Raw genomic sequence first — 72,089 nt, 5'->3', positions numbered from 1 at the left:
AATGAAGCTGCGTCCGCCTCCGTGCTGGTGCAGTATAGTCATCTCACCGGACCTCTAGTTGGGGCCAAACGAGAGAACTTTGATGTTTACTGGTTTATTGGTCCCCTTTGCATTTTGCGCCAAGTTTTGACCTTTGATTTAACTAATAAAATGTTAATGCATGTAACCAAAAATGTTGTGTAATCCCAAAACACTTAGGCACGGTACATTAACTCCCTCCTCATTTCTTATTTTGTGACATATCAACCAATGAGAGATGTGGGCCGTGCATGCTTTCAATGACTTGAGACTACCAAACATGACATGCAGTGGTTAGTTCATTGCATGTAATCCTATTAATTAGCAAAAAGACATTAAGTTCTCTCGCCGATAGGAATAAAAAAATACACCATGTATTTATTTACAGAGGGAGTAGTACATTTTTTGTGACATGCATTACTAGATATTGCTAGTCAAATACTAAATCCAGATTGACGTGGTAGTACTACTAAATCCAGACGGTGGTGCTAGTACTAGTAGTAGTACTACCAATGTACTAGTAGCACTGTACTACCCGTTGGTCAAATTATTACGTGCTGCTCCTCACTGTGAAGTGACAATTTACTGTGAAGCGCCGGAGATGACACCTGAGTATAGGCGCCGTGTTCGGCATACCATAGTCAGCCTCACCGTCTGCAGTCACTATCATCATGGCTGTAGAGCTAGCCTACTTACAACTAGCCGTGTTCACCATAATTTCCCGTGCGTAGATGTCTGTGCATTGCACGGAACACCAAGATTGGTGGTGGACGGCACCGGCAGTGACCATCGCGCCAGATTTTTCCATGGCCTTCTAGATGTGGTTGGGAGGAGATAAGGCTGATTGTGAGAGACAAGGAGTTGTTTGTAAATAGGGAACAAGTGCGGGCATCTTTTTGCAAAACTAGAGAAGTTTGGTTTGTATGCGTCAGATCTAGATCCGACGGCTATTGGTGAAAGATGGCAGGCACAACATCATCACCAACTCAGGACCTCTTTGATTCGCAGGATTTTGAAAACGCGGGAATAGGACACAGCAATATTACAAGTTTCAAACTGATATTACAAATGTTAGGAGCAATGCTGCACCTATGAAGAGGGAATTACTAGGAAGTTTACGTAAGAACTTTCGTTACTTTAGGTGGATGCAGCATTATCGTACAAACTAAAATCCACCGCCCTGACAAGTCACTAATGGGCAAATAAATTTTGTAGTCTCTGGCCACTTGATGTTTCAAAAACAAATTCAGCTTATGCGGAGACTTTGTCAATTAGGCTTAGACGCTTGCGGTGATCAGCACGCCATTCATTATTGCGCCAGAGAACGCCAAACCTCATTACCTTGAGCACACTTTCCTCCAGAACAAAGAACCTGGCCAATTTAATCTCAGATGTGCTACCTCGGTAGTCAATCAAATCAATTTCTGTAAGATGGGGATCAAGGCATTCGATGAGATTGTTATAGTGCAGCACATTTTTCACTTTTGGTTCTTTTTTATCTGCAAAAGAAGAGAACATATTAGAGCAGCTGGCTGTATAAGATTGCCGTGTCATCAAGAGGTACCAATATCATTCGCTCATACGATAGGGTTGGCTGGCTAGTGATATTTTTTCACTCTCTCTCTTTCTCTTTCCTCTCATTTACCTAGGAGCACGTGAAGAGCTTGGGCATTTGTTGCCTTCCACTATGTGGCCGATGCCATATTTCTTAAAAGTATGCCACATAATATGCATCAATGTCAAATCAAAAGATTTTGGCACCGCTCTCGCGATGTAACAGAGTTTGCACCATTGTGCACACAGAGCCACATGTATAAACAAATCAATCAAACCAACTACACCAGCCTCTCACTCTCCCAAACAAGTGTTTTTCTATTGCCTCAGTCCTCTCTCTCTCCCACGCAAGTGTTTTTTCATTGTGTGAGTTAATTTGGCACCGGAGCAAAGTAGGTGATCCAGATTGGGGCACCAGGTGAGCAATGGAGGATCATCGATGCCAAATGCATCACAAGTGAATTTGGCACGTGTTTTCGCCTACATAGTGGAGGGCCGTTATAGCCCACTTTTGTACTACCTCGTATTTAGTGTAAAATTCTGACCATAGATTTACCTAAGAAAATGCCAATGTATGTCACCAAAAATTATACCATTTGATATTATGTTCAAATACGAATCCAACGATATAATTTTTAGTGACATGCATTAACATTTTGTCAGTTAAATCTATGGTCAAATTTTGATACTACAAAATAGGAAGAGTAAACCAGGACGGAGGGAGTACTTGCTCTTAGGGTAACCATAGAGTTACTAGTCTAAGTTACTTTCCACTGTGACTAGCCTAGGCTACTATAGTAGTACAACAAAAAACGATGCAGGTGATCACATGAGAAAAAAATACTAAAAACATTTCTTTCGGTGCAGTGCGTAGATGCAATTTTGAACACTACACTTGTCATCGTAATTTGGGAAAATTACGAAAAAATTGAGCTACGTTGTGATTACCGTTTACTAATAGGAAATAAGTTTCACCTCGATGAGTAGCTTCTCCGTGCACGGAAAGCATGTAAGGAATCCAACAACTTGATCCAGATTGGGGCCGATAGATTTTATTGCCAAGATCTTCACTGTGCGCATAGACTGGGTCAAGCTTGTGGGAATCATTTTCTGGAAGACGGTCGTAAATACATCAAGAAGAAATTTAAAAATTTGAATTTCAAGAAGATGAGTGTTGTACCTGAACGATTACGGATCCAATAAAGAGTTCGTAGAATTTGGCAGACGAGTACACCAATGCTGTCAATTTCAGCGCGTCAATGACCCAGATTTTTGTTGGACCTTCTAGATCAGATACACGCAACCTCTCAAGGAAAGGCGCATTCTCAATGACCATAACGTGGAACAGCTGGAGTGATCTCTTCCCAATTGATGTCTTGTTGCGGGGCCAGCAAGACACAAAAATCCATCGGAGATTCGTTGAGGCGATGTGTAGGCTAATGAACCCGTGGATCTGCTCAAGACGAAGGTACTCGAGCGCAGTACAGCTGCGGAGCAGGTGCTCCATAGCCTGCTTCGAGATGCCAACGTCTAAGAGGTTGAGCTGCTTGAGTTGAGGGAGAAGAAGGGCGGGCGCGGCATTAATCTGGGGAAGATAGCAGGAGCTGAAGCTGGCACGGCGCAGCGTTGGCACGAGGCGGAGCGCGGACGGCGGCAGAGAGCGACATCGTCCAGCTCCAAAGCTGAGCTCCTCGAGCTGATCTAGGGCGGGGGATAAGAACCACTCGTCGAACTTGGCTTGGACCTTGCAGTTGGTACTGAACATGCGGATGTCAAGGCGTCTGGCTGGCCCAGGGTGTGATGAAAGGATCTTTGAGACTGCGCCATGCGTTTGCAATCCCCGTCGCAGAGGGAGCTATCGACGGTGAGGTTGAGGGGGACGCGGAGTCAGAGGGGGCGCCACCGCCGGGAGAGCAAGGCGGTCCGCATGACAGATTTGGTGGGGAGGAGGCCGATGATGACGAGAAGCATGTCGTCGGGGAGGCTGCTGATGAAGTCCAAGCTTGCCGAATGCGGTTTTGGCTCGAGCCACCTCCGCTTGTTGGCTACCTCGCCGTCCATCTCAACCGGCGGCGACGCCAGTGTACACATGTGCTGGTCTGTGTTGTGTGCTGGCCTGCTGGGTGTGCGCGAGTGCGTCCTTCTGTGCATGCCGCCGCGCAGTGGTGAATTGTGGGCGAGTGCGTCCTTTGCGCGGAAGAAGTGTGTCCTCAATGCACCCTCAATTTACTAGCATGCGGAGTGCTACCCCGAGTGGTTTCAACTTTGTTTACTTCACCGCGTGTCAGATGGGCCTCTAGTTTACTTATTTTCACCCACTGCCACATGGGCCAGCACACGAAGATAGAGAACACGAGCTGACAAGGCAGCATGTGGACTGGTTGATCGGTCAACTAAACAATATACAGAGCTATACGCTGACACGGTGAGCGTATAATCCATCGGTATAGAGAGTTCGAGTGAGAGGGGAGGCCCGTGAGAGATATAGCAGAGAGAGAGAGAAAGAGCTACTCCCTCCGTTTGATAATGTAGTGCCAACATTTTTTTAAAGTCAAACTTTAGAAACTTTGACCAAGTTTATAAAGAAATTACTTATATCTACAATACCAAAGATAAATAATAGTATGAAGTAAGTACATGGTGTGATGAATCTAATGATCGTTCCAAATGTAAATGTTTTTCTCCACATATACCTGGTCAAACTTTTCTGAGGTTTGACTTTTCAAAACATCCATATGCTTATGGACGCGATAGAGTCCCTAACTAGAGAGAGAGAGAGTGAGAGAGAGTGTGTGTGTGAAATAGAAAGAGTGAGTGAAAAAAGTGTGTGTGCGTGTGTGAAAGAGACATGGACAACACATGATAAAAGTAGAGAAAAGGCGTGTGTGTCTTATGCAAACATATCACACATGCATCTTCGACAACGGAAGCAAGGTGAGGAGATAGTGTGTGGTTGTTTGCAACGGAGAGAGAAAGACCCCTAGCACGTGGCCAACAGGGGTCTGACAAGCAAGGGAGAGAGGTCGAGAGAGACATACGGAGAAAATGCAGACATGGGGGGGAGAGAGTGTATGTTTGTGATAGAGAGATCCCCTGGAGATCGTGATGGGACTACATGGGTGGGAGATCGAGTGACAAGGTGTGTGCGCGATAGAAGATACCCCGAGAGATATCGAGATAGACGTATGGATGGAAGGAGACAATACGTGTGTTCCTGATGGCTAGTGAGAGATAATCATACTTAGGGGGGAGTGTGTGCGCCTATGATGGAGCGAGGGATTATGGTACTTAGGGGGGTGCGTGTCACATAGAGAGAGAACAAGGGCGGAGCGTGTTGGATGGGTCTATATGTAGCGTGAGCGAGACATGTGTATGTGTGAACTAGGGAGATATAAAGTTTGAGAGAGATAGAGGAGCCGCAATAAGGCTGAGTGGTGCGTCAGATAGCTGAGAGGGGGAAAGAGATATTCCATCCGCTCGATAATGCAGTGCATGTAAATATTTTTAGAAGTCGAACTTTGGAAACATTGATCAGGTTTACGTAAATGTTATTTATATCTACAATACCAAAGATACATCATATGAAACTACATATCATGATGAATCTAACGGTATATGTTTGCCGTTCCAGATGTAAATGTTTTTCTCCACATACATGGTCAAACTTTGTGATGTTTGACTTTTCAATAAATCTATATGCTATGGACCGAAGTGAGTGCCTAAGTCGAGAGAGATCAAGTGCATGTGAAGGAGAATGAGTGAGTGTGCAAAAAGAGTATGTGTGTGAAAGAGAAAGGGACAACAAACGATAAATTAGAGAGAGACTGTGTTTTTTCGTTTCTTATGCAAACATATCACGCATGCATCTCCGAGATAGAAAAGCGAGGTGAGGAGATACATGAAGATAGCTAGTGCGTGATTGTTTGCAACGGAGAGAGACACCCCTATAGCACATGTCCAATAGAGGTCTGGCTAACAAGGAACAAAGGTCGAGAGGGACACATGGAGAACATGGACGCATGGGGAGGGAGAGAGGGTGTGTTTGTGATAGAGAGATGTGATAGAGAGATCCCCTCGAGATCGTGAGGGGACTCATATGGGTGGGAGATCGAGGGAGGTGCGTGCGAGATAGAAAGATGCCCTGAGAGAAATCGAGATAGACCATGCACATGTTTGTGATGGAGACTAAGATTAGCTAGTCATATACATATAGGGGGGCGGGGGACTGCGTGTGCCTACATTTGAGTGAGAGACCATCATACTTGGCTAGGCATGAGATTGTGTGTGTGTGCGTGTGAGATGGAGAGAGAACGAGGGAGAGAGATAAAGTTTTAGATGGGTCTATCGAGTGCGAGTGAGATATGCATGTGTATGTGTGACCCAAGTAGATGGAGAGTTTGAGAGAGAGGGGGAAGAGCTCCGAGACGAGAGTGGTGCGTGAGAGAGTTACCGGCAACGAGCCAAGGAATTTGTGTGCGTACAATGAGTGCACCCAAGATATTTAGCTTGGAATAGAGAATCATACATAGTGTGCGAGAGAGACCTATAGATGGAGTATATATGCATGCGAACTAGAAAGACCCCCCCCACACACGCACACACAAAGAGAGAGAGAGAGAGAGAGAGAGAGAGAGAGACGGAGAGAGACGGAGAGGGACCAACAAGGTTTGTGTGTTGGATGCGTGCGACATAATTGAAGATTGTTGGAGAGAGAGAGAGAGAGCAGGAGTCCGGGAGAGGGGGAGGTCGCGTTTTATGCATCAAAGACTGATATAAACCATGTTTTGATATAAACTTGCATTCAAATATTTAAACTGGAGAACATGTTGTCTGCAATCCACACATGAAGGGAGATATGCGTATATCAAACAAGTTCATTAATTTGACTCTCAACATGTTCATGGAGTACTATAATACTGTACAACATGCTACTCGATTGAGGTGTTTAATTTTGGATTTGGTTCACTATTTTGACCTGGTGAACGAGCTATTTCATTGAATCGAGATATTTCATTTTGGGTTTGATTCCCGTTTTTGAGTGGGTCAACTATTTGTCATATAGTAAATCGCTAGCAACGAGCATGTAAAAACACATTACTCCCGAGCATCATCTCTCCATCTAAAAAAGAAGTGGCAAGCTAATATTTCAAAATTTGATTCGAATCGACTTGGTAAGGTAGACGTGGATGCTCGTTCTCCCAAAATTTGAACGAACCATTAAACACCCTCTGCTCGGTGGAATTCGCCCAAGCAAATAAATGGGAGACGCGAAATTACCGGCCTATGTGGGACACGCATCAATTGGCCCGTTGTACATCGAGGGTAGGTTTGTAACTTCATCCAAGTGCGCCTTCTCCTCGGCCGAAATGACATGTGCCGAATAATTCATAAACCATGGTCGGCAAAACACCCTCTCCTCGCCCGAAATAGCTCGCGCCCATTATTTCAAAACACGCTCTCCTCGCCCGAAATCGCTCGCACCCACTATATTTCAAAACACGCCCTCCTCACCCGAAATCGCTCGCGCCCACTATATTTCAAAACACGCCCTCCTCGCCCGAAATCGCTCCCGCCCAGTATATTTCAAAACACGCCCTCCTCGCTCGAAATCGCTCGCGCCCACAATTTGGGAGAAGCAAAGTTACTCTACTATCCCCGACCCTCAGTACACAGACCCAAGCCGAGAAGCCTAAAGGCAGGGGTAGAACTATAACTCCCCCCCACATTTCAGACAAATGCGTCTGTAAGACATGGTTCCCCCTCCCAATTCCCCATTCATACCTCGTGGGCGCCAAATCACCTTCTCCCCGGAAGCTCCCTTCTCCCGAGCCGCGAAACCTCAGCCCCTCCTCCATGGCGCCCCCCACCGCACCAAATTCACAGCCGCCCTCCTCTCCAATCCCGGAGACGCTGTCCGTTTGCCATCATGCACTGGGCCGTGTGCCTCTTACTCCGTGCTGCCAGAGCTGCCTCGACGACGGCCGCGTGAACCATACCGGAGTCAGACTCACCCCCACCGTTGTTCACGGCGCCGGAGCGGCTCCAACTTTGGACCCATCCAGAGCCCCGGCACTGCTTCCCCGTAGCCGTCGACCATCGCGACAACTCTACTTCCCTGCCGCCGGTAGCCACCGCAACCGCGCCGGCCTCACCGACTAGGCAGCTGGAGCTGCCTACTTCACCGGGCCGCCAGATAGGTCGCACCCTCATCTCAAATCACTTTATTTAGGCGTCAGTTGTCTGAATTTTCATTCTGGGCCAATCGATTCCCAATGGGAAGCAGCACCCCTCGAGCCGGCGGAGCTCCTAGGCTGCCGGTTGGCTGGTGTCTAACGTAAGGGTGCGGGGGTGCAAGTTCACCTTGGAAGCGGCGCTTAGATGGCTATCTTAGAGTTGTGTGGGTTGAAGGTACTGCCGCTGCCGGATCTGGATGATAGCGAGTCTTTGTGGATTGGCCCAGGTGTTGAGGATATAGCTACTGGTGTAACCCGCCGTAGATGGGCCAGGTTACGTTGCGACAGCTCTTCGTTCAGAAGCCCAAGGACAGGTTAAGGATGGCGGTTTAGTGATAGGTCTAAGGCCCAGAGGCGGCTTAAGGCCCGTAGTGGTAAACCGCCGTTGTGGCATGACTTGTAGTGTAAGGCAAGAATAGTTAAGAGTCCGAGCCGGACACAGTTTATGAGCCGGCCGGGGCTCTGAGAGCCGCTGGGCGTTAACCTTTCTATATAAAGGGACGACCCGGCGGCGGTTTAGGACAAGTAAGATCAGATCGATAGCCAAGCAGAGCGGTTTAGCTCCTGCTCATCGAAACCCTAAGCAATACCACCTCAACTGGAGTAGGCTTTTACCTTCAACGTAAGGGGCCGAACCAGTATAATCCTCGTGTCCTTTGTCCCGTTTAACCCCTTTAAGCTTCCTAGCGGCGATGGCTCCACGACTAAGTCCTTGCACGAGGACATCTGCCGTGACAATTCCACGACAGTTGGCGCCCACCGTGGGGCCAGCGCACGGTGGATTTGAGTTCTTGAAGGGGAGCTTCGAAGGGCTCAAGGGATACGCTGTGGGCCGGATGACCAAGAGTCGTCGCGGCAAGCTCTACATCGACGATGCAAGCTGGGGCCCCGACGTCGGCTCAATCGAGTACGGGTACCGGGTCCCCTTCGGCGGAATCCACGTTTTCATTGGCAAGATTGACGAGCCAGGCCCTGAGCCGGACCTCTGCGCCGACCTCATCGAGACGGCTCAGCGTGCGAGACCCGCCCGGACTCTGCCTGCCTTGAGGCGTGCTTTCGTGGGATGCGTCCATGGAGGACTCTCTGAAGGATCCGGATTTGGCGATGAGACGGCCGCTCGCTCTGACGGCGAGTCGGCCACAGATGAGACTAACTCGTTATATCAACTTCAAGATGGCAGGCTCAGGGGTTGTTCCGATGGCGACAGTATTCCGGACCCCTTTGAGCCGCCCAGCCGGGTTGGAATCTTCATGGTCGGCGCACAACCTGTTCAAAACCCCACCGCTGGGGCAGGGGGCCCTGCGCACTCGCCGGCTCAGGTGTTAATGGATCTCATAGATAAAATGACGGCCCTGTTAACCGCTACGGTCGTCCCAGCGGATCAAGCTCAACATGATGCGGAGGTGGCACAGTTAAAGCTGGATATAGCAAGAGCCAAGGAAGATCTGGCAGCGGAAGGGGTCAGGATGGCTGCTGAGCGGGCGGCTCTCGACGCCCAGACTCAGCTGATTCAGGCGCAGTCTTTCCGGCTCACGATGGATCAGAACGCATCCAATGAGATCATGAGAAGGAGGCATCAGAAGGCTCAATCTCGACTCCCTCCGGTTTACGATCCTCGAAACCTCTTCAACGCCTGGTGCAGGGCCCAGTAACCCGCCAGAGATCATGGCACCCGGGGCTGGAACGTCGATTCAGCCGCAAGTGATGGGGCCTCCCCGTGTGAACACTACCCCGCCTCAGTACATGCCAATACCACCGGGTCATTATGCCAACCCGTTGGAAAACATGGTCGCCGCGGCGGCGCGACTGGCGGCTCTCCCAATCGAGGGCGACTCTCCAACGGCGGTCGAAACCCGCTGGGTCAGAGAACTTCTTCAGACGGCTCTGGCGCAACAGGAGGCATATTCATATAGCCGGGACAGGATTCATTCAACCCCTCGTCCAGGCCGGAGCCCAAGTTATAGCAGACACATGGTTTCAGCGACCGGCTCAAGCAACGTCCGGCGCCATGACTTGCCGGCTGGCCACGGCCCGGCACATAATGGAGCCTTTAACGCGGTAGACCAAGACAGAGCACGGCAAGAGGCGGAGTAGGCGCCTCAGTTGACGGCTTACCAGCCCCTCCCGGTTTATCCGACGGCTTCTATTGAGGCGGGTCTACCTACGAGGACCGGAGGTGTCCCTTGTCTGGTGTCGGCTCTCCGTAATGAACGTCTGCCCAAGGATTTCAAAGGACCTAGGAAGGTACCTAATTATACGGCTGATTTACAACCCGGAGCATGGATCGAGAGCTACGAGATGGCTATGGAGTTGCTAGAGGTCAGCGAAGCGGCAATGGCCAAATACTTCACCATGATGTTGGATGGGACTGCCCGCACTTGGTTGAAAGGACTGCCGCCTAATTCTATTGGGTCATGGGCAGAGCTAAAAGCCCGGTTCATGCAAAACTTCAAAGATACATGTAGGCAATCTATGTCAATTGTGGATTTGATTAACTGCAAGCATCAAGAGGGCGAGTCTACAACCCATTGGGTTCGCCGGGTCAAAGAGATAATACATTCGTCTGATAAGATGGATGCCGGCTCTGCAGTCTTAATGTTGGAGCAAAATTGTCGTTTTGCGCCCCTGAAGATGAAGCTCGGGCGGCTCAAGCGCGATTGCAATGATATGGGTACGCTGATGGCGGCTCTGGTCAAGTACGCCGACTCTGATAGTACCAAGGATCCCGCGTCTGATGATGAAAGGACAGGGAAGGGAAAGAAGAATGGCAATGGCAAGGGCCCTCAGCTTAACCCGACGAACCAGGGAGGTAACAAACGTAAGGCAGATGGCAGTATGGAGTTTGTGGCCAACGCCAATGCACAGGGTAACAACCACCGACGTAAGGGGAGACCACCTCCCCGAGCCGGCGGGTCAGGCCCGACGCTTGAGCAGTTGTTGAATGAGCCCTGTCCAAGGCATGGCTCTAGGGAGAAGCCGGCCACTCATCTATGGAAAGACTGCGCAATCATGAAAGCCTTCAAGAATTCCAACGCTTTTAATGGCAACAATGGGCAGGGCGGCGGCTCAGGCGGCGGCGGCTTTCATGGCCTGGGCGGTGGCTCAAATTCCAATTCTCGGAACTTTCAAAGTAATCAAGGAGGTTTTAATCAGCAATCTGGCCAGGGTAATCAGCAGCAGCAGTAGGGGGATACCAGACCAATCCAAAGCAGCTCAATGGTGGACAGTATCATGTGTTTACTACCAGTCTGTGCAAGCGAGATCAGAAGCTTCATAAAAGGGTTGTGAATGCTGTTGAGCCGACGGTTCCACGCTATTTAAGATGGTCTGAGCAGCCTATTGTATGGAGTAGGGAAGATCATCCACCCCGGGTTGATAATCCGGGTCACCTGGCCTTGGTGGTGGCTCCTCAGGTCGGGGGGTATAAATTCACTAAGGTGCTCATGGACGGAGGCAATAGCATCAACATCCTCTATTATGAGACCTTCCGTCGTATGGGGTTAACTGATAAAAACCTCAGCCAGTCCAACACTGTTTTCCATGGAGTGGTGCCCGGTAAGTCGGCGTATCCAGTCGGTAAGATCGAGCTGGAAGTAGCCTTTGGAGATGAGTACAACTACAGGGCGGAAAAACTGACTTTTGAGGTGGTTAAAATAAGAAGCCCGTACCATGCTTTATTTGGGCGGCCGGCTTACGCCAAATTCATGGCACGGCACCTGGCGTATGTGCGTGGATTATACGGATTTAAACAAGGCTTGTCCGGCTGATCCTTTCGCTCTCCCTCGTATTGATCAAATTATTGATGCTACGGCGGGTTGTGAGCGTTTGAGTTTTTTGGATGCGTACTCTAGTTACCATCAGATCAAAATGGCTGTTAAGGACCAAGAGAAGTCGGTGTTCATTACTCCTTTTGGAGCCTTCTGTTATGTGTCTATGCCTTTTGGGCTCAAGAGTGCACAGGCGACTTACCAGCGTTGCGTGCAGAATTGCCTTCATAATCAGATTGGGCGCAACGTTCATGCTTACGTGGATGATATTGTGGTAAAATCCAGAGAGAAGGAAACCTTGGTAGATGATCTGAAAGAGACCTTTGATAATCTTCGGGTCTACAAGATGATGCTTAACCCGGCCAAGTGTGTTTTTGGTGTTCCTACAGGCAAGCTCTTGGGTTTTCTGGTTTCTCACAGAGGCATTGAAGCTAACCCGGAGAAGATCAAGGCAATCACCTCTCTGGCTAAGCCGGCGTGCATAAATGACGTCCAGCGTCTGGCGGGTCGCATCGCTGCTTTGAGTCGGTTTATAAGCCGGTTGGGTGAAAAGGCCATGCCACTATATCAGATGATGAAGAAAACAGATGACTTTGTCTGGAATGATGCTGCTAATGCTGCTTTTGAGGATTTGAAAAGACAGCTAGCTGAGCCGCCAGTCCTTGCTGCTCCTATCGATAAGGAGCCCTTGTTGTTGTACGTAGCCGCTAACACACGAGCCGTCAGTGTGGCTGTGGTGGTGGAGCGTAAGGAAGCGGGTAAGGAACATCCGGTTCAGCGGCCGGTTTACTATGTCAGCGAAGTACTCATTGAGTCCAAACAACGGTATCCACATTGGCAGAAGCTTGTTTATGGGGTGTTCATGGCAAGCCGGAAGCTTAAGCATTATTTCCAGGGCCACCCTATCACTGTGGTCAGTTCTGCTCCCCTAGGAGATATCATCCAAAACAGAGAGGCCACAGGAAGAGTTGCTAAGTGGGCTATAGAACTTGGGCCTCATGGTCTGAAATACATGCCACGCACTGCTATCAAATCTCAAGCATTGGTGGATTTCATCAACGATTGGACAGAGCTGCAGGTGCCTGAAGAGAAACCGGATAATACATACTGGACTATTCACTTTGATGGGTCTAGGCAATTGGAGGGCTCGGGGGCTGGAGTTGTGTTAGCTTCCCCTCGAGGTGACAAGTTTTGTTATGTACTACGGTTGATGTTTCCCTGTACCAACAATGCAGCTGAGTACGGGGCCTTGCTCCATGGTCTTCGGATGGCTAAGGAGATGAGCTTAAGCCGAGTAAGGTGCTTTGGCGATTCAGATTTAGTGGCCCAACAAGTATCAGGCAAGTGGGATTCCAAGGACCCCCTCATGGCGGCTTATCGCCGTGAAGTTGATGCCATTGCTGGACATTTTCAGGGTTACCAAGTAGAACACATTGACCGCAGAAAGAATGAGGCGGCTGATGCATTAAGCCGGCTGGGCTCTCAGCGAAAGCCGGTGCCGCCTAATACTTTCTTGGATATTCTGCATAACCCTTCTGTCAAGTTGCCTACAGAGGAAGACTTGGCTGTTCCTGACCCAGAAGCACAGTTGGTGGCGGCTCTCCATGTTATCCCAAATTGGACAGTGCCTTACTTGGCTTACATGACCCGGGGAGAATTGCCTGAGGATGAAACTTTGGCCAGACAAATAACCCAACGGTCTAAGTCAATGATAATTATCAATGGCGAGCTGCATCATCGCAGCGTCACGGGAGCTTTTCAGCGTTGTGTTTCCTCTGAGGAAGGTCAAGAAATTTTACGTGAGATTCACGAGGGGGATTGTGGCTATCATGCCGGCTCAAAATCCCTTGTGGCCAAGGCTTTTCGTCATGGTTTTTATTGGCTGACGGCTCATGCTGATGCAGAGGACTTGGTCAGTAAATGTGACGGTTGTCAGAAGTTCTCAAGACGGGCTCACGTGCCGGCTCAAGAGTTGAGGATGATTCCAATCACTTGGCCGTTTGCAGTCTGGGGGCTTGATATGGTTGGGCCTTTCAAAAGGTCCAAGGATAAGAAGACCCACCTCTTGGTGGCGGTTGACAAGTTCACAAAGTGGGTAGAGGCAGAGCCAGTTAGTAAGTGTGACGCAGCCACGACAATCCAGTTCATGAAAAAGGTGATATTTCGCTTTGGTTTTCCACACAGCATTATAACTGACAATGGTACCAATCTGTCTAAAGGCGCCATGGAGGAATTTTGTCAACAAGAGCATATTCGGCTTGATGTTTCATCAGTGGGTCACCCTCAATCCAATGGTCAAGCTGAGAGAGCCAATCAGGAAATCTTGAAGGGCATCAAGCCCCGGCTTTTGGTCCCTTTGCAACGGACGCCGGGTTGTTGGGTGGAGGAGTTACCCTCCGTATTATGGAGCATCAATACTACTCCTAACAGGTCTACGGGTTACACACCTTTCTTCATGGTTTATGGAGCTGAGGCGGTCCTCCCTAGCGACATCCGTCATGATTCGCCTCGAGTGGCGGCTTACGTCGAGGCGGATAATGAGCAAGCGCGTCCAGATGCTCTTGACTTGTTGGACGAACAGCGTGACATAGCAGCAGCTCGCTCGGCGATTTACCAACAAGACCTGCGCCGCTATCACAGCCGCCGGGTTAAGTCCAGGGTCTTTCAGGAAGGTGATTTGGTGCTCCGGCTCATCCAGGATCAAACAGACGCACACAAGTTATCCCCGCCTTGGGAAGGGCCCTTTGTGGTCAGCAAGAACTTGCACAACGGGTCATATTACCTTATCGATGTTCGGGAGCACAAAGATTCACGTAAGTCGGAGGAGGAGACCCGCCGGCCGTGGAACATAGCTCAGCTTCGGCCTTATTACACTTGAGCCACCGGCTCTCATAATGTACATATTTCTATAGCCATGTATATATTGTGATAAATAATAAAGCAGGATCTCTGTCCTTTTTTCCTCCAAAGGTAAATATCTCATTGTTATTTCCATTGTAATATTACATGTAACATTACATGGTCACTTGGAGGTTGATCCGGCTTATGATCGTATTCGAATCTAGCCATTAAGAATATGATCACTTGGGGGCTTCCTGTTCAAACATAGGTCGTATTCGAACCAAAGAGAACATAGCTGTCGATACCCACTTGATTGGCATATTGCCGAGCTCATTGGGGAGTTTCTTGATCATATTTGAATCATAGCTCAACCCCCTTTGGGAACCGACGTGGATCGTATTCGAATCAGCGTCGTTAAACAACTCTTAAGGTCATTTGGGGGCTTCCTGTTCAAACATAGGTCGTATTCGAACCAAAGAGAACATAGCTGTCGGTACCCTCTTGATTGGCAACGCCAAAGCCACTGGGGGCTATATGATCGTATTCGAATCTTAGCTTAACCCCTTTGGGACGGTTCTCTGGTCGTATTCGAATCAGAAGCCTCCAAATTTTTGAAATCTTTTTGTTGCAAACACGTTCTTTTGATTATATCAAAAGTATTCAAGGGTGGTTCTTATTCCACCGGCTTAGCCTTGATTAATAATGTTGATAGCACATAATAAGCATTATATGTGCTGGTGAACCGGAGTTGAGTTCTCAACCTCATTATTCGGGTTACATAAACCGGAAGTGTACTTGAATGCTCGCATGTATGCTTTTATGATTATCTCGAAGATATAATTGAGAGCCGGTTTATTTTGACTGTGATTCATATTCCGGGTTATATGTAAAACATATGACTCTCCATGCGGTAAGCCACCTAGAGACTTGTGATTTGTTTTCTATGCAGGACAATTAAAGACAGCTCTTTAAACATAAGGAAAACAGAGGATCAAGCATAACCCGGAAGAATATAAAAGGGCAGCTTAAACAATGTTGAGCGCTACACATGTGCGCGATGGCATGACAAAATTAAGTGTTTGTTCTACTTTATTACATGACTCCCCGAGTCCAAAAGGTGAGGCATCGTCTTTTAAGACATGACCATGAGCCGCTTGCGAGTTCAAGGGCGTTGTTGGCCTGAGGTTTCCGGGTCATCCCTCTCCGCTCCTCCGGCTGTTTCCATGACCTGGAAGGTTGATGATTTCCAATCAATGCCACTCAAGGCTTCAAATTTAGCCTCATCATCAATTAACCCGGCCGGGTCAACTTCAGGGGCGAAGGTATGCTTACGAGTTGGAGGAATCAGGCTGACTGCTTCATAACGTGGTGTTGGGATTCTCTGATTCTCTGCGTCATAGCCCGGTTGATATTTGGTAAGATCTGTGTCATTGCCAATCAAAGTGGCCACAGGGCGTACGCTCTTCACACAAGCGGCGAAGTCCTTCTGGTCAAAGGGGGTGCCGTCTTCCTTCAAGCTGGGGTACCCAAGGGCGATGTCGGCCGTGTCTAGCTCCGGTAGAAATGCCTTGGCCCGGCTCAGAGCGGCTATAGCTCCGGCTCTTGCAGAAGCCCGTCTCAACTCTTGGAAGCATTGAGGAAGTACGGCAAGCCACCTGAGTACATCCGCCAGGTGAGTAGGAACTTCATTTGACAGAGCCACAACGGCTAAGGCACGTTGTGACCCGGTGTAAAGTTGCTCTACCAAGGTGTAAACCGCCTTCAGCTTGGTCAGCACGTTCTGGTTGAGATTGGAACTCCTGGGACCTGCATTACAAAGTCAGGTGAGCTTATGGCAATTGAGATACTTGTGGGAAATGAACGATGTAAACTAGTTAGAAACTTGCAGTGTAACTTACCAAAGATTGCGGAGACCATCTGAGATACATGGCGTTTTAAGCCGGTTAGTTCGGTGGTTCTTTCAGTAAGAGTGGCCTCCGCTTGTTCGGCCCGGCTGAGCAAGGCAGTCTTTTCATCCGCCCAGGCTTTTCTTTCTGCTTCAAATTTTTTCTTCAGTTTCTCTTGTGCAGATACACTGAATTCAAATTTGGAGTTGGCCTTTTGAGTTTTACTTTCCTGAGTCTTCAGGCGGTTCTTCAGATCAAAGATTTCCGATTCAAATTTCTTACAGACGGCCTGTACAAATTCCGGGTTACAGTTAGGGTGATTATAATGCAACATTAAGTCCCAAGCACTTTGCAAGCAAAGACACTTAGCACTTGGGGGCTAATGTATGCTGAAGAGCTCTATTTACAGTGCCGGATCATGAAAATAAGTCCCAAGCACTTTGCAGGCAAAGGTACTCGGCACTTGGGGGCTAATGTGTAAAGTTGCTCAACTACTTGTTTAAAATAAGGTAAGGACCGGTTCAATTATGCTGTTTAACCCGGCCATTGAGTGTTACCAGGTAAGCCGGTTTTCTTGCAGTGATTATTAAGCCGGTATTAAGTCTACAACATATTTCATCATAAGTAATAGACTTGGGGGCTGGCATGGTAAGGATGACTATGGAGTAAGCAAGAGAGTCATACCTCAGACTTTTGCTGGACTTGCTTCACCATATCAATTTCCAGGTCCCGGCTGTTGTGCACTTGATTAATATAGCCAGTGACAATATCTCCAATGCTCAGATTAGCATAATCAGTGATGTCCAGCCTGGCCCTGCGGCGTTCTAGAAGTTCTTCCTTGGCAGAGCACCTAGCCAACACGGTGGGTCTTCCCGGTTCAACAAACTCGGTCCGGGTAATTACAACATCCAGGTCATCCGGATGTGCCGGACTGGGGATCTCCGGGTTATCAGAACCCTCCATAATTTGTTCATCAGATGGAGCAGTGGTGGTTTCAGGAGCTGGAGCAGACGGCGGCTCATGAGCAGAAGCATCAGGTTCAGTCAGGACCGGCTCTTCGGCCGGCTTATTTTTCTTCGCCCTCTTGCTGGGCTTTACTTGTACACTGAAAGTCAAAGGGTTAGTGCAAAAACATGAGTAAGATAAGCACAAAATAAGCTGATCATCATTACCCGGGTGCGGTCTTGAAGGCCGGCAAGCTAGACTGCATTGAGTCGCCGGAGGAAGGTGAAGTTCCCTAGTAGTTTGAATCAGAAGAATTGAGTGGTTGACGAGTGACGCCCGCCAAAGGATGAAAAGGATATAAGTCGGAGATAACCTCAGTCCGGCGCTTCCTTGATGCTTCGGGTAAGCCGGAGGAGAGGTCTGCATCTTTGCTGGTCCGGGTCTGCCTCCGGCTCTCATAAATCTGTCGCTTCAAAAGAAATTGAGGATCTTGATAAGCTAAAGGATGTGAAAATCTTACTTTCCGGGTTACTCTTCGAACTTTCCGTCTCGGCAAAGGCTCGGAGTCGGATGAAATTATAGTTACCTCTTCATTCACTTCATCACTTGTTCCAGTGTCCTCCTGCTGATAATCCGTGTCAATAAGATGGTTAAAAAGGAGCCTAAAGAGTCAAGAGCTACCTCTGACTCGGAGGTGTCTTCCAGACGAAGCAGGTCCGAGGCGCTAGGTTTACTCCCCTTCTTACGGGAAGCGGCTTTCCTGGCGGCTTTCTTAACTTTTCTGGCTTTCTTGGCGGCTTCGTGGTCATACTTGACCTTCCAGAATTTATCATTAGCCTGTAAAGTACAACAAAGGTTAGTGAGTTAAGACAAAATCGTTAAAATGGAAGGAGAAGTATTCAGGTCAATGGTTTACCGCTGGAGCCGGGTTAGTCTTGCAGAAAGGGCTTAAGCCCACTCTCCCGCAATCTGCCAGGCTCTCGTTCATAAGCGACTTGGTTGTATCATCAATGACGTCCTCAGGTAAGTCGTCTGGACTGTGTCGAAGAGGATCATCCTTCTGGCCCGTGTAATCACACATCAAGCCGGGGCGGCGGCTTAAAGGAATCACCCGCCAGGCAACCCAGACCCGGACCAGATCAATACCATTTAAGTCGTTCCCCATAAGAGCTTTGATTTTGTTGATGGTGGGTGTAAGTGGTTGACGTTCAGCTTGAGATAATTTGTCTGGCAAGGGGTGATTTGACTCCAGACGCAGGGCGCGAAAGCCGGGCAGCGGGTTCTCGTCAGCCGGACAAGTGTCCTGGCAGTAGAACCATGTCTGGTTCCAATCTTTCGGGTGGCTTGGCGGCTCAGCATAAGGAAAGAGACAATCTCTCCGTCGTTGGATTGAAATTCCACCAAGTTCCAAGCTAGGCCCGTTGGCACATTCATTCTGGCGGTTCAGGTAAAATAACTCCCTAAAGAGCAGCAAGCTGGGTTCTTCTCCGAGGTACACCTCACAGAACACTTGGAAGTTGCAGATGTTTGACACGGAATTGGGTCCGATGTCTTGAGGTCGCAGATCAAAGAAGTGCAGGACATCTCTGAAGAATTTTGAGCTGGGAGGAGCAAAGCCCCGGTTCATGTGATCGGTAAATATGAAAACTTCCCCATCCTTGGGTTGAGGCCTCTCTTCGGACGGGTCAGGAGCACGATAGGACATGACCTCTTTCTTGGGCAGGTAACCCGTTTTCGCGAAGTCAGCTAAGGTGCTGTCAGTAACGTTGGATCTAACCCAGTTGCACGTAATGGGCGCTTTGGGAGCCTTGGGCGGCATTGTGAAGGATGGAAGCCTATGACAAAATAAAAATTCCGGTTCAAATTTAAGCCGGAGAAAAATTTTGGTTCAGTATTTAAGGTGGCGGCTTATGAAGGGGCCTAATGATATATGGCCAATTGTGTCGGGTTATTTAAGCCGCTATGGATACCATGAGCAACTAAGTTATTTGACTCTGTTATGGATGACCCGGAATATTCATGAAGCATAGCCTTTTTTAAGCCGGTGATATGAGCCGCCATAGCTAACAGATGCAATTTTTGCCTAAGTGTTGCACAAACAAGTTTCACAGATTGCAGTAATTATTTTGGATCAAACGGTCGTCCAGAAAGGAAAATTTTCTAGACCTAAAAACTGGCACAGAGAAGTTCATAAGTCCTAATGAGGTCTTTTTGCAAGCAAAAGGGATCTGCTAGTATTGGAAATGGGTGCGAAACCACTACCGCAGGAGTTCTATACTGTTCTTCGAATCAAAAGAAGTCGTGGTGGAAGAACTATGAAAGAACAGAGATGAACTATGAAAGAACAGAGAGGGACGCGGAACCCTAATGCGGATCTGATGTTTGAGAAGAAGAGGACTTACAGTTGCAGGTTCACTGCGGAGAGTCGCCGCCGTTCTCTGGACTAGCTCAGGTTGATGCAGCGGCCGAGGCTGAGGAAGACGGGAGGCGCGGCGGCGGAGCTCGGGCACTGAGATGTTGAGAGGAGGAAGACGATGGAAAGGGAGGAGTGAGAGAGGACCCGGTCGGGCCTATTTATAAGGGACGGCTGTTAAGTGGGCGCGAGAAACGAGGAGGCTGAAGACATGATTATCCAGCTGCAGAGGCGCCTCGATTTTCGGGATAGTTATTAAGATAAGGATCCGATGAGATACGTTGGACGGAATGTGCATTCATGGCGGATGACGTCACGGCGGGTTACCACGAATCCAGAAGATGACGACATGGCGGGTTATAACCTTCGCGCAAACAGAAGCCGGAAGATTTTCTCTTAAGGTATTGAAGATTGACATGAACCGGTTCAAATCAATCTGGGGCCTAATGTTGAGGATATAGCTACTGGTGTAACCCGTCGTAGATGGGCTGGGTTACGTTGCGACAGCTCTTCGTTCAGAAGCCCAAGGACAGGTTAAGGATGGCGGTTTAGTGATAGGTCTAAGGCCCAGAGGCGGCTTAAGGCCCGTAGTGGTAAACCGCCGTTGTGGCATGACTTGTAGTGTAAGGCAAGAATAGTTAAGAGTCCGAGCCGGACACAGTTTATGAGCCGGCCGGGACTCTGAGAGCCGCTGGGCGTTAACCTTTCTATATAAAGGGACGACCCGGCGGCGGTTCAGGACAAGTAAGATCAGATCGATAGCCAAGCAGAGCGGTTTAGCTCCTGGTCATCGAAACCCTAAGCAATACCACCTCAACTGGAGTAGGCTTTTACCTTCAACGTAAGGGGCCGAACCAGTATAATCCTCGTGTCCTTTGTCCCGTTTAACCCCTTTAAGCTTCCTAGCGGCGATGGCTCCACGACTAAGTCCTTGCACAAGGACATCTGCCGTGACAATTCCACGACACCGGGGGTGGCGCAACCACGGCAGTGCGGTGGGGCGGGGAGCGGGGTTTTCGTTGGGGCCACGGACGGCGGAGGCAGGCTGCTCAGCCGGTGGTCGCTCGCTCTTCGGGGAAGATTCCGAACAGTGTCAGCCGGGAGGCACAAGACGGCCATCAAGCCATCCGGCGTAGATCGGACAGTACCAAAATAAAATAAAATCGTGTGACCCCAATTTAGTCTTCAGTCAACAGACGTGTGACCACTATCATACCTTGTTGTTGATCTCTTAGGGTATTTCTTCAGATTAGAGAGATGTGTCGTTCTTAACCTTATGTGTTTTCTGCATCTTCAGCCACACCGTCTTCCGACTCACCGCAGCTGCTCCAACAAGGGAAGCATGCACCAGAAGGGAGCTATAGTCCCACTCAACAGTTCCCTGCATCGAATGCGCGTGCCCGACATGGACAGCCACAACAACTGCAGGGCCATCGACAAGTCAGCACATGATGCTCACTCCTATAGATGGCAGCCAGATAGGTTGTACCCTCATCTTACTTGTGTGCAACATTTATGGCTTTGTTATTCATCTAAGCATTGAAAATAGATTATCACATTTCACTGTATATTCATGCTGATCTCTTACGGGTCTTGTTCAGGAGTTAACGTTGTTCCATAGTTCAGCTAAGAGACTTGTTCTTTAGGTAACGCTGTTCCATAGTTATCATCCATCAGCCAATGCTATCCCACAGGCTGGTGATTATAGTATTATACCACTTCTAGTATAACCTATGTTGTTCCTTAATACTTTTGTGTGCCATCTAGTTAATCTCGAGTACAAACGATACATATTCTGTAGCTTTCATTTGTGTTCTCCCTTTAGTTTTTGAGACCTATTGCTGCTAGTTAACCCCAGTCCTACTATTTATGTCGTCTCCTACAGGCACTCATTACATAAATCTAACTACTAGTTGTCTTCCATGCATGTCAGATATAATTGCACACATTGATTTATCCACAAGAACCTCACGGAGCAATGTAACGGCCAACAAACTTGACGTTAATGATACCCAATATGATGGAACATGTAAAGGCAGATCTTCACAAGACTTGCAGAAAGATGATGAATCCTATTCACCCCATAAGGTCCTTGCTCTAACTTGGTCCTTGATATGGGTACAACATGCCTATAATGTCCTGGAGTGCATCTACTCTGTTGCAATGCCTTGTGCTTCGCCTGCTAATCATGCATGTAAATATGGCATGCTTTCCTGTTTTTCAGTACCTATTCCATTAATGATAACATGTTTTCAAATTCAAGTATTGTCACTCTACTCTATCGCAATGCCATCTCCTTAGTTTAGACATCATGCTTCTCAATATCTTATGCATTGTTATTCATCAGTATGTACTTCATCTGTCTACCATACCATGTTCTTTTTTTACATTGAAGTGTTGTTCTAGTGGTCTCTTGCAATGCCATCTTAGTTTCCAATCATACACGCATATGTTGTATTAGTGTTTTTCTGTAATGTATTCCGCTAGCATACAGTTTTACATTCAAGTAGTGTTTTTTTACACTATTGTCCTGTCGTATCCCTAGCTCTTACATCATACTCCCTCCGTCCGGATTACATGTCGCAGAAATGGATAAAACTGGATGTATCTAGAATGAAATACGCCTAGACCCATCCATTTATTTCCAGATGGAGGGAATACATGTCAATATGTCATGCCTTTCTATTCTTCAGTACCTATTCCATCTCTGTTGTAGCATGTTTTATAATTGAAGCACCATTCTTCTATATAAGGCATGCAAGGGAAGACGGCTATGTTAGAATATGAAGGGTTACAAACAAGGTCTTTGCAAAAGATCCAAACGCCAGGAGATAATAAACCAACTCCAGTTTTCATAGATACTACTCCAGCACAGAGAAACCCAACTCCCACTGATAATAAGCAGATTCCAGTGGCCAAAGTACTAGTCCGCTCCAGTCCAGCAAAAATATGTCAACTCCATTCTAAGAAGCGTGTGCGTATCCTCGCATCATGAAATTTTATAGCATTCTGATCATATTTTCTACATGTTTCTTACCCATCTCTCTTTTAGAAAATAAGGTTAAACGATAGAAGATTCCCTCCATTGGGATCGTATTCGAGGAAAGTATCTTGCGGGAATTCTCTGTGCTCCAATGCTGATGTAAGTACCTGCTATATATCACTATATTTTTACATCAGCATGTATTTTGTTAATCGGTGTGAATCCAAGCTTTACCTGATCTAAATTCAGTTGTAGCAAAATGTTAAAGGCGACAATGTTGATTTCTGTAAGGAAAATTGCCTGGTAGTTTTGCATACTGAGCTGCATGAGTGTACTATCTCATATCATGCACATTACTGAATTGTAGTGCTGCTCTGGTTGCCCATTCATTCATTGTGTCAATGTTGCTTTCGTATTACCTTACCTGGCTGATGATAGATGTGCCATATTGTGTTAATTTGGTGTAGGCTGGTGTGGTTTGGTTGCCCAAACGTTCGTTGTGTCAATGTTGCTTTCCTATTATCTGACCTGGCCAATGATAGCAATGCTATTGTGTTAATTTGGTGCAGCCTGCTGAAGATAAGAAGACAAACTCTGAAAACAGCAAGGCAACCCCATTGTTTCTTTCCAATAAATCTAGGCCAGGTAATATGGCAATAACTCATGATTAATCTATTCGGTTCCCCTCCTAATTTATGTTATGATGCGGTGGTCGATACACTCTCCACTATCAATAGTACAAGCCTGCCAAGATCACCATCTGAATCTATTCAGTTTCCTCTGTCTCGAATGCAACGGAAAAAATGTATGTTTGTGAACCAATTAATGGCTGAAGCAATGATGGAAATGGTGGAGGAATCAGAGCTGCACATTCGTGCGCAACAACAACTGATCAATGTTTTCAGAGACAGTGTAGCAAAGCAGCAAGAACTTGCCCACATGCTTATGGGCGTCATCCGCGCTGAGGTTGCTGATTGTGACGTTGTAGATCGTTAGGTTCTGTTCATTTATTTGCACTGGCATCAATCTTTGATTGCCTAGTGGATGTAATTTCCTGTAATATATGCTGGATGTGCAACGTTTTTCCCTATATGATGTACCTTTGCTTGATCGGATTTGGTCCTGTGCATAATTGCTCGTCGTAATGGGCTCAAATTATCTAATTGGGCCTAAAGACATGTACGAACTTTAGTGGGCCCATTAAGTTAATGGGTCGTTACCAGGCCGAAAGTTAATGGTCGGCCCTCTTACCTCCCGGGTCGTTAACAGGCCGACATCAAAGCGGGCAACAGGTGGGCCCATTTGATTTCACGGGCCGTTAACAGGCCGTTACTAAGGTCAGGCTACATATGGCCCAACTATACTGTGGGCCTTTAGCAGGCCGAAAGAGACAGCGGGCTCGTACTGGACCATGAAGAGCATGGGCCGCTAAGAGGCCGAAAGTCAGGTCGTACTGTAAATGGCCCAACTGTGTTGTGGGCCTTTAGCAGGCCGAAAGAGAAACTGGGCTGGTATTGGACCATGAAGAGCATGGGCCGTTAAAAGGCCAAAACTCAGGTCCGACTACAAATGGCCCAAATCATTTATGGGCCGTCAACAGGCTGAAAGACACACCGGGCCGGGAATTGGCCGAACACTTAAATGGGTCGCTAAAAGGCCAAAACTAAGCTCCGACTACAAATGGCCCAACTCATTTATGGGCCGTCAACAGGCTGAAAGACACACCGGGTCGGAAATTCGCCCAACACTTAAATGGGCCGCTAAAAGGCCAAAAGATGTACATCCTGAAAATTAGCCCATCCCTTGAATGGGCCGTTAACAGGCCGAAATCACATCGGACCGATATCGAGCCCAAATATATAGCGGGTTGTTAACGGGCTCGAACTGGCGATGGACTGCAATGGTGTCAAATCTTTAACGGGCCGTTGACGGGCCGAATTGGCACATCTCGTATGGGCCGTGGGCTTAAATGGACCTGACACAAGTAGGCCTTATATGGTCCGGCCTGCTAATTTTTACTGGGCCGGCCTTTTTCACCGGAATGGGCCACTGTTGGGCCGTGCCACGTGTCGACCTATCATAGGCGCCTCCTGTCCAATGAATGGATGACATTTGTCCCAACGGTGAGCCAACACGTGTTTCCTCCGGCCAATGATAATTTTACACGTGGAAAATCCTCATTGGTCGGGGCTGTTAGCGGGTTATCGGATCCAAAACCGGACCCGATAGCTTAACGGTGTTCCGTTACGGTGGATGCCACGTGTCGGTCACCCTTGACGAAAGCACTTCCATGACGCGCGATTTATCGTCATGGAAGTGGACACTTCCGTGATGATAATTTTGGTAATGTCATGGAACACTTCTACGACAGCACAGGTATGACTATCTTGATTCTGTCATAAAATTGTCATGGATGTACATGCATGACAGAAAACGTGACCTACTGTGACAAACACGTATCATCACGGAAGTGTCTTTTTTTGTAGTGATTTGATGTAATGACTTTTTGCGGTGTGTTTGTTGGGATCCGATAAATTGTGAGTTTATGATCAGATCTATCCATGAATATTATTTGAGTTTTCTCTGAACTCTTTTATGCATGATTGTTATAGCCTCGTATTTCTTCTCTGATTTATTGGTTTGGTTTGGCCAACTAGATTGATTTATCTTGCTATGGGAAGAGGTGTTTTGTAATGGGTTCGATCTTGCGGTGCTCAATTCCAGTGACAGAAAGGGACATGACACGGATGTATCGTTGTTATTAACGGTAGAAAGATGGGGTTTATTTCATACATGAGTCTATCTTGTCTACATCATGTCATCTTGCTTAAGGCTTTACTCTGTTCTTTCATGAACTTAATACACTAAATGCATGCTGGATAGCGGTCGATGAGTGGAGTAATAGTAGTAGATGCAGAATCGTTTCGGTCTACTTGCCTCGGACATGATGCCTATATACATGATCATTGCCTTGGATATCATCATAATTATTTGCTTTTGTATCAATTGCCCAACAGTAATTTGTTTACCCGCCGTATGCTATTTTTATGAGAGAAGCCTCTAGTGAAAACTATGGCCCCGGGTCTATCTATTAAAACCAAAAATACTTTGCTGCAATTTTCTTTTATTTATTTTATTTTGTATTTTTTTGATCTATCTAGCAAAAACTATAGGATTTAATCTTGCTCTTAACCGTCAAGGGATTGACAACCCCTTGTTCGCGTTGGGTTGCAAGTATTTGTTGTTTGTGTGCAGGTGTTGTTCACTAGTCGTTGCTTGGTTCTTCTACTGGATTGATAACCTTGGCTTCACAGATGAGGAAAACACTTATCTCTACTGTACTGCATCATCCTCTCCTCTTTGGGGAAATCCCAACTCAGCTCACAAGTAGCAAGAAGAATTTCTGGCGCCGTTGCCAGGGAGACATCATCAACAACTATCAAGTACCTACGCATAAACTTTCATCTCCTTGCATTTATATTATTTTTCATTTGCCTCTCGTTTTCATCTCCCCCACTTATAAATAGTTTCTAAAAAAAAATTCCGTTCGCCTTTTTCTTATTCGCTTCTTTCCTTGCTTCTTATCTTGTTTGCGTAGTCACGATGTCTCACAAAAATACAAAATCGTGTGATTTTCCTGATACTAATAATAATGATTTTATTAGTACTCCGATTGCTCCTCCAGCCGCTAGTGTGGAGACTTGTGATATTAATGCTGCTTTGCTAAATCTTGTTATGAAAAAACAATTTTCTTGTAGTCCTAATGAACATCCTGCATCCCATCTTAACACTTTGTAGAATTGTGCAACATGCAAAAGAAAAAAGATGTGGATAATGATATTGTGAAGGTAAAATTATTCCCGTTCTCATTACGGGATCGTGCAAAATTTTGGTTTTCATCTTTGCCACGAAATAGCATTGATTCTTGGGATAGATGCAAAGATGCTTTTATTACTAAATATTTTCCTCCCGGGAAAATAATTTCCCTTGGAAATCAAATTATGATTTTCAAGCAACTTGAGCATGAACATGTTCCAAATCTTGGGAAATGGTGAAATTGATTATAAGAAATTGCCCTACTCGTGGTTTAAATTTGTGGATGATCATACAAAAATTTTATGCGGGATTGAACTTTGTTTCTAGAAATCTTTTAGATTTCGTCGCGGGTGGTACTTTTATGGAGATATTGGGTGAATCTACTAAATTGCTTGATAATATTACGGCAAATTATTCACAATGGCATACTGAAAGAGCTCCTACTAGTAAAAAGTGAATTCTGTTGAAAAAATTAGTACTTTGAGTGATAAAGTTGATGCACTTATGAAATTGGTTGGTAGTAAAAATGCTCCTATTGATCCTAATGACGTGCCTTTGTCCAATTTGATTGAGAAAAATAATGACCCCGTAGATGTGAGTTTTGTCTCGCGAAACAACTTTAATAGTATTGCTTATAGAGGTAATTTTAATCATAGGCCGTTTCCTGGAAATGCCTCTAATAATTATGGAAATTCCTATGGTAATAATAATAATAATAATAGTAATAGTAATAGTAATAATATGATGCCCTCTGATATTGAAAGTAACATTAAACAATTTATTAATGCTCAAAAAGTTATCAACACTACGATAGAAGAAAAATTGTGTAAACTTGATGATATGTCTAGGAGCATTGATACAATTATTCATGATGTTGAAAATCTTAAAGCTAAAATTTTGCCACCCAAGATTGGTATTAATGAGTCAATTAAAGCTTTATATGTCTCTATGGATGAGAGTAAGAAAAGAACCGCTATGCTAAGAGCTAAACGAGAATTTTTAGAAAAAGCAATTCCTCCTGGTTTCTTTCGTAGTAATGATGAGGATATTAAAATGATTGGTGTTTCATCTATTGATTCCTCGTTTAGCAATGTAAAACTTGATGAAAAGGGGATTGAAAAACAGTCAACTTTAGCTAGAAGGCGTCCCCAAAATTTGGAGGGTGAAAATCTTGATATTTTTTTTACTAAAAGTGGGTTTGAAGAGGTAAAAACTTTAACTAGTGATGTGCCCACTCTCTTGGATTACAAAGATTTTAATTATGATAGTTCTTATTTGATTGAGTGTATTTTCTTTGTCGCAATCCATGCTAAATTCCCGCAATTCTTATGAGCAAAATAAAGCTTTTACTAAATATATTATAGAAGCGATGATGAAAGCTTTAGAATAAAAGCTAGAATTAGAGATTTCAATTCCTAGAAAATTATATGATGAATGAGAACCCACCATTAAAGTCAAGATTAAAAAATTATGAGTGCAATGCTTTATGTGATTTGGGTGCTAGTGTTTCCACAATTTTGAAATCTCTATGTGATGTGCTAGGTTTTACCGATATGGATGAATGCTCTCTTAATTTGCACTTGGCGGATTATACTATTAAAAAGCCTTTGGGTAGAATTAATGACGTTCTTATTTTTGCAAATAGGAACTATGTGCCCATTGATTTTATTGTACTCGACAGTGATTCCAATCCGTCTTGCCCCATAATACTTGGTAGACCGTTTTTATGAACTATAGGTGTCGCTATTGACACGAAAGAAGGGAATATTAAATTTCAGTTTCTATTAAAGAAGGGTATGGGACACTTCCCTAGAACTAGAATTAAGCCACCATATGAGTCAATCATGATGGCCACCTATTGAACCAAAAATAAAGATGACAACACTTGAAACTATGCATTATGGCTAACTAGTGGCGTAAAACAATAGCGCTAGTTGGGAGACAACCCAATAGTTATCTTTTTTTTCTTGCTGTTTTTCAATAAACACACAATTATAATACTGTTATGATTGTGTCTTAGTGTTTTAATTAGTGTTTGTGCCAAGCAAAGCCTTTGGGACGATTTGAGTGATAGTTGCTTTGATTCTGTGCAATAATAGGAACTTTTACGTCCAGTAGAATGATTGTTAAAATTTGCTGGTGCATGATAAAATTCTGAATTTTTTACATATGATTGATATACAAATTTTCCACGATGTTCTAACTTTTCAGAATTTTTGGAGTTATAGAAATATGGTCAATGTTCTGATTGCTACAGACTGTTCTGTTTTTGGCAGATTCTGTTTTTGATGCATTGTTTTACCTGTTTTGATGAAACTATGGATTCTATCGGGGGATATAAGCCATGAAGAAGTTAGAATACAGTAGATATAATGCAAAAATAAAATATGAATGGGTTTTGCAACAGTACTGAAAGTAATGATTTGCTTTATTATACTAACAGATCTCATAAGGTTTTGTTGATTTTATGTGATTGAAGTTTTCAAGTTTTGGATGAGATCACGATGGATGAAGGAATAAAGAGTGGCAAGAGCCTAAGCTTGGGGCTGCCCGAGTCACCCCAAGGTAATATTCAAGGACTCCCAAGCAATTAAGCTGGGATGTCCCGGAAGGCATTCCCTCTTTCTTCTAATGATGGGATGACAACCTCCGTATTCGTGTTCGCTAATTGTTTCTTGTCTATGAACGGATGTGGGAGAAAATTTATGGGTTGCGGTTTAGATGCCCTAAACTCTTTGGCTAGCCCGAGAGAACCCGATACGGTTCGGTCCCTCGTGCACCCGAACGCCACGGTGATCGCACACGGTCGCACCCCATCGACCGCATCGCGCCCTCACCGCCACTATGGACTACGCCGCTCACGCCGCCGCCGCGGCGCCGCCGGCCGCCGATCCCCGTGGGGCCTACCCTCCTGGCTACCCCTACGCCTACGCCTACCCGGCGTACCACTACCCCGATCCCGCCGCCGCCGCCCCCTCCGCCCCCGCCCCCGCCCCCGCCTCCGCCGCCCCGTCCTCCTACTACTACTCCAACCCTGCCGCCCAGGCTATCACGGGGGCGCAGTACAACCCGTACACCAGCCAGTACCACTACTACGGCGCCCCGGCGACAGACGGGGGCAGCGGCCTCACGGATTACTACTTCACCGCCGGCGAGGCCTCTCAGGCCCCGTCGGCGGCTCAGACAGCTCCGGCGGCGTCGGCGGCCGCGGCGGCCGGAAGAGAGGCGGTGAAGCACTTCGGGTTCGATCCCCAACGCTACGCCCAGGTCAGTGCGCTCACTGTTTCCGATTTGGTACATTTTTCTCTGTATATGCGTTCCGAATGTGGTGGATTCAGGTGGATTTTTTAGGGGTTCGTCAGATAACGGGGGCATGGTTACCAATCGGGCCTCACTGGTGGTTTGCTGTCGAATCGATTCTTCTTGGCATAGATATAGTTGGTGATGCTAGCCATAATCTTAGATAACTCGATTGCTGCCTTCTGGCGTCATTGGTTCTAGGTTTGGGAATTGCCGCACTGTAAAAATCACAAAACATTCCAGACTAGCTGAAAAATTGAAATGGTTTGGAAATTGCACGCCTGCATCTTAAACTGGCAGTCTGGTTGACATACAAGCAAAAGGATATCACTCCGGTAGATTTGTTAAATCTTGACCATGAGAAGTTCTTTAATCAAATCCTTTTGTGCCTGCAAGGAGCCATGCCTAGGCTTTGGTGCTGTCAGATATCAAAGTTGATCAGTTACTAGGGGCTTCATTGAAATGTAAGTCATGATTGGTAATTGCGACCGAAAGATAACATGTCATCTTTTTATGTGTAAACTGACGAAAGAATAGAATAAGAAAGAGTTGGAATGAAACCTTGCTTGTTTTAATAGGGACTTCTAATCAAAATATTAGTTAATATTAGTGAAATGCAACTGAAAGTTAACCTCAGCAGATGTGAACTTTGGACATTTTTAACCTAGTTGGAACTGTTGTGTTTTCAACTTAGTTGGAACTGTTGTAGATTTAAGTAATTATGATGTGCGGCAGACCAATGAGTGTGATTAGAAAGCAGGTGACTGCCTGCTTTGTTGAAGACCTGGGCTAGCAGTACAGCATATGTAATTTCGCCATTTTGACATAGCTTAGGGAATGAAAATCATTTGTGTATGTTTACCATGTATGACTTAGTTTGAGGGCAATGTCCTAACCTGTACTCCTTTCTATTTGGGTGAAAAGAGCACATATGATTTCGTCACTTTGGTATGGCTTTTGGAAAGAAAACCATGATAAGGATGCATTGGTGTATCCGTGTGGAAAAAAGAATTGGAGTGACCCTTCTCTCCCGTACTTGGTTAAAATTCTTCCGATAATAAAGTTATTGATTATGGAATAGGTCACACCATCTTAAGTAGTGATGGAACATCGTAATATTTTTGTAGAGCTAAAATTGCCGTGATGGAAAATTGCCTTCAAAGGGCTGTCTGTCTCATGGCAAGCTGGGGATGGAGATGAAAGCAAGTAGGAGTATTTGGGGGTTGGGGCACAGAGAGTTTTCTAACTATAAGCTGAGAGAATATTGGATGATGATAACTTGCACATTTAGTGTTCTTAGGCCTTAGGACCTGGATCGGTTCCATCCATTCATTTATTGATGCGCGGAAACTATTATCCTAAATGCCCAAAGTCAATTGTAGTGCTAGTGTTTATATCTTGTTTCAAAGTGAGCATCTGCATATTGAAAATTGGCTTTTATTGAAATAAAGTGGTCACCTGCATGGCTGCATCCTCGAGTTTTCCTCACCCCCGGCCACTTCGTTTCGTTCTTCCTCTGTGGAAACCAAGTGGGCATTTGCATGTTCACACCTAATTTTGCCTATTCAATTCAGTAAAATTCATTACTTGTTTCTGCTGAGAACATTGTGGCCTGCAATTATCAGGTCTATTGAGTACTGATATCCAATTCTTTGCCCACTTCCATTCTTGTGTATGTTCAATCTGCAACTTGGTAGCATTCATTTGTTTTCATGTTGGTTTTGCCATAGACATAATTTCACATTAGTCTGTTTTGTTACTTTTTTATCTACATGTCTATGTTGCTTGATAGTTGGTCTTTGTCCTTGTCATGTCAAAACTGAAAAAAAAATCGAAGCTGAAATTCCGCATCCTGGAGGATGTGAAAGCCTGGTACAGATTAACATATTTTCCCATTTTGGCTCAATTCCATTATTAATAAAGGTTCTCATGCTCTGAGTCCTATATTTGGATCAAGCAAAGGCCCTCTAATTTGAATATCCTTGTTTGGAGCCTTGGTGGTTGTTATTTTCTGAGAGTTTAATGACTGTTAATTCTTGAAAGACACACAAATAGATTGAGTGTATTTCAAATTTGCAATAACCCCAAAGGACTATATAGGAGAACTCGGACTATCAGGACTCAACCCTATTTAAGCATACAGTGCACATCTAGCCACAAGACAAACACTATTTTTTTACTAGCCATATACACTTGAGTGCTACCCTTACAGTGACAACAAACTTTTGTTGTTCCTCCTGTTTCGTCAAGGAATCTGATCCCAGTTTTAACATTGACTTCAACATGCATCCCATCTACAACCGAGGTGCCATACGCAGCTCCACAAGGACAAGTTAGAGTGCGGGTGCGCCATAATACTTCACAAGGGCATACATTGTGGGCAGTGGTTTCTATCCCACAGTCACCAAGCCAGATATCGTCCATGTAGTCCAAATCCTCAGTCGGTCTGTCAGTGCTCGTCTCAGGTTTTTGAGGGAGAGTTGCTTCCCTTTATCTGTTCTATTTACGTTCAGTTAACTCCAGCCCGCACGTTTTCTGATTGAGTTTAGCCAAGTGATCATATTGGGTGTTGCTTCATTGTTGTTAGCAGAAACATCAATTTTCAGTACATGCTATCTGAACTTCATTTTACATACTTTCTTGCCAAGTTCAAATTCGAGAACAGCAATGGTTCATATCAAACTCTGTGCCTCAGATCCACCGTACCAAAAGGTGGACAGTTTCCACAGACGCATCTTGTGCTTGGAGTGTAAATTTGCTGGTCTCGACTAAGAGATCCTACTCCAACTTTACCTCTGATCTGAATGGGCGGCATGGTCTGCCCTTAGTCTTTCTGTACTGTCATGGTGCTCCCAGTGCTGCATTGCTTTTCTTGTGCTGAGGCACAGCTGTTAGTCTAGGAGGTGGTTGTTGCCAAGTCTTTACCTTCTTGATACATAGCTGAGGGCATGATATGTGTATGCGCAGCTGTTATTGGTATGTGGGTATAATATGTTGTCATCCGCATCATCATATTTAATAGTATTGGATAGAGCTTGTTCAGTGTAAGATATACATGGAAAATGGATCCAATACTGTCACCATCCATTCATCAGACTGGGTGGCTATATACCAAATTTGGTGCTGCCCCTAAAATATACTGGCCTCCATTTAATGTGTACTAACTAATTGTATGAAGATCTTTTTTTCCTACCTTAACTGTATGGCACATCTTCTGTTCAGTTCACCTTAATTGTATCTGCTAATTAGCTTTCATACTATATTTCTCATCTCTCCATATTAACTTGGTGTCAACATTGTCTCCATAGGTAGCAGCTGCGAAAGCTCCAAACGGAGTGGCACCAACAGCTGCAGCCACGGTCATGCATCATGCTCAGTGGAATGCCCATTTTGGACATCCTCTGCCGACAAACGTTCGGAGGAGTTTCAGGAAGAAAACTCCAAAGGTTGTGCAGCCATTACTCTGTGAAGTCTGCAAGATCCAGTGCGACACCATGGAGGTTCTCTTGATCCATAAAACAGGTCAGAAGCACAAGAAGAATCTGCAGAAGTTACAAGACGCGATCACGCCTCAACCAGCAAAGCCTCCGAACAGCGGTGTTGCAGCAAACACAGCACCTCCTGCTGCCGCCGCCGCCGCTGCTGATGGTGTGGTGCCGGCTGTACAGCCAAAGAAGAACAAGAGCTCCAACGCGTCCCCAGCAAACTTGGAGGTGAAGAAGAGGCGGGTGATCGAGGCTGGAGCGGCTCATGGCGAAATGAAGATCTGCACAGCGTGCAACGTCGTCGTCAACAGCCAGAAGGTCTACGAGTTCCACCTGGCCGGGCAGAAGCACAAGGCCAATGTACTGAAGCAGCAGAAGCAGCAGCAGCAGCAGCAGCAGCAGCAGCAAGTGCAGCTTCAGCATGTCGCCTGAGACGACGAGAGCGGCTCTGCTCTCGGCGTTCTCCCTGTCTTTATTTCCTGTCCTTCCAGAGGATCAACAGAAACCAGCATTCAAAAACCCGTGTCTTTTCCGTTGTTTGGTAGGCTAGCTTAGTCTCTGTTGCAGTTCCAGTGTCCCCCCTTGTGTTGTGCTGTACAAACGCCGGAAAATTGCTTCAGACTTCTGGCTGCTGCGAATTAGCAGCGGATACTGGTGGCGAAGATTGTTATGTATTTTGTGTCTGTTGATGAATGTTGTGGTGATTTTGCTATCTGAGTTCTTCTGTAATGTCATGGCTTGGGTTCGGAACCGTGCGCCGCAGAAATGGAGTATGTTAGTTCAGGTGCTCAGGCAGAAGTAGGATGAATCGGTGATCATGGGCGGCAGTACTGTTGTCATCCTTCTTGTTGTTGTTGTTGTTGTTGTTGTTGTTGTTGTTGTTGTTGTTTTTTGAGGGATTGTTGTATCCTTGGTGTAGCATGAAGACTGCTGGGATCAGGGGCCGCGCTAGGGGTATTCTTGGGTCTTCATGTGAATACCCATATTTTTACAAAACAGTGTTGATTTTGGCAAAACAATGATAATTTTCGAAAAACAACAATGATTTTGGTAAAATGAATACACATGAATACCCGGTTACAAATTTCTGGAACCGCCACTGGTTGGGACGAGTAGACAGCTTAAAAAAATAAGCTGTCATGTCACTAGTTTTTTTTATCTGGAACACCTTACTTTCCATTTACAAGGGTCTGATCAAATCGGCGGTCACAGCACGGTTTACATCAAGCGGGAGATCTGCATGCCGTACACATTGACCCTGGTTTTTCTAAAAGCCGCATCTCTTATTTATTGGGGCTTCTAAATTAAGATAATTAATTTAAAAGTCTCAACAAATTTAAGGGGCAACTTATTTTCTACCTGAGAAGAAACAACTTATTTTTTAGGCAAACGCTCAGTGTGAACGGGCGGTTTTTCTCTCGCTCATCCGCCACCTCCCACGAGTGATGCGTGTTCCAATGGGCCCGCGCACCGCTTCGTGTGTTGCCTTATCTTCTCGTGGGATCACTCCCAGCCACATTTTTATCCTTGGCTTCTTTCTTTCTTCCCCAACCATCCAGCCTCCTCCATCATGCATGCAAGCAGAACAGCGCTAGCCCATGCCCACCGGCCTGCGAGCAGACATGGCCACGCAAGCCTCCGGTGGACACCACAACCCGGCCATGTCCTTCCCCAACCCGACTGTGGGAGTACATGGAGGTAGCATGCAAGTAGCAGCTAGCATGCGAGCTCGCGGGCCCACGCGACCGGCGACGGAGGGTTGGCGGTGCTTGAGGCGGGAGCTCGGAGGTTGATGGCCTCGTGGTTGGCGGCGAACAACGGCGGTGTTGCCGGCGACACATCGACGTTTCTGTAACTTCATTTTCATTGTTTTTTTTTCCTGCAATGTCATCTGTGTTGCAAAAGTTTCTTCAGCGACAACACTATGCTGCAGAAAAGTGAAGATGAAAAAAAAACTCTGCAACACATGTATGTTGCAAAAGTTCCTTCTGCAACAACATCCATGTCGCAGAAAAGTGAAGGCAGAAAAAAAATTCTGCAGGATCATCTATGTGTGCAAAAGTTCATTCCGCAACAACACCCATGTTGCAGAAAAGTGAAGACAAAAGTAAGTTCTGCAACAACATCAATGTTGCAAAAAGGTTTGTGTAACATGTGCTCTGTTGCAATGATGAGGACGAGGTTGGACCGTTGATGGTGCCAAATCTAACGGTTGTTAAGGCGGTGGATCTTTTTAAATTATCCGCCAGCGGACGTGTAGTGCTGCCCTACTTTTTAAGCCACCCAAAAGATCTGGCCCGTAGCTCACCGGTGCACCGATAAAGTGTTGACACTCCGCGTCAGCTTACCCTGCACAAGCATGCAGCCCTGCAAGCATGGTCATCTCCTTCTCGTGCGACTGCGACAGGCCTATGCATGAGGATGGCATGAAAGAAAAGGAAAGGAAAAATGAGAACCTTATCAGACTACTCAGTATCAATGGGTGGGTGTGCATGAGTATAGTCTCAGGAACATTCAGTTGGATGATAACACAAGCCCTAGATAAGGGGTCAGTTATGTGGTAGCCAGGGCGACCGGGTGCCTTGTCTTGTGGGCAGGTTTTGATGGTTTTCGTCTCGTGTTTCACTAATTAGCCGGACAATTTTATTTTGTCTTTTAAGGATTTGAGACCCTTTTGGAGTGACTTAAAAGAAAGATAAGAGACAATTTCATCATCTCTTTCATTAAACAAACAAACAAAATCTGAGTTGATGAGCTATGAGGCGGCGTCACAGTGCATCAACGGGAATGACAAGAAAAGGCTACAGCTAGGCATGCAAATGAGATCCTTGTGTGGTGACTATTATGATGATGTGCATTGTATGTTCGTAATGGTTATCTATTTCCAAATCTTAAATAAATCATTGCTATATAATACTATTGTAGTAGTACTACTACTACTGGTACTGTAGTAGTAGTGAGTTAATACAATGTTTATCGTGAATTAAAAACTTGCTTGAGTTCATTGTATCTTGGCCTATAAGAGCATTTCCAGCCGCGGCCCCAACAGCCCCCGGTGGCCGTTTTTTAGCGCCGGTGCTGAAAATTCGGTCCAGTCGCACCCCCGGGAGCCCATTTTTCGCCGTTAGGCCCGAAACTGGCGCCGGCGGACCCAGGCCGAACCCGGCGCGCTGGGGGGCGCCCGGGGGCGCCGGGGCAATTGATTTTGGCGCAAACGAAAGTGGGCCCGCCGAGTCAGCGACCCCGCATCGTCGTCCTCAACGCCTCGGTTACCCGCGGGGAATCAATGCCAAGGCTGCCGCCGGTCAGCCTTCCATTGATTCCTCACTGGCGGCGCGGCGCGGCGACGCACCCCCTCCCGCCACGCGTACACACGACGCCGCCCCCCGGCCGCTATATAAAGCAGCGCCTCCCTCGCCGGTGGCCGCACCCGCCCGCAGCCCCCTCTCTCCCCGTGCACAGCCGCCGCCGCCGACTTCTCTCCTCTTCCCCTCTTCCCGTTCAAAGCCGCGACGATGGGCGAGAGGTTCCCCGGTGATGGGGCGACGGCCAATGGCTTCGGCCGCCGCTCGCTGCACGAGTGGGAGGCCTACCTCCTGTACGAAGCGAACATCCCGACGCCTCTCGACATGCGTGCGCCGGGGCGGTGGAGCCTCAGCGCCGGGGGCGTCCCCATCCCCCCGCTGCCCGACGTCACCACGCGCCCCGACCACTTCGCCGACGAGGTCGAGCGCGTGCGAGGCCGGAGGACCAGCCGGCCCTCCCGGAGTATGCCGCCGGCAACCACCAGGCATGGGCGGCGTACTTCGAACATCGGCAGGCGCAGCGGCTAGCCTCCACCAACAGCGCGCCGGTCGTGCGGGGGACGAAGAACAGCGACGGCCGCCGCCTGTGGTGGGGCGCCCCCGGCCGCATGCTCCACGCCGTCCTCCAGCACCTCGAGGATGGCAACGAGCCACCATTGACGTACCCTGCCGCCCGGCCCTGCGCCGGAGCGGCGGCCAATGGATGCCGAGGAGTACGGCATCCTCTTCTTCCTCCTCCCACTCCTCCGGGTCGCCGGCGCTGTTCAGCGTCAAGGCCGAGCCCACGGAGACGCCGCTCGGCCGGCGCACCCGCAGCGCCGGCATCATCATCAACGAGGGCGGGCGCGCCTCGGCTCCTCCCCGCCTCGTTAAGCCGAAGAGGGAGCCGGGGCTCACCGCCGTCAAGACGGAGCCAGGGCTCGCCGCCCTGAAGACGGGGCCGGAGCTCGACGACGCGGCGGCCTTGAAGTGGGCGCGGACGGAGCTGGAGCGCCAGTGCCGCGCCCTAGAGCAGATCACAGCTCGACGTCGTGACCGCGACGAGGGAGGCGTCGTCGTTCTCGACGACGACGCGCCGCCACCGGTCCGCCGGGGCGACCCCGAGCAGGGGTCCAGCAGGGGCGGCCGCGTCAAGGAGGAGAAGGACGACGAGGACAACGGCGGCGACGGCGGCGACTTCGCCGCGCTCAGCGCGTTCTTTGTCCTGTAGTTGCGGCCTTTGTTTTTTTAAGTATTTACCTCCTTTGCTATGTAAAAAACTATTTAAGTCGCCTAAAGTAATGTCATGTTTGCCGAATTTTAGCCGAATCCTTGTCCCTTTGGCCGAATTTTAGCCGAATTTTTGTTCAAAAACTTTAAATAAGGCGTCTGGGGCGACCCTGGGGCCGGCGGCTGGGAACCCGATCGGCCCCAAGCCGATTTTTTCGCCGGTTCGCCCCCAGGCGGCGATTTTACGAGCCCCCCGGGGGGCCAACGGCTGGAAATGCTCTAAACCAACTGGAGCATATGTGATACATAACAGAAAAGAGTACAACATAAGAGAGAGCAATTGTGTGCACATCTTAGTGACTAGCAATCTAGCATGGAGGCCAAGCTCGTACTGATCCTCGCAGCTTGTTTGTTGCTTTCTTTAGTAACCTAGGTATGCATTTATATGTAATGTCTTGGCACGCAAGTATCTCGACATATCATAGTTTTTCACTGAAAATCTTAAAGTCTCCATTTTATATGTATACATGCATAGTTTTTGTGTTTCTGGACACCAAAACGAACGCCATGAACTAATTGCCGGATAATGCAGGCGACGCACAACCCTGCCCTCTATCCGATCTCGCTGTCACCAGACCGCAGTGCTTGGGAAGACCGGAGGGTACCCGCAGTACCGGGTGAAGAACAGTTCACCTGCGCACAGATCGACGTGAAGTTGGCGTGCAAGGGGTTCAACTCCTCCATCACTGTCGATCCAACTGGCGTAATCACGCCGGAGGACGAAGACAATGCGCTCTGCACCCTCAATGGCGGTCAGTCGGTGCATCATGGTGAAACGGCCACGTTTAACTACGTGTGGAGCACAAAAATCAGCTTCGAGCCCGTCAGTTCGACCATAGAATGTTCTGAAGCATCTGCGCCTGCTCCATCGGCAGTATGATGTTGAAAGGCTACAAAGCTTGGGAAAATATACAATGGGTAGGTGAAAGAATGAGGCATATAGGAAGATTTAGCATGTGTTTGGTTTATTGACACGCTTATGGCTTGCCACACTTTCTAACTACATGATCCACATGTCATAGGTTCAATTTTTTGCCAAGTCTTGCCACATTTGTGGTGGCTATTTTGTTAGCCACATTTTGCCTAAGTTTAGTTGTGGCAAAGTTAGTCATGAACCAAACAAGCCCTTATTTGACATTGTGTGTCTCCAACTTTCAGTTGTCTTGATCCAAATAAAAAACACTCTCGGTTGTCAAGCTGTTGAAACAAATATCAATGAGAAGTTATAACTTAGTCTTATGTTTGTCGATATGGCATCCCAATTTTCTAAATACTGCCACGATCAAACACTATCAATCACCAAACATTAATTGGTGATCAACAAAGTGAACAAAGAAAACAAACGTTGTTGTGCATGGACCATTGACCAGCCAAGAAAATTATTTCTTATCATTCTCAAAGAAAACTTAACACTTGGGCGGTAACCCAAAACTCCAAGTTCACACCAAAAATGCATATCCACTCCATGTCTAATACATTTGTTTAGGATACGTGCCCCATTTCACAAAGCAGACCTATGACTGTGTGCAGTTCTCATCTACCATCTAGTTGTGATATTCATAGTATTGCGTATCTCTATTCCTAATGGATGAGTTGGTTGAATAGTATCTACGGTTTATTTTCGTCTGGTTATATTTCGTCTGGTTTATTTTCGTCCGGTTTATTTTCGTCTCATATCCCACCACCATATCTTCTCAGGTTGATTTTTTTACCCTCACAATAAAAACTTTCCTAACTTTTCCAAAGCTTCCTAACTAGACACGTCATAAACGGGCAGGAACCGATAACACGTTACCAATTAGTAAATTTTAGTTTTATGACAATCAATTCTAAATCCTAATCTCTACTCCTAATAATGTCGGCGATTTTCTTTCCTTTCACTTTCCTTAAGATTGCCTTGGTACGTAGGTCCACAGGTTATTTCTCCTTCATTCCTATAATATATATATATATATATATATATATATATATATATATATATATATATATATATAGGAAGAAATCAAAACGCGATCTCTCCTTTCCAACTAAAGCATGTCTGTCGGTTCTCAAAAAAAAAAAAACTAAAGCATGTCTATCTTGAAAAAAATAGGAAGTCAATCTGATTGAGGAGAGGGGCAACGCTGCCTCCCGCGAGACATCGCGTCGTCTCCTCAAGTCTCCCGCTGGACCGGCAGGGCCGCGCTACACCTCCTCTATTCTTCCATGAGAGCACACCGCGCCTCTGCTCTGCCTCCGCCTCACGCGGTAGCCTTCGCCTCCATGCATCCCCTCGCCGCCGAAGCCGGCCCTCCATGGTGCTCCTCTGCTCTTCCGCCACCCCACGCGTGCCGCCACCTCACTCCTTCGCTTTCCCCTCCACGCCTCTCCACACTGCGCCATGGGGGTACTAACTACCGACGCGAGGCCGTCTGCCGCCCACTGCGAAGAATACGGCGCGCGTCAAGGCGCTGACTGCCAGGGCCGACGCCGCACCATCACCGACGGACGGGACAACCTAGAGGCCACGACTGACACCTACACCCCCAATCCTCGCTGACATCCCGTGCTGAAGGGCGCCGCCGGTGCACCGACGACCGACTTTGCACGGATGCCTTATGATGGGCCGAAGCCGCCGGGCAGCAACACGACTCTGCTACAGTCTGGTAATGCAAACCCGCCTCCTCCTCTGTTTTGAGTCATCGTAATCATCTGAGCAGTCGGACCAAAGGTGGCAGATACCAGAGGATTGGGCTCGCTGGTGGCGTTCTATCTAGCAGCTTGTGGAGTTAGTAATGTTGCTGCTGAAACATTGATTTTCATGTAGTTTCATCGTGGGACAACTGGATTTTAGATGAACACGGACACATCTCTGTTCCTAGAATGTTGCCATCTTGCTATATGCAAAATTAACTATTGTACTTTATAAAATTGAAATTTGTGCAGTGGCTGTTCACGACCAAATTTTGATTAAATGCTTTCTATTTTCTATCTCTCCTTTGAAGAATAATGAAGATGATTTTGTCCAATTATTTTGGTTCATTCATCCTGGCTTATTTTTCTTATTGTCATATGAAGTTTAGAATATCAACGTTCTACATTTGCTGCCAACATTTTACAATTTAGCTTCAGTTATTTATTGGTGTGCATTTTTTTCCTGGAGAAATTTGAAACCTGGTTTCTTCAGTTTTAGATATTTCTTCAGTTTCCACCCGTGCTCCACACGAAGTACCAATTTTCAGCGGGTTAATTTTTGGTTTGCGAAAATTTTAGATAAAACCTGGGAGTAATGGCTTATCATGCTAGAAATTTCAAGCCTGTCTCACAATGTTTTTCCGTCAGTGTGTTTGGAAAAATCTTGGAATTAATAGCTTATCACACACTAGAATCTGGTTGTAACTAGCTCAAACACAAAGCCGTGTTATAAAGCTTGTCATAAGAAAAACCTGACATGTAATGGTTCCAAGAAGGTGATACATGATTTATTGTTGTGTTTCTGAATGCTGGGTATGCAGAATGTGAGACTTCAAGACATACAGATAGTTATGTAGTTCCAAGAGCACCAGTATGTGTTTGAATCAATAGATCAAACTTTCTTTACATGCTGGCAGTTCTACTTCCGATATTTCTGCAGGATATTGATTTTTTGGTGATGACTCTGAATGTGAGGGTGCTAAGAAGTGCATGATGCATTGTGAAGTTCCCTCTATTACATGAAGAAGAATGACAGTAAAGACTTACCGTATGGTACCTCCCTATATTCTATTGTCTTCATCTCATGTATCTTTCTTTTTATATATAGAAATTCCATTGTTAGCAAAGGGATTTGACACCCCTAGGGCAGAGGCTACTTACCGATTATCACCTTGCATAGGATGGAAGATGCGCACTTGGAGAAGGTCCAGCCAGTCGATCGCCTTTGTACATACCTAGCTCTCCAGTTTTTACTTTTGCTTATTTTATAGTGTTAAAATTGCTTAACTCATTGCTTCTGAAAATATTAGTGAAATCGAATTGTTGGTGGCCACCTCTTAACCAGAGGAAAAGGTGACCTTCAGCAAGTTGAAGCCAAAAGTCCTGCTCTGCTTTTCAAGTAGTAGCTTACAGCTTACGTTCATGCGGCCATGTTGCCTCCTCTTAATTATCTGCACTCTGCAGACAGGCTATCCAAGGTAAATTCACGATTTTAGTTTACCTTCATATATGCTTATTTAAAGTACAAAAGGTTTGGTGTCTTGATGTGTTGATAGATGCGAAAATAGTTCATGATATAGACTTTGAAAATTTGTGTCTTTGTAAAATCGTAATTCTATTGCAGTTCTTGATGGTTGTCTAATTTTCTTGTATCTTTTGAAGAATGTTAACCTAAGAAAATTAGACAAATCAGTTGTACGTAACTTTGCAAATTTAGTATGTCGGTCGCATTTCTAACTTTAAAATAGCATAGATCATAAACCATGTGACAAGTCGTGTTAATAGGAAGCCGAGTCGCATGCAAGTGCATGTAGAAGTTCACTCTTATTTTTATTAGAGATAATTTGCACAGTGATTACCATAATTGTGTTAGTTGCACACTCACTGTGGCCTTGTTAAAATGATTGTCTGCATGACAACTTCCATGCTATAAAGCACTAGGACACACTTGAAGTAATATCTCGGACTATCAAATGGTGTAAACATCAAGAAGACCACTCAACCCTATCCTTTCGCTCCAGCGACGTGCCCCGCGCGCGCGTCACGGGAGAGACCCTAGCGCCGCCGACGGGCTTCCCCTCCTCTCCCTCGCCGCCGCCAACGAGGGTGCGCCGGGCGAAGCCTGGTAGGCGCCGGCGGCGGCAGGGCTGCCTTGTCTCCTCGGCGCGGGTCGAGGCTGCCGCCTGAGATGCGGCGCTGGCGGCGGGCGCGGCAGCGCGGGGGCGAGCTGGAGCCTACTGGCGGCGGCTTCGTGGCGGCAGCGTGACTGACGCAGCGGTGGTGGGCGTGCCTTGGTCGTCAGAGTCAGCAAGGTCGAGGCCGGATTTGGGGCCTGACGGCGCGGGCTGAGGGAGGCACGGGCTGCTGGTCTCTGCCCCCGCCATGGCCACGGCGGGTGGTGGTGCGACGCGGCAGCTGTTGGCCGGTGGGCGGGCTGGCCGGATCCGAAGCATTGGCGGCTGGACGACGGCGGGCCGCGCAGACCGGTTCCTCAGTGAGCTTCCTTCGCGATTGGTGGCGGCCCTTGGGATCTCTCCTTGCCGGCGGGCGGGTGTATGTTGGTGGCCTCGTGTGGAGCTGCGGTCGCCGCCGAGGTGGGGCGACACCGAGTTGTCCGGTGGGGAGGCAGGCTGGAGGCCGGGCCGGGAGGCGCCGACGAGCCCGGGCCACCCGTCGCTGGCACAGGGGTGTGCCGGCCCAGATGCGTGCGCTCCCCCTCCTCCCCCGTTCCCCGGCCATGTGTGGGCTGACGCTACTCCGGCGTTGCTCGAGGTGAGACGTATGCCGCGATTTATTCGGTCGGATGCGTCCTTTGGCCCAAAGCCGATCACTTTGGTCGGTATTGGGGGTGTCTGAATGCATGGCAGCGGCCCCGGTGGCGGGAGGCTCGACGTTCGTGGGCGGGACTTGTGCCTCGGGTGTGGGCGAGCGGCCAGGGCCACATGGGTGGGTATTCGCTGGTGGTTGACGAAGCTAGGTGCATCGGAGGGGTGGGCATGCCGGGGTACATCACCTGCCCGATCTTGTATTGGTGAAAGTGCAACTATCCCTGGGTGGTTTTGGTAATTCCTAACAACATATAGCTCATTGAGCTAATGCTATTTCAAGATAAATATTTCAGGAAAGCTAAATGATTGGCATGGCATGGATTAGAAAAGTGGACCCCTCAAAATGCTAAGGACAAAACGATTGGCTCAAGCTCAAAGCACAAGACTCTACATTTTTCATTTTAGTGATCCAAGATCACATTGAGTCCATAGGAAAAGCCAATACTATTAAGAGGGGATGAGGTGCTGCTTAATGAGGTTCTTGCTCAAAATGCTTAGTGATATGCTCCAAAGCCCTCAACTACTTTCTCATATCCACATATGTCCCAAACCAAAAGTCAAACTCGGCCCCACCGGAACTTTCTATCCGGCACCACCGAGTTCACTTGACATAGCCACTGCCAGAAACCCTAGTCTTTTCGGTCTCACCGATAGGGATCTCGGTCTCACCGAGATGGGATTGTAATCTCTCTGTTTCCCTTCGTAACGTTTCGGTCAAACCGAGATGAGCGATTGGTCCCACCGAGATTGCAATGCAAACTCTCTGTTTCCCTTTCGTAACGTTTCGGCCCAACCGAGATGAGCGAATCGGTCCCACCGAGTTTGCCTGACCAACTCTCTGTTTGTCTATTACCAAAATCGGTCCCACCGAGTTTGTGTAATCGGTCTCACCTAGATTACGTTATGCCCTAACCCTAACGAAATCGGTCTTACCGAGTTGACATGTCGGTCCCACCGAAAACCCTAACGGTCACATTATGAACCAAATCGGTCCGACCGAGTTTCATGATTCGGTCCCACCGAGTTTGGTAACTTGTGTTTAACATTTAGATTTTGTGTGGAGGCTATATATACCCCTCCACCCACTCTTCATTCGTGGAGAGAGCCATCAGAACATGCCTACACTTCCAACATATATTTTCTGAGAGAGAACCACCTACACTTGTGTTGAGGTCAAGATATTCCATTCCAACCACATAAATCTTGATCTCTAGCCTTCCCCAAGTTGCTTTCCACTCAAATCATCTTTCCACCAAATCCAATCCTATGAGAGAGAGTTGAGTGTTGGGGAGACTATCATTTGAAGCACAAGAGCAAGGAGTTCATCATCAACACACCATTTGTTACCTCTAGGCAAGTCCTTCGTGGGCGACGGCCATGGTGGGATAGACAAGGTTGCTTCTTCGTGGACCCTTCATGGGTGGAGCCCTCCGTGGAATCGCGCAACCATTACCCTTCATGGGTTGAAGTCTCCATCAACGTGGATGTACGATAGCACCACCTATCAGAACCACGGATAAAAAATCTCTGTGTCAACACTGCGTTTGGTCCCTCAAACTCCTCCCTTTACCTTCATATGCAATTGTTTTACATTCCGCTGCTACACTCTTAGAATTGCATGTATAGGTTGATTGCATGACTTGTGCTAAGTTGCTAAAATCTGCAAAGACTTAAAATTGGGAAAAGGCTAGATTTTTATTTGGTCAAGTAGTCTAATCACCCCCCCTCTAGACATACTTTCGATCCTACAAGTGGTATCAGAGCTTTGGTCTCCATTTGCTTTGATTTCCATAGCTCTTGGTGGTCATAGCCTTGGTTTCACAACCTAGGAGAGTATGGCGTCTAGCGAGGGAAATTACCACCGTAGAGGTCCTTACTTTGATGGTACAAATTTTGCTAGTTGGAAGCATAAGATGAAAATGCATATTCTTGGACATAACCCCGCCGTTTGGGCTATTGTGTGTATTGGCTTGCAAGGTGAATTTTTTGATGGGAGAGAACCGAACCGTGAAGCTACCGCGGAAGAGTTGAAGATGCTGCAATACAATGCTCAAGCTTGTGATATTCTCTTCAACGGATTGTGCCCCGAGGAATTCAACAAAATCAGCCATCTTGAGAATGCAAAGGAAATTTGGGATACTTTGATTGATATGCACGAAGGTACCGACTCCGTCAAGGAATCCAAATTAGGTGTGCTTCAAAGTCAACTTGACAAGTTCAAAATGAAGGATGATGAAGGCGTCGCTGAAATGTACTCTAGGCTTGCTCTCATCACAAATGAGATTGCCGGCTTAGGAAGTGAAAAGATGACCAATAGATTCATCATCAATAAGATCCTAAGAGCCTTGGATGGAAAATATGATACCGTGTGCACATTGATCCAAATGATGCCCAACTACAAAGATCTTAAGCTAACGGAAGTCATTGGAAGAATTGTTGCTCATGAGATGTCACTTAAGGATAAGGAAGAGCTTCACAACAAGTCATGTGGTGCTTACAAAGCCTCATGTGATGCCCCCACATCATCAAATGAGAAGCAAACCTTCAATGAAGAATTGAGCCTAATGGTGAAGAACTTTAACAAGTTCTACAAGAGTAGAAGCAAGGAAAGAAGTTCCAAGTCAAGGTCCTACAATGACAAAAGATCTTCTAGTCGTGAGCATAACTGCTACAATTGTGGAAGACCCGGACACTATTCCAATGAGTGTACGGCTCCCTACAAAAGAAGAGAAGATTCTCCCAAGAGAAGGATTAGGAGAGAAGAATCACCATCAAGAGAGAGGAGGAGTAGAGATGATCGTTATGAACGAAGACCCTCTCGAAGAAGCAAGGATTCGGAGAGGAAGGACAAGTCATCAAGGAGCTACACAAAACGAAGACATCAAGCTCATGTGGGTGAGTGGGTATCCGGCTCCGACTCCGACCATCACTCCGAAATAAGTTATCACTACGACTCCGAATATACTCAAGATGAAGGTGTTGCCGGACTAGCACTTGTGACAACCAACTCCTACGACATATTTGACCCACCAAATGAAGGAATTGGAAGATGCTTCATGGCTAAAGGTCCAAAGGTAACACACCCCGAGTATGTTGATTTCAATAGTGATGAAGATGATTTGCTAGGAGATGATGATTTACTTGTTGACAACTCTAGTTATGAAAACTATGATGAACTTGCTATTAATCATGCTAATCAAGATAAAACGAATGACGATGATAAGAAGGAGATTGAGCGTCTAACTAAAGAACTAAACACTCTTAAGTTAGCTCATGAGACTACCTTGGAAGATCATCGAGAACTTTTAAAGACTCATGAGAAGCTACGCTTTGAAAAGCTCAACCTTGAGCAGGAGCACGAGTTCTTAAAAGCAATCAATGATGATCTTCGCAAGAAAAGTTCTTCTTACATTGCCAAGCGTTTACTCGTGTCTACTTACATGCCACAAGTTAAATCTAGCAACAAGAACAAGAAAGATTCTTCATCTAGTAGTAACAACAATCATGCTAAATCAAATATTGTTGCTTCTTGTAGTTCTCTTGATTCCACTAGTGATTCTCTTAGCCAAGTTACACTTGAGCAAGAAAATAGCTTATTGAAGGGAATTATAGAGAAAGGTGTTTACAAGAGCCTTGCCGGAAGTAAGCAATTTGAGGAAATTGTACGCAAGCAAGGAAGGCACCGGAAGAATCAAGGTGTTGGTTTTGAACGAAAGTTCAATGCCAATGGAGTTGAGTGGGAAGAAGATCAATACCCCAAGACGAAGTTTGTTTCTCAACAAGAGAAGTATGATCCTACTTCTTTCAAAGGAACACAAGCTCAAGATGATCTTCCACCACAAGACCACAAGCTAAAAGGCAAGGACAAGCTTCAAGAGGAAATTGATGCATTTGAGGAAGCTCCTAAGGCCTTGGTCAAGTGGGTTCCCAAGACTACATCAAGTTCTACCTCGTCAAGTACGACTACAACTCCAAGGATTCCCATCAAGATGGTGTGGATCCCTAAGAAGGAGAACTAGAGAGTTCTTGAGGGTGACTCCGCCAACGTACTTCACTCTTATCATTTTGGCAATGACAAGTGCAAACAACTTCCATATCTTGCACTAGTTCAAGGAGTCACAAACCCTCTTGTTGGTAAGACAAGGGACAAGGTAGCCTAATGCTTTCATGGACATCATCTTGTGTATACATCACTCTATGTCTATGGATATCCTTGCTTGTTCCTTGTGGGACTAACCCGTGTAGGTATTGAAAGTGCAACTCACTCCAATGGGATGCTCCGAATGATCTACATCAACATTGAGCATCCACATCTTCATTACCTACATGAAGTCATCATCGACAAAACCCAAGGTTAGTTCATCCCTCTTAGGGGGGATATCACATCTAGGGGGAGCTTTACTCTAAGAATTGAGCAAAAGCAACTCTAATGATGTGAACACAACAATGCTTTATGTAAAAGTGGTAACCCCACTTGTGCTTAAACGATGAGTATGACCTATGATCAAATGTTCTCATTTGACTCAGTCAATATACTCATATATAGATGACCTAGTCATCGCCAATTGCTTGATAGATGCTAGAGTGTTTGTGCATGCTTTGTCACATATTTCTTTTGCCATATTATTGTGTGAGCATGTTGGATGCATATTTCTCTCATTCGAGGATGATACGTCTCCAACGTATCTATAATTTTTTATTGTTCCATGCTATATTATATTCTATTTTGGACATTATTGGGCTTTATTATACACTTTTATATTATTTTTGGGACTAACCTATTAACCGGAGGCCCAGCCCAGAATTGCTATTTTTTGCCTATTTCAGAGTTTCGCAGAAAAAGAATATCAAACGGAGTCCAAACGGAATGAAACCTTCGGGAACGTGATTTTTGGAATAAACGTGATCTAGGGGACTTGGACCCTACGTCAAGAAATCAAACAGGAAGGCACGAGGTAGGGGGGTGCGCCTACCCCCCCAGGCGCGCCCTCCACCCTCGTGGGCCCCCTGTTGCTCCACCGACGTACTCCTTCCTCCTATATATACCTACGTACCCCCAAACTACAAGATACAGAGCCAAAAACCTAATTCCACCGCCGCAACCTTCTGTACCCATGAGATCCCATCTTGGGGCCTGTTCCGGAGCTCGGCCGGAGGCGGCATCGATCACGGAGGGCTTCTACATCAACACCATAGCCTCTCGGATGATGTGTGAGTAGTTTACTTCAGACCTTCGGGTCCATAGTTATTAGCTAGATGGCTTCTTCTCTCTTTTTGGATCTCAATACAATGTTCTCCCCCTCTCTCGTGGAGATCTATTCGATGTAATCTTCTTTTGCTGTGTGTTTGTTGAGACCGATGGATTGTGGGTTTATGATCAAGTTTATCTATGAACAATATTTGAATCTTCTCTGAATTATTTTATGTATGATTGGTTATCTTTGCAAGTCTCTTCGAATTATCAGTTTGGTTTGGCCTACTAGATTGATCTTTCTTGCAATGGGAGAAGTGCTTAGCTTTGGGTTCAATCTTGTGGTGTCCTTTCCCAGTGACAGTAGGGGCAGCAAGGTACGTATTGTATTGTTGCCATCGAGGATAACAAGATGGGGTTTATATCATATTGCATGAGTTTATCCCTCTACATCATGTCATCTTACTTAAAGCATTACTCTGTTCAGCCGAAGGGTGCCACGTGGTACGCGGGCGGCGAGCGGCCGGCCCGCAACCCGGCGTGCGCACCAACCGACTCTCGCCTTCAGACTTCAAAATCTCGCCAAGACGGTGTACCCAACCGAAGCCGGCTCCTAGCTGCTGACTCTTCAAGATAGGAAGCTGACCGAGCTTCTCGTCCTCTTCTCAGCCTCGAAGCCCAACCAGCTTCGGGGACTACTGTCGGAGTAAATGGCCACGGGTAGCCATTCCGACTCCCCCTGGCTCTCTGAAAAATTATCAGGCCGATTGGGCCTTCAAGTATCCAAAACACAGGTCCGCCTTCCCCTGGTCGGCTATCTCACAGGCCGACTACCGGAAGGCGACCCGCCCTCCAAAACCTTCCCGAAGATAACCATAAGATGGCCGACTCCCAGAAGCCGACCATAAGATGGCCGACTCCCAGAAGCCGGCCATAAGTAGACCGACTCCCAGAAGCCGGCCACAAGAAGACCGACTCCCGGAAGCCGGCCAGGACTGCACCCACCAGGGCTGCACCCACATAACGGTGATGAGACGGGGCGTGGCTACAGTACAACCTGCCACCCCCCGAATCCTGGAGCACGCGTGGCCACAGTACGCCGTACGGGTCGGCCATCCCCCGTCCGGCGCGGCACTGTTGCCATGTTGTCCATGACACCCCACGACAGGTGCTAGTACGGCCCGCGGGCGGCGGGCCTCTTCAGCCAGAGAGATGCTCGAAGGCGGCCAAGCCTCCTCCAGTCGGCCTGGGGCATAGCCGGCTCCCAACAGCCGGCTATTCCCCATCCTCGAAGTATGTGCATCATTAAGGAGACAAGACGAGGTAAGGCTACAGTGAGAGCCCGCAAGGCGGCGGCACTGTGGCCATGCTTACCTCGACAAAGCCCTCGTCATCAGAGGCAAGGCTACAGTAACCAGCCACCGACAAGACCCCCAGGCGGTGTGGCCGGCCTGTCGGCCATAAGGCCGGCAGCCGGCGGGACCCACCAGTCGGCGGGCCCCAGCGGTCGGCGGAGAAGCCGGCGAATACAGACCCTGACGGCTAGGACCCGTGTCCAGCCGGATTACCATTGTATCTCTAGGGGGTAGGCCTATATAAACCCCCCAGGGCACCCATGCAAAGGGTTGATCTGGAAGATAGTTTTAGCCACCACGTAGAGGGAAGAGGAGAGCTAGCCTTGCCTTTCTTCCTCCTCTAGCCAAACAGCTCAAGGAGCACTTGTAGCTACTTGTGTTGATCTAGTGATCATGCGGAGACCCCGCAGAGCAGGACTAGGGGTGTTATCTCCACGGAGAGCCCCGAACCTGGGTAAGATTCGCCGGCGTGCATGTCTTCGCCTTATCCTGTTTCTAGGCACCGGCGATGTCTTACTGGCTCCCACAATGATAAGCCACCCGTTGGCATATGTCGCACCTACCACCCGACATTTGGCGCCCACCGTGGGGCCAGGTGCACAGTCATCCGGAGACCTGTTCTGGACGGGAACCCTTTTCCTCCCCCGCGAGCGTAGCCAGCCCGCTACGCCCGATGGCGCTTGCCCTGACGCGCTGCAAGGCGTCGACGACGCCTGCGCGGCGAGCTGCCTCGCCGATCTTCTTGGCGAGGCTTGCATCTCCGATGAACCTGCGTCCGACGCGGGCACAGACTGCCCCGAGAGCCGCCTCGTCAGCCTCCTCGACCATTTTCACGTCTCCAGCGAGCTTGCTGTGGACTTGGAGTCGGTCGGCTCCACCGACCCGATGCTTGTCGACTCCGACACGGCATCGCTTGACGCAATCCCCACCAACGTGGTGATCATCGACGACCCTCTCCCTCGAGCCGACAGTGGCAGCAGCGCTGTCACTGAGGTGCTGGTCATCAGCCATGGCGCCGCTTCGGGCAAGAATGCCCACGACGCCCTACAAGCGGCGCTGCAGGACTTGTCCGTCCCCATCCGGCCGATGCCGACGCCGAGACTCTGGAGGCACGCCGCCTTGCCCTCATTGCGGAGGGCCAGAAGATAGCATGCATGAGACGCCTCACTGAGGCTCACCAGCGTGAAGTCGACCGCGCCGCCTTTGGTACGCCGCCTCCTGGCGGGCCGAGCCAAGCAGGCCTCGTCAAGAAGCGCGGCGCGTCCATCGCCAGCATGCTGGGAGCAGACCGCCCAGTCTACGCCACGCCACTCGAGAACCTGCGTGCCGCTCAGGCGGCCGTAGACGAGCTGAACGGGCTGGGGGCTGATGAGCTCCCCTACATGACTAGACGCATCCAGCAGCTGATCGACGCGGCCGCAGAACGGCATGAAGCCGGCGCCCGCACCGAAAGTCCTCCCCCACGCCGAGAGCACTCCGCGACATCCCGGACGCCGACTGCAAGCGGCGCCCGCGCAAGAAAAGACAAGGAGCCGGCTGCTAGCCGCAGTCGGACTCGGGTCACCATTGAGCGCGACGCAGAAGGCCGCCCCCGAGCGGTGGAACGACAAGGCAATCCGCCTCCCCCCCGCCTCGTGGGGAGAGATATCCCACCCCGCCACCTGTCACGCATCCGACTCCCGGCGGCCGACTAGGCCACCACGAAGGAGTCGGCGAGAATGATGCCCGCCACCGGATCAACTGCCTAGCGCGATCCCTGGTGCTAGAAGAAGAAGATGATGTCGGCCCGCCTTGCTTTGGCCCCCACATCCGCGACGAGCCCTTCCCCAAAGGGTTCTCACTCCCAAGAGACACGCCAAAATACAACGGCTCCGTGAAGCCGGAAGATTGGCTGATCGACTACTCTACCGCAGTCAGCATAGCAAACGGCAATAGGCGCGTTGCCGTGAAGTACGTCCCTCTCATGCTTCAAGGCACGGCATGCACCTGGCTGAACAGCCTCAAGCCCTATAGCGTCAACAGCTGGCTAGACTTCACGGAAGTCTTCGTCCGCAACTTCACCAGCACATACAAGCGGCCTCCCAAGCCCCGCCAGCTCTCCTTATGCGTCCAAGGGCCCAGCGAATCGACTCGCGACTACCTCACGCGTTGGGCCGAGCTCCGCAACTCCTGCGAGGGGGTGCACGAGGTTCAAGCCATAGAGTACTTCACCGCCGGGTGCCGAGAGGGCACCCTCCTCAAGCACCGACTCCTCTGCGATGAGCCGACTACCCTCGACGAGCTGCTGATCATAGCAGACAAGTACGCCACGGCCGACTCCTCAATGAAGACCGAGCTCCGAGTGGACGCATCTGGAAAGGTGCTCGCTCCGGCTCCCAAGACGCCGGCTGGTGACTCCAACCAACGCCCCTACCAGAATGACCACAAGCGCAAAGCCCCTATGCTGCCTTCCACCAGTCGGCAAGTAGCCACCGTCGAAGACGAACAGCCCGAAGAGCGGCCCGCGCCCAAGAAGAAGGGCGGCAGGCCGGCTTGGCAGCCGACCTTCGCCTACGAGCAAACTCTTGATGCCCCTGCAAGTTCCACAGCGGCGCGAAGCCGTCCAACCACACGACCCGGAGGTGCCATTGGCTCAGGCGGATCTCCAAGGGCGAAGGGCTGCTGCCGCCTCCACCTCCTGGCCCGCCGCCTCCAGCCCCTCAGCAGCCGGCTGTTCGACCAGCAGTCAGAGCCATTCAAGATGAGTTCCCAGATGAGCACGCCACCTACGTCGTTTTCACGAGCCAAATTGACGACAAGCGCAGTCGGCGCCGACAGCACCAAGAAGTCAACGCGGTCGCCTCCAGCAACCCCGAGTTCATGCATTGGTCTGAGAAGCCTATCAGCTGGAGCCGGGCCGATCACCCAGAGGTAATGCCGTCTCCCGGCTCTTATGCATTGGTGTTGGACGCCACCCTCGCGACAGAAAGGCGAGCTGCCCGTTTCTCCCATGTGCTGATTGATGGTGGAAGCAGCATACTGTACCGCGACACCATGGAGAAGTTGAACATCAAGGCGAAGCAACTCATGCCAAGCCGGACCGTGTTCTATGGCATCGTCCCCGGCTTGTCCTGTTCCCTAATCGGCAAGATCAAGATGGATGTTCTCTTCGGAGACAAGGATCACTTTCGCCGAGAAGCGATCTGGTTTGAAGTAGTGGATCTAGAGAGCCCTTACCACGCCTTGCTTGGCCGACCTGCCCTGGCCAAGTTCATGGCTGTGCCCCACTACGCCTACCTCAAGATGAAGATGCCGAGTTCAAAGGGGATCATCACCATAGCCGGAGACTACAAGAAGTCCACCGAGTGCGCTGCGGCCAGCAGCCGACTGGCCGAGTCCCTCATGATTGCTGAAGAGAAGAAGATGCGGGACTGAGTCGTGGCCATGGCCGGCAAGCAGCCGGCCCTGTCCCCCAACCCCAAGGAATATGATGCTCAGGGCTCTTTCCAACCGGCCAAGGAAACCAAGAAGATACCTCTGGACCCGGAGAACCCGGAGAGGTTTGCTGTCATTGGTGCAAACCTAGACAGCAAATAGGAAGGCGAGCTCGTCGACTTCCTCCGTGAGAATCGGGACATCTTTGTATGGTCCCCAAAGGACATGCCGGGTGTTCCGAAGGATTTCGCCGAGCACAAGCTACACGTCCGAGCGGACGCAAAACCAGTCAAGCAGCCTCTCCGCCGACTGTCGGAGGAGAAGAGAAGGATCGTAGGAGAAGAGATAGCCCGGCTCCTGGCAGCCGGCTTCATTATGGAGCTGTTTTTTCCAGAGTGGCTTGCCAACCCGGTCTTTGTGTTGAAGAAGAACAAGAAATGGCGTATGTGTAGAGATTACACCAGCCTCAACAAAGCCTGCCTCAAAGATCCGTTTGCCCTACCACGGATCGATCAAGTAATAGACTCCACAGCCGGATGCGAGCTGTTAAGTTTCTTGGATGCTTACTCAGGCTACCACCAGATCAAGTTGGACCCAGCCGACCGCCTGAAGACTGCCTTCATCACACCATTCGAAGCTTTCTGCTACCTGACTATGACATTCAGCTTGAGAAATGCCGGTGCCACTTTTCAGCGTTGCATGCAGAAATGCCTCCTCAAGCAACTCGGCAGAAATGCCCACGTCTATGTAGACGATATTGTGGTGAAGACGGAGAAGCGTGGCACCCTGCTGGAAGACCTCAGAGAAACATTTGCCAACTTGCGCCGATTTCAGATCAAGCTCAACCCTGAGAAATGCATGTTCAGAGTACCAGCCGGCCAGCTTCTAGGCTTTTTGGTCTCCGAACGCGGCATTGAGTGCAACCCAGTGAAGATCAAGGCCATAGAGAGAATGGAGATTCCTACCAAGCTGTGAGACGTTCAGAAGTTTACTGGGTGACTGGCCTCCCTAAACCGCTTTATCAGCCGGCTAGGGGAGAAAGCCCTCCCCCTGTACCGACTCATGAAGAAGTCCACCCACTTCGAGTGGAACGACCAAGCAGACCAAGCTTTCCACGAGTTGAAGAAGATGCTGACCACACCGCCTGTCCTGGCAGCGCCGACTGAGAAAGAGCCCATGCTCCTTTACATTGCTGCAACTAGCCGAGTGGTCAGTACAGTCATCGTGGTCCAGCGCCAGAAGAAGGCCGAGCTCAGTTAGTCCAGAGGCCGGTATATTATTCGAGCGAAGTACTGTCCACCTCGAAGCAAAACTACCCGCATTACCAGAAGATGTGCTATGGAGTGTACTTCGCCGCCAAGAAGCTGAAGCCCTACTTTCAAGAGCATCCCATCACGGTTGTATGCACTGCCCCGTTCGCCGAGATCATAGGCAGTCGGGATGCATCTGGCCGGGTGGCTAAGTGGGCCATTGCGCTGGCCCCTTACACGATCTTCTACCAGCCCCGCACCGCCATCAAGTCCCAAGCATTGGCTGACTTCCTTGTCGACTGGGCCAAGACCCAGTACCTACCGCCGGCTCCCGACTCCACTCATTGGCGGATGCACTTCGACGGATCCAAGATGCGCACCGGCTTGGGAGCCGGCATCGTCCTCATCTCTCCCAAGGGCGACAAGCTCAGATACACATTGCAAATTCATTTTGCCGCCTCCAACAATGTGGCCGAGTACGAGGCGCTCATACACGGGCTCCGGCTAGCCAAAGAACTCGGCATACGCCGGATCCTGTGTTATGGCGACTCAGATTTGGTGGTCCAGCAGTCATCTGGCGACTGGGACGCCAAGGACGCAAACATGGCGAGCTATCGATTCCTCGTCCAGCAAATCAGCGGATACTTTGAAGGGTGCAAGTTCCTCCACGTGCCACGGGCCGACAACGAGCAAGCAGATGCCCTGGCACGGATCGGCTCCACCCGACAAGCTATACCAACCGGCGTCTCTCTCCAGCGCCTCCTCAAACCGTCTGTCAAGCCGTCTCCATAATCGGACTCCATCTTCGTACCGCCTGCCCCTGATGCAGTCGAATCCGACTTGGGGAACCCAGCAGGCGGCTCGGGGACTTCGACAAGTGGCTCGGGGACTGCCGTAGTCGCACCCGGCTCGGGGACTTCGGAACCCGGCCCGGGGACTGCAGCAGTCGGCCCGGGGACTGCAACGACACAACAGGCGGTGGTCGACTCCAACTCTTCGCCACCCAACCCACCCACCCGGGTCACAGTAGCCGTACTGACAACAGAAGAAGTCACAGCTCCATCATGGGCCCAGCCCATCCTCAACTTCCTAGTAAACAGAGAGCTGCCAACTGATGAGATCTCGGCAAGACTAGTTCAACGCCGAGCCGGAGCATACGCAATAATAAACAGAGAACTTGTTAAGCGTAGCGTCACTGGAGTCTTCCAGCGTTGCGTCGAGCCAGAGAAGGGCATAGCAATCGAAGACGCCAAGGAATTAGTCAAATGCTGCAAAGGATGCTAAGTCTTCAGCTCCAAGCAAACCTGCCGGCTTCTGCACTCAAGACCATCCCCCTCACCTGGCCCTTTACCGTTTGGGGGCTGGACATGGTGGGCCCATTCAAGACAGCCCGCGGCGGCATGACACATCTGCTTGTCGCCGTGGACAAATTCACCAAGTGGATTGAAGCGAAGCCAATCAAGAAGCTGAACGGGCCGACTGCCGTGACATTCATCGCAGATATCACCACTCGGTATGGTATACCACACAGCATCATCACCGACAACGGCACGAATTTTGCCAAGGGAGCACTGGCACGTTTCTGCGCAACACAGGGCATCCGACTGGACTTAGCGTCCGTTGCCCACCCGCAGTCAAACGGCCAGGTCGAGCGAGCCAACGGCCTCATCCTCTACGGCATCAAGCCCCGACTGGTTGTACCACTAGAGCGTTCGGCCGGCTGCTGGCTCGATGAGCTGCCGGCTGTCCTCTGGAGTCTACGTACTACCCCGAACAAGTCAACCGGCTTCACTCCTTTCTTCCTTGTATATGGTGCTGAGGCTGCCATCCCAACTGACATCGAGTTCGACTCGCCTCGGGTCACCATGTACACGGAGGCGGAGACCAAGGAAGCGCGAGAAGACGGTGTCGACCTGCTGGAAGAGGGCCAGCTGTTAGCACTCAGCCGGTCCGCCATCTACCAGCAGGGTTTGCGCCGCTACCACAACCAGAAGGTCAAGCCAAGATCCTTCCAAGAAGGCGATCTTGTGCTCCGGCTGATCCAGCGAACAGCCGGCCAGCACAAGCTCTCGGCCCCTTGGGAAGGCCCATTCGTCATCAGCAAGGCCCTAGGCAACGACTCCTACTACCTGATCGACGCACAGAAGCCGAAGGCACGCAAGAGGGACGATTCCGGCAAGGAGTCGGAACGACCATGGAACGCCAATCTCCTGAGAAGATTTTATAGTGAAAAGCAGTATGTATCATGCTACCTTTTTGTATTAAGTAGAAGACAACGGGCCCCCCGAGGCGCACTCGGGGACTACCCTCCTTTATCTATGAATGACGAGTGTCATACCCATGAATGTACTATTACATTTGATTTTCTATCTGGCACCGGGTTCGACTAGTCAGCCCGGGGATTGGCCGCCTTGAGTTATATTAAAAGTTCTACCTGAAGTCAGACAAGTAGTGTGCCGGCACCCGAGCCCTCTCTTATTGAAAGTCGCAGCTCGAAGAACCGACTGTCCGACTGGCAAGAGCCAAAGGCAGAAAAGGATGCCCACACGAAAAACGGCTAAGGACTAACGAACCTATATAACACAAGCCGGCCTCCCACCACACCTACCGGCTGTCAGAACAGCCGGCTGGCCGGCTTCCCAGTCACTTCGCTACAATCCAAGAAAGCTAGAGTACTTGCCCTCCCAACCGGCCAAGCACTTCTCTAGCCACAGACTGCAGAGCAGCTGTCCGGCTGGGAAGGCGGCAACCAAGGGAGGGCGGTAAAGGAAACAGCCAAAGGATGAAAAGCAAGAACAGTGGGAAGCCAAACACATGCATGATTATATTTACACAAAAGCCTTCGAAAGGCCGGCACTTAACATAGTTTGAATACACCCCCAGTGGGTGGAACTGCGCAAATTTAACAAAATATTGTTCAAAAAGTAATAAAACAGGAAAGTAAAGGCGGCAGATTAGGCTAAGGGCGCAACAGGCGAGCCGGGTTGGTAGGTGGAGACGGCAGCACCGGCTGGAGGAGTGGCCGGCTGGCGAGTCTCGGTTTGATCATCGCCGGCTGCAGGCGGTGCGCTCGCACGCGCCTTGTTGCTGGAGGCACGGTCAAGCTGAGGCTGGCCGGCTGCTCCACCATCTGGCACGGCGTCTTCATCATCCTCCTCCTCCTCCTCACCCTCGTCGCTGGAGTCGATCTCCTCCGCCGAGTCCTCGCCATCTGCTGGGTTCAGCCCGAACCACTCCTGCGGCTGAGCAACGCCGTTATCATCCACCTCAGGAGCAAAGGCGCTGGTGTCGGTGTAGTCGGCGATCGCCGAGGCACGCTGGATGATAGCCGGCCGCGCCGGCTCCAGCTCTGTGTCGGCCTCTGCCGCCAGGTGGCCAGCTGGTCCAAACTCAGCTCAGGATACCAGGCTTTGACGAACTCTAGCGCCCGCCTGGCGCCTGACCGAGCTGCAGAAGCCTTCCAGGCCTCGAAGCAGCCGGCCACTACCTCCAGCCAGTCGGCAGTCCGACTGGGGGTGCGGGGAATCACCTCGCCGAGCCAGAGAGCGGCCAGCACTTGCGCCCCAACACGTTGAAGCCGGCGGAGCATGCGGTGAGCCGGCTGGAGGCGGGCTTGAATCGCCAGGAGCTGTTCCTCAAGCGACCGGCGAGCGTTCGGCGCGATCTTAGCGCCAGCCTGCCTTTGCGCCTCGCGGTGGGCCTCGACGACCTGGTTGGCGGCAGTAGAGTAACCAGGGAAGTACTCTGCAGAAGAAAGAAAGAAAGAGAAAGAAGAGAGAATGAACCAAACGGCAAGCGGCAAGCAAGGAACGAAGAAGAAGGCGGCCTACCGTCAACCAAGTCTTCGATCTGGCCATAGCCGTTGATCAACGACTGCCTCGCCTCAGCCCAGCTCACCGCCTCGGTCTCGTACTCGTCTTGGAGGGCGGCCTCGCTGTCCTACACCGTCTTCAGGGCCGCCTTGTGACTCTCCTCCTGGTCGTCCAGCTTCTTGACCAGGCGGTCACGCTCCTAAACCAAGGCGTCAAACTCGGCTTCCTTGGCGCGAAGGGCGGTCTGGGTCCCACCCAGCTTCTCCCTCAGGCTGGCATTGGCCTCTGCAGATATGGCAAAGAAGAAAAAAGCAATAAGAAAGAAGTCATCAGGAAAGATCCGACCCGACTGCTCAGCAGTCAGCCCGAATCTCGGGGACTACACCCAGTGGGTGCGCTGATGCGCCCCCACGTGAGATAAAAGATGAAGCACTTACTCCGGCTCTCAGTTAGATCAGCAGTCTTCTGGGTCAGCTCCCGAGCCTGGGAGTTGAAGGCAGCCGCACGGAGGTTGTGGTAGTCCTGCAAGTCGGACAGAGAAGCGAATGAGAACAAGATAGGAAACAAAGTCTACCAAGAAGTTCCAAGCCGCCTGCTCAGTAGCCGACTCGGAACTCGGGGACTACACCCAGTGGGTGCGCTGACGTGCCCCCACGGAAGAAACCAAGATCAGGAAGCAAAAAACGGGAACACTCACCCGAATGGCCGCCCGTGTCGCGAGGAACTCGTCATTATACTGCCTCAGCACTGCGGCCTGGGACTGAAGCCGGTTCCGGACTTCTTGCGCCGCCACATTCACCACGGCCGTCCCACCACCCGGCGTCCACCCCGAGCTGGCGCTGGCCATCTCAACGTCCAGGGCCGACGAGCTGGAGCCCGCGGCCTTCTGCGGGTCCGGAGCCGAAGTTGCCTTCCCCGCGCGCTGGCGCGCTGGCGACCGGACCACCAGGTCCGTCCTCATAGCCGGCTCGCCTCCAGCCGATTGTGCAGGCGGCGCGTTAGGCCGGCTGCCTTGGGCCGCCCCAGTCGGCGATGGCGGTGCCGCCTCCCTCTCCTGGACGACGACGTCGTCCTCCTCCCTCTCCAACCCCGGCAGGTCGCCACCGGCTTCCTCCGGCGGGGGCTCCGGGATCTCGGGCGCCACGGCGCGCAGGGGGTGACAAGCAAGGCCCCGGCCGCTGCGGCTGCAGCCTCCGCCTGAGCCTTGGCCGCCGCGTCGGCTTGTGCCTTCACCGACTCCTCCGCCTCCTCCTGCGCCGCCTTGGCGGTAGCTGCCCTCAGCTCTTCCGCCTTCCGCTCCTCCCGCGCCTCCCGCACATTTCGCTCCGTCGCTGCTTGAAGCTCGGCACGGGGGTCCACGCGGCGGGTGCTCCCGGATCCTCCCGGCGATCCAACCACGGAGGCGGCAGCGACCCGCTCAAGAGAAAGCGGAGCCCTGTTTTTTGAGTCAAGACAAGGATTCAGAAACCGACTAGAAAAGAAGAAGGAATACGCGAGAGAATCGACACTTACGCCGAGACCGTTTGCGGCTGCTTCACCACCTTGCGGAAGCGGGCCGCCTTCGCGGCCGCCTCATCCCGCCTGGTCGCCGCCGCCCCGCCCTTGGGCTTCTTCGGCCGACTGCCGAACAAGCCCGCCGCGGCCCGGCGATTCTGCGCGCCGCCTCGAGCAGGCGGCGCGGCGGAGGAACCCGCGCCACGGTCGGATGCCGGCTGGCGGCGCGGGACGATTTCCGCCTCGTGGTCATCCGGCCAGTCGTCGAAGCTGGCTCCAAGCACGGAGCCGCCTGCTTCGCCACCTGCTTCGCCGCCTCCTGCCTCGGTGTTATCGTCCATGGCGGCCGCCCCCAAGTCGGGGTCCTCCAAGTCATGCTCTGCCCGGTCAGGGAGAAATTGGCGATCCACCCCCGCTGTCCCGGCCGCAGGTCGAAGGAGAGGGCTCTGCCAAGACGTGCCGACTGGTTAGAGTCGACCAAGAAAAACTTGGTGACAAAACTAAAAGAGGAGAAGATAAAGAAAGCATACCATAGGCGGGGGATTGGCACGGGAGTACGGCTCCTTGCCAAACTGCCACTCTGCGGAGAGCTTGCAGTTCGCGAGATAGTTCACCATATGAGCCACCTCGTCATGAGGCATCTCCTTGGTGCACATCCGACTCGGATCGAGTTGGCCGCTCATTTGACTGATCAAATGAGGGCGGCTTTGAAGCGGGAGCACCCGGCGCACCACGAAGGCGGCCAGCAGGTTGGACCCAGTCAAGCCCTCCGACTGGATCATTACCCGGAGTCGGGCGACGGTGGCGGCTCCAGCCGGCGACAGCGTCCTGGCCCAATAGGACCACTGGGGCCGCCTCCCAGCCAGTGGGCCGGCTACGTAAGCCAGCAATTTGACGTAGTTGCCTTGCGGGGCGACGTTCTTCATGTAGAAGTACGATTTCTGCCAGCGGTTCACCGACTGGATCAGCGTGATGACAAGGAAGGGGTTGTCGGCTGCCGGCCTCCGCATCGCGATGAAGGCGCCGCTCTGAGCCGGCACGCCCTGCATGCGGGTGCCGAGCTTGGATTGGAAGAATTCCCCCCAGAGCTCGAGGGTGGGAAGAACGCCAAGAAAGCCCTCGCACAGAGTGACGAAGGTGGACAGCAGCGCCACCGTGTTGGGTGTGAGGTGGTGCGGCTGGAGCTGATAGAATTCAAGGAAGGAGCGGAAGAAGGCGCTAGCGGGCAGGCCAAGGCCGCGCAGGAAATGCGAGCGGAAGATTACCCGCTCGCCTTCCTCCGGCTCCGGCGTGATCTCCTTCTTCGACGCGAGACGGACCCGCACCTGGTCCTCGCCGGGCAACCGCCGCGCCTTGCGGAGGAAGTCGATGTGGTCCGCATGGACGTTGGAGCCGTCCCAGTCTCCGCCGTACTGCATGATGGCAAGAAGCTGACAAGAAAGGGCATAGCGACGACGAAAACACGGCCCCGCGGCGGCGAAGCTGCGGGGTAGTGCGAAGATTAGAGGGACGGCGTGGTGGCAAAGGGCTACTGCAATGGAGAGAAGGAAGAAGAAGAAGATGCAGGAGCGAGGGTAAGTGTGCGAGCGTCTGCCGCTCCCCCCCTCCCCCTACTTATAGCCTCGTGCGGCGAAGCCGAGGAGGCAAGGCCTGGGGGGGAACGTGGGATTAACTGCGTCCACTCCCCCACGTTCCGCGATTACTGCGCCCTAATGATGTGCAGAAACTGCCGCCGGAGGGCGTGCGGCCCGCTTTGGGCCACAGAGAATCCGCGTCTGGGCCTAGGCGTGGGAGTGATGGGCCCCCGGCCTGCGGCGACGTCCCGTCGTGCGCGTGGGTTGGCAGGCTTTTTTCAGCCGAAGGGTGCCACGTGGTACGCGGGCGGCGAGCGGCTGGCCCGCAACCCGGCGTGCGCACCAACCGACTCCCGCCTTCAGACTTCAAAATCTCGCCAAGACGGTGTACCCAACCGAAGCCGGCTCCTAGCTGCTGGCTCTTCAAGATAGGAAGCTGACCGAGCTTCTCGTCCTCTTCTCAGCCTCGAAGCCCAACCAGCTTCGGGGACTACTGTCGGAGTAAATGGCCACGGGTAGCAATTCCGACTCCCCCTGGCTCTCTGAAAAATTATCAGGCCGATTGGGCCTTCAAGTATCCAAAACACAGGGCCGCCTTCCCCCGGTCGGCTATCTCACAGGCCGACTACCGGAAGGCGACCCGCCCTCCAAAACCTTCCTGAAGATAACCATAAGATGGCCGACTCCCAGAAGCCGGCCATAAGTAGACCGACTCCCAGAAGCCGGCCACAAGAAGACCGACTCCCAGAAGCCGGCCAAGACTGCACCTACCAGGGCTGCACCCACATAACGGTGATGAGACGGGGCGTGGCTACAGTACAACCTGCTACCCCCCGAATCCCGGAGCACGCGTAGCCACAGTACGCCGTACGGGTCGGCCATCCCCCGTCCGGCGCGGCACTGTTGCCATGTTGTCCATGACACCCCCACGACAGGCGCCAATACGGCCCGCGGGCGGCGGGCCCCTTCAGCCAGAGAGATGCTCGAAGGCGTCCAAGCCTCCTCCAGTCGGCCTGGAGCATAGCCGGCTCCCAACAGCCGGCTATTCCCCATCCTCGAAGTATGTGCATCATTAAGGAGACAAGACGAGGTAAGGCTACAGTGAGAGCCCGCAAAGAGGCGGCACTGTGGCCATGCTTACCTCGACAAAGCCCTCGTCATCAGAGGCAACGCTACAGTAACCAGCCACCGACAAGACCCCCAGGCGGTGGGGCTGGCCTGTCGGCCATAAGGCCGGCAGCCAGCGGGACCCACCAGTCGGCGGAGAAGCCGGCGAATACAGACCCTGTCGGCTAGGACCCGCGTCCAGCCGGATTACCATTGTATCCCTGGGGGTAGGCCTATATAAACCTCCCAGGGCACCCATGCAAAGGGTTGATCTGGAAGATAGTTTTAGCCACCACGTAGAGGGAATAGGAGAGCTAGCCTTGCCTTTCTTCCTCCTCTAGCCAAACAGCTCAAGGAGCACTTGTAGCTACTTGTGTTGATCTAGTGATCATGCGGAGACCCCGCAGAGCAGAACTAGGGGTGTTATCTCCACGGAGAGCCCCGAACCTGGGTAAGATTCGCCGGCGTGCATGTCTTCGCCTTATCCCGTTTCCAGGCACCGGCGATGTCTTACTAGCTCCCACAATGATAATCCACCCGTTGGAATATGTCGCACCTACCACCCGACAAGTAGATCCCACATATTTGGATAATATTCAATCTTATGAAATTTTTGATAAAAGTGGGCTTGGAGAAATCATGACTTTAGTTAATGATAATCCCACTATTTTGGAAGAGTGTCAACTTCGAATGCATGTGGATCGTGTTGAGAATATGTTATGTGATAGCTATATTGTTGAATTTTCTTATGATCCTACATGTAATTATTATGAGAGAGGAAAATATGGTTATAGAAATTTTCATGTTACTAAATTACCTCTCGTTATGTTGAGATTGCTATTGTTCTTTTCCCGCTTCCTTGCATATGCTAGTTTTTGCTTGCTATGATAATTTGTTTTTCTATAAGATGCCTATGCATAGGAAGTATGTTAGACTTAGATGTGTTTGTCACGTGTTTTATGATGCTCTCTTTGTGCTTCAATTCTTGTCTTTCATGTGAGCATCATTAAAATTATCATTGCCTAGCTAAAAGGCTTTAAAGAAAAGCGCTTGTTGGGAGACAACCCAATATTTTTCCTTGCTTTTATTCAATAAATCTATGATCTAGCCTCTTGTTAGATGTCTTATTATGTTTTAATTAGTGTTTGTGCCAAGTTTAACCTATAGGATCTTCTGCTGAAAATTCCAGAAACCTTCTGTTTACGAAAATAATTGTTAAAAATCACCAGAACGTGATAAAATATTGATTCCAGTTGGTGCTGATCAATAAACAAATTGTCTAGGTCGTCCTATTTTAGTTGATTTTTGGGAGTTTCAGAAGTTTGCGTTAGTTACAGATTACTACAGACTGTTGTGTTTTTGACAGATTCTGTTTTTCGTGTGTTGTTTGCTTATTTTGATGAATCTATGGCTAGTAAAATAGCTTATAAACCATAGAGAAGTTGGAATACAGTAGGTTTAACACCAATATAAATAAAGAATGAGTTCATTACAGTACCTTGAAGTGGTGTTTTGTTTTCTTTCCCTAACGGAGCTCACGAGATTTTCTGCTGAGTTTTGTGTTGTGAAGTTTTCAAGTTTTGGGTGAAAGATTTGATGGATTATGGAACAAGGAGTGGCAAGAGCCTAAGCTTGGGGGTTCCCATGGTATCCCAAGATAATCTAAGGACACCTAAAAGCCAAAGTTTGGGGATGCCTCGGAAGGCACCCCCTCTTTCGTCTACTTCCATCGGTAACTTTACTTGGAACTATATTTTTATTCACCACATGATATGTGTTTTGCTTGGAGCGTCTTATATTATTTGAGTCTTTATTTGTTAGTTTTACACAATCATCCTTGCTGTACACACCTTTTGAGAGAGTCACACTTGATTCGGAATTTATCAGAATACTCTATGTGGTTCACTTATATTTTTTTGAGCTATATAGTTTTTGCCCTAGTGCTTCACTTATATCTTTTAGAGCACGGTGGTGGATTTGTTTTATAGAAACTATTGATCTCTCATGCTTCACTTATATTATTTTGAGAGTCTTGAAATAGCATGGCAATTTGCTTTAATTAATATCATGAGAAATATTAATGCTTGATAATTGTTTTGAGATATAAAGGTAGTAATATCATAGTTGTGCTAGTTGAGTAATTGTGGAATTGAAAAATACATGTGTTGGAGTTTGTGATTCCCGTAGCATGCACGTATGGTGAACCGTTATGTAACGAAGTCGGAGAATGAAGTATTTGTTGATTGTCTTCCTTTGTGTGGCGGTCGGGATCACGCGATGGTTAACTCCTACCAACCCTTCCCCTAGGAGCATGCGTAGTAGTACTTTGCTTCGAGGGCTAATAAATTTTTGCAATAAGTATATGAGTTCTTTATGACTAATGTGAGTCCATGGATTATACGCACACTTACCTTTCCGCAATTTTCTAGCCTCTTCGGTACCGCGCATTGCCCTTTCTCACCTTGAGAGTTGGTGCAAACTTCGCCGGTGCATCCAAACCCCGTGATATGATATGCTCTATCACACATAAACCTCCTTATATCTTCCTCAAAACAGCCACCATACCTACCTATTATGGCATTTCCATAGCCTTTCCGAGATATATTGCCATGCAACTTTCCACCGTTTCATTCATCATGACACGCTCCATTATTGTCATATTGCTTTGCATGATCATGTAGTTGACATAGTATTTGTGGCAAAGCCACCATTCATAATTCTTTCATACATGTCACTCTTGATTCATTGCATATCCCGGTACACCGCCGGAGGCATTCATATAGAGTCATATTTTGTTCTAAGTATTGAGTTGTAATTCATGAGTTGTAAGTAAATAAAAGTGTGATGATCATCATTATTAGAGCATTGTCCCAAGTGAGGAAAGGATGATGGAGACTATGATTCCCCCACAAGTCAGGATAAGACTCCGGACTTAAAAAAAAGAGGCCATAAAAAAAGAGAAAAGGCCCAAATAAAAAAATGATGAGAGAAAAAGAGAGAAGGGACAATGTTACTATCCTTTTACCACACTCGTGCTTCAAAGTAGCACCGTGATCTTCATAATAGAGAGTCTCTCATTTTGTCACTTTCATATACTAGTGGGAAATTTCATTATAGAACTTGGCTTGTATATTCCAATGAGGGGCTTCCTCAAATGCCCGAGGTCTTCGTGAGCAAGAAAGTTGGATGCACACCCACTTAGTTTTCTTTTTGAGCTTTCATACACTTATAGCTCTAGTGCATCCGTTGCATGGCAATCCCTACTCCTCGCATTAACATCAATTGATGGGCATCTCCATAGCCCGTTGATTAGCCTCGTTGATGTGAGACTTTCTCCTTTTTTGTCTTCCCACATAACCCCTACCATTATACCTTATTCCACCATCGTGCTATATCCATGGCTTGTGCTCATGTATTGCGTAAGAGTTGAAAAAGCTGAAGCGCGTTAAAAGTATGAACCAATTGCTTGGCCAAAACCGGGGTCGTACATGATATGAATATTTTGTGTGGGGAAGATGGAGCATAGCCAGACTATATGATTTTGTAGGGATAACTTGCTTTGGCTATGTTATTTTGATAAGACATAATTGCTTAGTTAGTATGCTTGAAGTACTATTGTTTTTATGTCAACATATCAAATCTGAACATTCATGCCACAATAATAAAGATTATGTTGAAATTATGCCAAGTAGCATTCCACATTAAAAATTCTGTTTTTATCAATTACCTACTCCAGGACGAGCAGGAATTAAGCTTGGGGATGCTTGATACGTCTCCAACGTATCTATAATTTTTTATTGTTCCATGCTATATCGTATTATATTTTGGACATTATTGGGCTTTATTATACACTTTTATATTATTTTTGGGACTAACCTATTAACCGGAGGCCCAGCCCAGAATTGCTTTTTTTTGCCTATTTCAGAGTTTCGCAGAAAAAGAATATCAAACGAAGGCCAAACGGAATGAAACCTTCGGGAACGTGATTTTTGGAACAAACTTGATCTAGGGGACTTGGACCCTACGTCAAGAAATCAACCAGGAAGGCACGAGGTAGGGGGCCGCGCCTACCCCCCCCCCGGGCGCGCCCTCCACCCTCGTGGGCCCCCTGTTGCTCCACCGATGTACTCCTTCCTCCTATATATACCTACGTACCCCCAAAACTACCAGATACTGAGCCAAAAACCTAATTCCACCGCCGCAACCTTCTGTACCTGTGAGATCCCATCTTGGGGCCTGTTCCGGAGCTCCCCCGGAGGGGGCATCGATCACGGAGGGCTTCTACATCAACACCATAGCCTCTCCGATGATGTGTGAGTAGTTTACTTCAGACCTTCGGGTCCATAGTTAGTAGCTAGATGGCTTCTTCTCTCTTTTTGGATCTCAATACAATGTTCTCCCCCTCTCTCGTGGAGATCTATTCGATGTAATCTTCTTTTGCGGTGTGTTTGTTGAGACCGATGAATTGTGGGTTTATGATAAAGTTGAATCTTCTCTGAATTCTTTTATGTATGATTGGTTATCTTTGCAAGTCTCTTCGAATTATCAGTTTGGTTTGGCCTACTAGATTGATCTTTCTTGCAATGGGAGAAGTGCTTAGCTTTGGGTTCAATCTTGCGGTGTCCTTTCCCAGTGACAGTAGGGGCAGCAAGGCACGTATTGTATTGTTGCCATCGAGGATAACAAGATGGGGTTTATATCATATTCCATGAGTTTATCCCTCTACATCATGTCATCTTACTTAAAGCGTTACTCTGTTCAGCCGAAGGGTGCCACGTGGTACGCGGGCGGCGAGCGGCCGGCCCGTAACCCGGCGTACGCACCAACCGACTCCCGCCTTCAGACTTCAAAATCTTGCCAAGACGGTGTACCCAACCGAAGCCGGCTCCTAGCTGCTGACTCTTCAAGATAGGAAGCTGACCGAGCTTCTCGTCCTCTTCTCAGCCTCGAAGCCCAACCAGCTTCGGGGACTACTGTCGAAGTAAATGGCCACGGGTAGCCATTCCGACTCCCCCTGGATCTCTGAAAAATTATCAGGCCGATTGGGCCTTCAAGTATCCAAAACACAGGTCCGCCTTCCCCTGGTCGGCTATCTCACAGGCCGACTATCGGAAGGCGACCCGCCCTCCAAAACCTTCCCGAAGATTTGGGTTTGAGCTTATCAGGATGAAACTTTTTCATATAAGCATCGCGACCCCAAACTTTAAGAAACGACAACTTTGGTTTCTTGCCAAACCACAGTTCATAAGATGTCGTCTCAACGGATTTAGATGGTACCCCATTTAACGTGAATGCAGCTGTCTCTAATGCATAACCCCAAAACGATAGTGGTAGATTGGTAAGAGACATCATATATCGCACCATATCTAATAAAGTATGGTTATGATGTTCGGACACACCATTACACCGTGGTGTTCCAGGTGGCGTGAGTAGTGAAACTATTTCACATTGTTTTAACTGAAGGCCAAACTCGTAACTCAAATACTCTTCTCCACGATCAGATCGTAGAAACTTTATTTTCTTGTTACGATGATTTTCCGCTTCACTCTGAAATTATATGAACTTTTCAAATGTTTCAGACTTCTGTTTAATTAAGTAGATATACCCATATCTGCTCAAATCATCTGTGACGGTCAGAAAATAATGATACCTGCTATGAGCCTCAATATTCATTGGACCACATACATCTGTATGTATGATTTCCAACAAATCTGTTGCTCTCTCCATAGTTCTGGAGAACGGCGTATTAGTCATCTTGCCCATGAGGCACGGTTTGCAAGCATCAAGTGATTCATAATCAAGTGATTCCAAAATCCCATCAGTATGGAGTTTCTTCATGCTCTTTACACCAATATGACCTAAACGGCAGTGCCACAAATAAGTTGCACTATCATTATTAACTTTGCATCTTTTGGCTTCATTATTATGAATATGTGTATCACTATGATCGAGATCCAACAAACCATTTTATTGGGTGTATGACCATAGAAGGTTTTATTCATGTAAACAGAACAACAATTATTCTCTAATTTAAATGAATAACTGTATTGCAACAAACATGATCAAATCATATTCATGCTCAACGCAAACACCAAATAACACTTATTTAGGTTCAACACTAATCCCGAAAGTATAGGGAGTGTGCGATGATGATCATATCAATCTTGGAACTACTTCCAACACACATCATCACCTCGCCTTTTACTAGTCTCTGTTTATTCTGCAACTCCCGTTTCAAGTTACTACTCTTAGCAACTGAACCAGTATCAAATACCGAGGGGTTGCTATAAACACTAGTAAAGTACACATCAATAACATGTATATCCAATATACCTTTGTTCACTTTGCCATCCTTCTTATCCACCAAATACTTGGGGCAGTTCCGCTTCCAGTGACCAGTCCCTTTGCAGTAGAAGCACTTAGTCTCAGGCTTAGGTACAGACTTGGGCTTCTTCACTTGAGTAGCAACTTGCTTGCCGTTCTTCTTGAAGTTCCACTTCTTACCTTTGCCCTTTTCTTGAAACTAGTGGTCTCGTCAACCATCAACACTTGATGTTTTTCTTGATTTCTACCTTCGTCAATTTCAGCACCATGAAGAGCTCGGGAATTACTTTCGTCATCCCTTGCATACTATAGTTCATCATGAAGTTCTACTAACTTGGTGATGGTGACTAGAGAATTCTGTCAATCACTATTTTATCTGGAAGATTAACTCCCACTTGATTCAAGCGATTGTAGTACCCAGACAATCTGAGCACATGCTCACTGCTTGAGCTATTCTCCTCCATCTTTTAGCTATAGAACTCGTTGGAGACTTCATATCTCCCAACTCGGGTATTTGCTTGAAATATTAACTTCAACTCCTGGAACATCTCATATGGTCCATGACGTTCAAAAACGTCTTTGAAGTCCTGATTCTAAGCCATTAAGCATGGTGCACTAAACTATCAAGTAGTCATCATATTGAGCTAGCCAAACGTTCATAACGTCTGCATCTGCTCCTGCAATAGGTCTGTCACCTAGCGGTGCATCAAGGACATAATTTTTCTGTGCAGCAATGAGGATAATCCTCAGATCACGGATCCAATCCGCATCTTTGCTACTAACATCTTTCAACATAATTTTCTCTAGGAACATATCAAAAATAAACACAGGGAAGCAACAACGCGAGCTATTGATCTACAACATAATTTGCAAAAATACTATCAGGACTAAGTTCATGATAAATTTAAGTTCAATTAATCATATTACTTAAGAACTCCCACTTAGATAGACATCCCTCTAATCCTCTAAGTGATCACGTGATCCATATCAACTAAACCATGTCCGATCATCACATGAGATGGAGTAGTTTCAACGGTGAACATCACTATGTTGATCATATCTACTATATGATTCACGCTCAACCTTTCGGTCTCCGTGTTCCGAGGCCATATCTGCATATGCTAGGCTCGTCAAGTTTAACCTGAGTATTCCGTGTGCGCAACTGTTTTGCACCCGTTGTATTTGAACGTAAAGCCTATCACACCCGATCATCACGTGGTGTCTCAGCACGAAGAACTTTCGCAACGGTTCATACTCAGGGAGAACACTTTTATCTTGAAATTTTAGTGAGAGATCATCTTATAATGCTACCGTCAATCAAAGCAAGATAAGATGCATAAAAGATTAACATCACATGCAATCAATATAAGTGATATGATATGGCCATCATCATCTTGTGCTTGTGATCTCCATCTCCGAAGCACCGTCATGATCACCATCGTCACCGGCGCGACACCTTGATCTCCATCGTAGTATCGTTGTCGTCTCGCCAACTTATTGCTTTTACGACTATCGCTACCGCTTAGTGATAAAGTAAAACAATTACATGGCGATTGCATTGCATACAATAAAGCGACAACCATATGGCTCCTGCCAGTTGCTGATAACTCGGTTACAAAACATGATCATCTCATACAATAAAATATAGCATCATGTCTTGACCATATCACATCACAACATGCCCTGCAAAAACAAGTTAGACGTCCTCTACTTTGTTGTTGCAAGTTTTACGTGGCTGCTACGGGCTTAGCAAGAACCGTTCTTACCTACGCATCAAAACCACCACGATAGTTTGTCAAGTTGGTGGTGTTTTAACCTTCGCAAGGACCGGGCGTAGCCACACTTGATTCAACTAAAGTGAGAGAGACAGACACCCGCCAGTCACCTTTAAGCAACGAGTGCTCGCAACGGTGAAACCAGTCTCGCGTAAGCGTACGCGTAATGTCGGTCCGGGCCGCTTCATCTCACAATACCGCCAAACCAAAGTATGACATGCTGGTAAGCAGTATGACTTATATCGCCCACAACTCACTTGTGTTCTACTCGTGCATAGCATCAACGCATAAAACCAGGCTTGGATGCCACTGTTGGGGAACGTAGTAATTTCAAAAAAATTCCTACGCACACGCAAGATCATGGTGATGCATAGCAACGAGAGGGGAGAGTGTTGTCCACGTACCCTCGTAGACCGAAAGCGGAAGCGTTAACACAACGCGGTTGATGTAGTCGTACGTCTTCACGATCCGACCGATCAAGTACCGAACGCACGACACCTCCGAGTTCAGCACATGTTCAGCTCGATGACGTCCCTCGAACTCCGATCCAGCCGAGTGTTGAGGGAGAGTTTCGTCAGCACGGCGGCGTGTTGACGATGATGATGTTCTACCGACGCAGGGCTTCGCCTAAGCTCCGCTACGATATTATCGAGGTGTAATATGGTGGAGGGGGGCACCGCACACGGCTAAAATATCGTATATCAATTGTGTGTCTAGAGGTGCCCCCCTGCCCCCGTATATACAGGAGCAAGGGGGAGGCCGCCGGCCTAGGAGGTGTGGCGCGCCAGGAGGAGTCCTACTCCTACCGGGAGTAGGACTCCCCCCCTTTCCTTGTTGGACTAGGAGTGGAAGAGGGGAAGAGGTGGAGGGGAGGAAGGAAGGGGGGCGCCGGCCCCCCTCTCCTTGTCCTATTCGGACTGGGGGGGAAGGGGGTGCGGCCCTGCCCTAGCCTCCTCTCCTTTCTTCCACCTAGGCCCACTAAGGCCCATTAAGTTACCGGGGGGTTCCGGTAACCTCCCGGTACTCCGGAAAAATCCCGATTTCACCCGGAACACTTCCGATGTCCAAACATAGGCTTCCAATATATCAATCTTTATGTCTCGACCATTTCAAGACTCCTCGTCATGTCCGTGATCACATCCGGGACTCCGAACAACCTTCGGTACATCAAAACATATAAACTCATAATATAACTGTCATCGTAACTTTAAGTGTGCGGACCCTACAGGTTCGAGAACTATGTAGACATGACCGAGACACCTCTCCGGTCAATAACCAATAGCGGAACCTGGATGCTCATATTGGTTCCCACATATTCTACGAAGATCTTTATCGGTCAGACCGCATAACAACATACGTTGTTCCCTTTGTCATCGGTATGTTACTTGCCCGAGATTCGATCGTCGGTATCTCAATACCTAGTTCAATCTCGTTACCGGCAAGTCTCTTTACTCGTTCCGTAATACATCATCCTGCA

The 72,089-nt window shown here is 48.7% G+C and overlaps 1 protein-coding gene across 1 annotated transcript; it reads left to right on the top strand.

The window, feature by feature from the left end:
• The first annotated feature begins 29,198 nt into the window (after positions 1–29,198).
• On the top strand, positions 29,199–33,953 carry LOC109732896 (uncharacterized). Its single transcript, XM_020292096.4, has 2 exons — positions 29,199–29,723; positions 33,065–33,953. Exons 1-2 carry the CDS (start codon positions 29,301–29,303, stop codon positions 33,671–33,673), a joined length of 1,032 nt encoding a protein of 343 aa, XP_020147685.1. The 5' UTR covers positions 29,199–29,300; the 3' UTR covers positions 33,674–33,953.
• The last annotated feature ends 38,136 nt before the right edge of the window (positions 33,954–72,089 follow it).

The sequence above is a fragment of the Aegilops tauschii genome, chromosome 2 (genome assembly GCF_002575655.3).
Source record: "Aegilops tauschii subsp. strangulata cultivar AL8/78 chromosome 2, Aet v6.0, whole genome shotgun sequence".
Classification (NCBI taxonomy): Eukaryota; Viridiplantae; Streptophyta; class Magnoliopsida; order Poales; family Poaceae; genus Aegilops; species Aegilops tauschii.
The sequence above is the reverse complement of the archived record's forward strand: the minus strand, read 5'-3'. Positions and strand labels throughout refer to the sequence as shown.

Excerpts from the sequence above, each read along its gene's own strand:
- LOC109732896 (XM_020292096.4), top strand. The coding sequence starts at position 29,301 with ATGGACTACGCCGCTCACGCCGCCGCCGCGGCGCCGCCGGCCGCCGAT. Across the intron at positions 29,724-33,064 it reads ATCCCCAACGCTACGCCCAG|GTAGCAGCTGCGAAAGCTCC; the intron begins GTCAGTGCGCTC and ends TTGTCTCCATAG.